This window comes from Mesocricetus auratus, unplaced genomic scaffold, assembly GCF_017639785.1.
Source record: "Mesocricetus auratus isolate SY011 unplaced genomic scaffold, BCM_Maur_2.0 Super-Scaffold_100676, whole genome shotgun sequence".
Lineage (NCBI taxonomy): Eukaryota > Metazoa > Chordata > Mammalia > Rodentia > Cricetidae > Mesocricetus > Mesocricetus auratus.
The window spans coordinates 150,664,082-150,735,901 of NW_024429266.1; positions in this window are offsets into that span (position 1 = coordinate 150,664,082).

The window sequence follows — 71,820 nt, forward strand, 5'->3', positions numbered from 1 at the left end:
TCTTCCTATCTTCCCTCTGCCCTTACAACCCCCCCCCATAAAAATTAAGTGGGAAGAAAAGAAAGAAAGAGAGAGAATGAAACATTGATTTTATCATGGAATCTGTAGTGTGACATAGTGAGTCACACAGTAAACCCTTTTGTCCGTACACCTTTACTTGCAAGTATTCATTGCAAAGAGTCATTGGTCTGGTTTGAGGTCTCTGGTTTCTGCTACACTACTGATGCTGGGCTTGGTTATCTTGCCCTTGCCCTGTGTTATGGAGATCCCACAGCTTTGGGTCTGCAGGACCGGTTCCTTCGCATGTCCCAGCAGATCACAGATGGGGTAGATGTTAGGGTGGGTCAACTCATAACCCTGGTTTTGGGCCAGGTCCTTCTCTTGGGGAACTCGGTTGCCATAATGACAGCCCAAAAGGTAAACAACAGACCGTACATCAGAAGTTGGAAGGGAGGCCAGAGGGCTGGAGATGTTTCCATGGCCATGGGATAACTTGTCAGGGATGAAGTCATCATCAGATCCAAGGTATCCTGCTGAACTCTGGAGTCCAAGACCTCCAGGCTATGTTTCTAACATGTGGTGGCCTCCTATTTGACAGAGACTGTGCTCAGAGAAGGTTGGGACAGGGCTGAGGCTGCATAGCATTGGTCCACCCCCCATTTTTTTGCTCTTCAAGCAAGTAATTTTGGATTGAACCCTGTTCAAGAGCTTCCATTTAGGGGAGGCTATCTATCTATCTATCTATCTATCTATCTATCTATCTATCTATCTATCATCTATCCATCCATCTATCCATTTATTTGGTTTTAAATCAGAGAAGGTGTGTATGAACTTCAAGAGTCCCTGCTGAAGTTTTTCTGAAGTCGGGCATTGTTTCTGGCAGGGTGCTAAGAGCTGGGCCCTGATCACTGTCCCCTGTGCCTGCAGGGTCTGGGCTCAGCAACCTCTCAGAACAAGATGAGTTGATCGTAACTTGCAGCCTGTTTGCTTGGGCTCTTCTGTGTGCTGGGACATCGCTGTCTGATTGACAGGAAGTGATGGGATAGTCTGCCTCTGATAATTGAAAATCAGCAGAGTAACAAGCAGCAACAGAGCTCCAACTCCTGACTGATGGCTGGTTTTGTCCCCTGGCCCCAGTGTTAAAGAGCCAGCTTCATCCCCATTTGCTTTTGGTAGACTCAGCCTTTGGACCCTAGGGCTAAGGGGTTCAGAATCGGGTATGCTTATGCCATTCCCACTCAGTGCCACCCTCTGCAGGACCCCTGGCTGGCTGCTGCTTTCTTGTCATCCCTGGCATAGGTCTTGGCCCACTGAGATGGCACGAACCCCTCAGAAATGTTCACTCTCCTTTCTTTGGAAAACCATCCTCCGGTCTTCAACCTGCTGGCATGTGGCCCTGCTCAGACACTCACTCCCCAGTGAGACTCCCCGCAGGCTGCTCCACAGTCTTTCCTTCTGGAAGCTGCTCCCCTCCTCACCCCTGCAGCTCCCCCCACTCCCACTCTTGTCTGACCTCACCCCTGCAGCCCCCCCACTCCCACTCTTGTCTGACCTCATCAGCGACCTTTCCTCAGCCTGCCACCCACAGCTCTCCTGACTCAGGCTGTGCCATCCGCCTGTCACATGCTGCCTGCTCCTGGCTCTAGTTTCCAAACACTGAGTCACTGTGACTTCCAGAAAACCCCCCTCGTACCTTCTGCTCTCCAGGGAGCAGGACTGGCTGCCTCTGAGGCCACTATACTTGCAACTCAGGAGCACCAAGAATCAGAAACGGCCTCTGGATGCCCAGCACCGCACCTGTTGGCCACACAGGTGGATCCCTCATTACCCTGTGGAGGCAAATTCCTCTGAGCTAACCCTCCTTGGATTGACCCTGGGCCCAATGGACACACAAAGAGACTAGGGGGGAGAAGGCCAGTCCTTTCTCTAGGAAAAAGCCTGGACTGAGTACGGGACATGGCCAGAGTCAGGGATCACCTGCTCACAGCCTCTTGTGACCCAAAGATGTGACTCTTGTGGTGGCAGGTGGACACAAGTTCCAAAACACAGACAAAGGAAAGCTCAAGAGAGGAAACTGTCGTGACTTAAAATAGCAGGGCAAACCAATCAATGAAACCACCTGCCCCCATGCTGTGAGATGGAGTCGAGCATTATGTGGAGAGTGTGGACTGGTCCTGAGAGAATTCACCCAGTGTCTGGGGAGCAGCATCAGTTCCCCCAGGTTCTCATCCGCGTTATGTGTCTTACCCACTGGCTGGAAACATAGAGCAGTAGAGCGAGCTTTTGCCTGGCTCACTGTGAGAACTTAGGTTCAATTCCCAGTACTACCCTGCCTCCACACCCCTCCCCCCACGACACCATCACAACACTAGGGCTCCAAGGGACAACACAATCAAACAAGAGCAAACACATGTGCTATACCGTGTGCAAAGAACTGCACATGGGACTGCACGCTTCCACTGACCCCTTCCGGCACTTGCATGCAAATTAACAGGGAAAGGGCTGGGAGGCACACGTGCACCTATGTTTTCAGCTGACATTTGCCACAGTTTGGGGAGATGACATTGGTGAGAGGTGGAGGTGGAGCCTGGTGGACAAGGGACTTGACCATTCCTGTAACTTCTCATGGGAAAGAGAAGGTAATCATAATCTTTATTTATAGTAAGTACAGGGTACCTGGGTAGGTTGGGAAGACACAAAATCTTCATAAAGAATTTTGCAGTTTAAGGAGCTGGGGAGATGGCTCAGTGGTTAAGCACTGGCCTCTCAAGCATGAGAACTGCAGCTCAGATCCCTAGAACCCAAGGAAATGCTGGGCAGGCAAGGCATCCTGGGAAGAGGCAGTAGGCAATACTCGAGCAAGCTGGCTTGAGAGACTGGCCATATCTATGAGCTCTGAGTTTGATTGAGAGGCCCTGCCTCAATGATTCAGGTGTAAGTGCCATCAAAATGACTGTTGACACTGGCCTCACGTTCCCCCACACAGGCACACATATGGGTGACCGCACACCCCTATGTGAGTGTCCCCCCACAAACATACAAGCATGCACACCACGTACAAATGGAAATGGGAAACAATTCTCTAGCTTGCAAAAGCATCCAATGAAAGAATTATTAGAAAAGAATTTAGTATTTGGGAAATGGAGGAAAGTTGCCAATTTTCTTAGCGACCACAGGGAGCAGAACCCTGGACACAACGCAGTCACTCCAGTGCTGTCCAGCTTTGGGGTAAGGTCCCTCCTTCTCTCATGAGTTCATGGAGGCTGGAGGAGGGGAACATCACTGCTCAGCTGCGTGGCTGTGGATAGCACACACTGAACCCCAGACCGTGCCCCATCTGCTCCACACCCCAGTGGGCAGAGGGCAGCACCAGTGGCCTGGATCCTGGGCAGCAGAGTCCATGCCTGTCTCTGCTACTGACTTCCTTTGATCATTTTTATTCTCGATAACAAGCAGAGCCGAGCTTTACCCAACACTTACCAGCCGCATCTCATTAATCTTGCAATAACCCCATGAGCCAGGTCACGCTAGATTGATTGCAGAAATAGATCCAATCAATGCCTCATTCCCCTGGACGCCCTCGTCTCTTTGTCATGTGATGTGCGGCCTTCCGTGAAGGGGCGGCTCCACTGTCCCCCTCCCTAGCTCAGGCCTGGCCTGTCACCTGTTTTGGACAACAGAATGTGACCAAGTGACACTTTGGGGCCTAGCCTTGATCTGCAGAGGCCCAGTCAGTTCCCGTTGCCTCATGGGTCTATCAGACTCCTGTGGGAGCAGCCCAGCTGGTCTGCAGGAGTGGAAGAGACTCTGGCCAAGCTGCCACCAGTCACCTGAAGGAGCAGCTGACTGCAGAAGCCAGAGCCACACCCATAGCTGTCAGAGCCACACCCATAGCTGTGTGCACCTGCTACGTGTTACACCCTGCTGTGCTTCTCCTTTCCATCAGTTAGGCGCCTGACACAGGGATTGGAGGTCCACATTCTGCGTGGCCATTGTCTCCTTGCACATTCCTGGGCTCTCGGGGGAGCCTCACTCGAGAAGATGCTCTGTGCAGCCCTGTGGGCTCACCACCCCTATTTCCACTTTGCTTGCTTTGGTTCTGTGGGTCAGGCTGATTCCACGGAATCAGGTTGGCGAGAATCAGGACTTTACTGAGTAATTATAGGATTAGACATCCCCCTCGAAATTAAATGCTACCTCTTACCTTCCAGAGAAGACTCCCACCCCCCACCTGCTACCATGTAATTATCTGGTGAATTACTCTACGGAGGTCTCACGGTAATTATGCCAAGAGTCAAAAGCCAGCAATTGTTCCAGTCATTACAACGAGGAATTAGCTTTCATTGTGTGAGCCTGCGGTGCCACAGCTGGTGCCAGAAGCCACATGCTCAGCACAGGGCCACGCCTCAGTGCAGGCTCAGTGCTGGATAGGTGACCCTGGGTCATAGCCCCTAGACTACCCCAGCCTCCTGGTCCCCAGGAGGAATAGCTGTCCCCATGGCACTGGCTACTTAGGATAAGGATTTTCTGCCTCATTTGGGCCACCAAGGGGTTTGAGGGTCATAGTCACAACTGATCTTACACTGTGCCCCGGTACTCATATGAGGGCCTGACGCTAGGAGGAGGCCAGCAAGCATCTGCTTAGGAAGGAATCAGTGAGCGGCCCCAGAGATGGCTCAGTTGGTATTTTAATTAGGTTCTGTTGCTGGGATAAAATACTGTGACCAAAAGCAGTTTGAGGAGAAAAGGTTATCTGACTTACAGGTCACAGTGCATCATTAAGGGAAGTCGAGGCAGGAACTCAAGACAGACACCTGGAGGCAGGAACTGAAGCAGAGGCCATGGAGGAGTGCTGCTCACTGGCTTGCTCCTCATGGCTTGCTCAGCCTGCTTTCTTACAGGACCCAGAACCAACTGCCCAAAGATGGCACTGGCCACAATGGACTGGACCTTCCCACATCAATCATTAATCAAGAAAAACGTTCTACAAATGTGCTCACATCTGGTTCCCAGATGACCCATGTTTGTCTCAAGTTGGCCAAAACTATCCAGCACAGTTGGTAAAGTGCTTGCTGTATAAGCTTGAGGACCTGGGTTGAATGCTGGGAACCAGCATAAAAAAGCTGGGCTTGGTGGTGTGTTCTTGTAGTCCCAGCTCTGGGGAGGTGGGGACAGAGGGATCTCGGAAACTCACTGGTCACCCAGTCTAGCCCAATCAGCGAGTATCATGCCAATGAGAGGCCCTCACTCAAAATGGAAGGTGGATCGCTCCCACATCCAAGGTTGACCTCTGGCATCCACAGGCATGTACACATGAACACAAGCACGCACACATGCACGTGCGCGCGCGCACACACACACAGACACGCACATGCACACACACACACACGAGCACGCAGAAGCAGTGACTTAAACTAACAGTCATTTATTCTGAGCATGCTCAGAATGACATGCTATCAATAGAGAGGAGGGTGTTTAGATGGGGACTTAAAGTCAAACCACCTTCAACTCTGTGTTTGCTTCCTGCCTCAGTGTCCCCATTTGCACCACTGTGTGTGACAGGATTAAGCGAACTGGCAGACGTGGGGCTTTGCACAGGAATCCGTTGCCGCATGTGTGTTGGAGTGAGGTTTGCTGTGCAAGAGCTGGGGCCTGGCAGGTGCGGCTCAGGGCGGGAATCGTCTTCACTGGGTCATCTGCCAGGACTGGGAGGCGTGGTCACAGGGTGACCCAGAGGCAGGTGATGAGGACCAAGAGGACTTTGGGCTGGACATATGCATGGTGGGTATGTGCCTGGGGCTGGTCTGCCACTTTCAGAAGAACTGAGTGGGATGAGGTCTCCCTGTCCAATTTCCAGCAAAGCCACCGCCAACACCCCAAGTATCTAGGCCCCAACCTTCTGAGAATGTGGGCCTGGCTGGATCCACTATGCAGACAGTTCTTGAGTGAGCACTAGGCCAGGGGAACAGGTGCAGGTTGAAAGTCATGAATCAGAGATGGGGGTGGGAAGGACTCAGAATGTGGGAAGAGAGGCAAGGATATACCTTACTTTTGTAACCCAGTTTAAGCCCCAACTCTGCAGCTTGATGCTGTGGGCAGGTAGGTGGTTTTGCCTGTCTGAGTCCTGGAGTGGAGAGCTATGTGTGTGCAGGTTGCATGCAGTGGAACGCTCAGACTAAGGTTTATGCAGACAACTTGAGGGGTCCCTCTGTCCCTTCTAGTCCAGGTCTGATGCACTAGCCTCTCAAATGTCCTCTGTTATGCAGGTTCCACTGAGTCTGGGCAGGGAGGAAGGGCTTCCCCAGAGCCTTCTGGGAGTGGACTTCTGGCCTGTGATTTTTCTCTACCATGTGGTCATAGCTCCCTGCTCCCAAGGATGCAAGGACATCCTTGGGGTAGGTGTGGCATGGTGTTATCTTGTTGCTCAGTTGTCCTGCATGCTTGCCTTTGTTTCAGCCTCCTGCCCCGGCCTCTCTCCCCTCCCCCCATCCGCACCTGTCAATCTTGGGCCACCCCTCTCTTGCAGAGCAGGGACGTTCTGGGCTGCCTGTGGTCTGCGAATGGCAATCTGAGGAACCCCGCTGAGCTACGCTCCCTTTCAATCCACTCTCCGCTCCTAGCTGCAGCATTGTAGTCTGGCTGAGACACGAACTGAATGAAGCAGCCGCTCAATTCGAGCCTGCTACAAAGGGAGTATTTTGATGTTTTCATTTCTTTCTAGTTCAATAATTCGAGAAAACACATGGATTCAGTGCTGGTTCCAACAGGCTCTCTAACTACTTTAAAAAACTTTGTGTTGGTTAAAAAGTATATAGGAGAAGGGAATCGATCTACAGAGGGAGCCTGGGGTGGGGGGGGCTGCAGCTTTGTGACCCCTCCCTCTCTGACCTGAATTCTGCATTCCGTCTAGGGAGCTACCATCCTTGAATCTTGCCCAGGCCAGGAAACAAAGGAAAGAGGCAAACATGGGATCCTGCCGCGCCATGGTTGCTCTCCACGGTCCTGAAAGGGCCCAATGACACTAGTGCGCCCACCCCCTCCCCCCACCGTTTCCCCTCTCGTGCTTAACAAGAGGCCGAGGCTCTCGAAAGACCTTATCTGAGCTGGGTATTAGGGACATACTTGCAAACAGAGTCATTATCCCAGATGCTCATCTCATTTTACCACGAGGCCACAGCACAAGAAGGGCTGCTGGAGAGGGGTGGGAATAACTAGGCTCCTGGAGAGTGCAGAGGAATAGGCTAGTCCAGAGTGGGGCCATAGAAGACCTTCCGAGAGAGGTGGTGTCCCAACTGGCAGCTAGCAGTGATGGGGACTTGGGCATGCGTATGAAGAGAAACTAGAGGGTTTCAGAATGAGAGACTCTATATCCAAAGGCACAAACAAATAAGAGTTGGGCTTAGCAATCAAACACACAGGCTCTGAGGCAATTTGTGTCCTCACAGGCTGTGTGATCCTAGGCAAATGACCCCCTCTCTGTGATTTCATTTACAAAATATTCTGTATCTAAGAATATCAGATGCTGGCAGGGGACTGTGCTGAGGAGCAAACACTTTCAATAAAGGTCCAGTGGGCAGCATAGAGGCTGGAATGCCAGCAGATGTCACCACAGGGCTCTCGGACAGGTGCAGGGAAAGGGAGGTGGCCAGAGAGGAGCCAACAGGGGTAAAAGGTGCCAGAGAAGATTCTTGGATGGTGACTTGCTTGATGGAATTTAGCCTGTCAGAACCCTCTAAGAGTGACTGTGCAGACAATGACTGGGGGCAGAATTGAAACAGGGGTGATGTGTGTGTGCCTTGAGGGGTGCAGGAGCAGATGCTGGGTGAAGGAGGGCCTTACCCGAGCCCCTCCCACACGGCTATCTTGGTGCAGTGGACATGGAACTGACCATCATACCCCTTTGTGCTTGGTCTCCATACACTCCCAAGAAGAAAACCCTTGTGGACGCAGCGCATATCGCCTTGTCCTCTCTGTGAAGTGTGCAGGCATGAACAGATACACAAGCTCACAGAGTGTTTGTTTTATAAAGATGGGATTGAATGAATGTCGCACACTTATCTCCAAATTGCTTTCACATCCCACAATACCTTGTGGAAATCTCCCGAAGCTATGGGAAGAGGGTTAATTAAACTCTGCAGGCTGCTGATATTCCACTCCTGGCTGTCCCATCACCTGCCTTTTCTGTCTTGCCTACCAGTCCCCTTCCAGCGGTGCCTCAGCCCCTCCTAGAACCCAACTTGTTGCTGGGAACTCAGCCTCTTCACTCAGCCTGGCTCTCATGGTCAACTTCCAGCATATTCATCCGCAGGTCTGTCATGAAGGCAGGGCTTGGACTTAGAATAAGGGGCTCCAAGAAGGCTTGGGCAGTGTCCAGCGTTAGGCACCTTGAGCTGACTGGGGACCTGAGCTCTATGTGAATGAGGTGGATACCCTGTCTCCAGAGCCTTTCCCAATCTTTTGTGTGGTGGGTACATGTGTGTATGTACATGTGTACACATGTATAAGGAGGTCAGAGGACAACCCCTGACATAGTTCCTTGGGCATTGCTAACCTTTCCAGGTTTTTTTTTCCTGAGACAGATGTTCTCACTGGCTAGAACTAGCCTATTGCCAGTGAACCCCAGGGCCACTTATCTGGGCCCCTCGAGTGCTGAGGTTATAGGCCCATGACGCTGTGCCCGGCCTTTACTCTTTTATTTTTCCCGTGTGTTTCAGATGTTTCAGGGTATCTGGGTACCCCAGGTCCTCACGCTCACAAAGCAAGCTCTTTGCTTAGCTCTGCCTCAGTCCTCTTAGTCACAGGCCCTGCCCTTGGGCTTCTCATTTTCTACTACAGGGCCCCTCTGACCTTAGCCGTTCTGGATCAGTGTTGTCCTGCCCCTATAGCTGGGCTGTCCTTCCCCCTTTGTCCCAACCTGAAGGAAGACTCTGGAGCCTGGAGGCTCCACAGCTGGGTCCTTCTGGAAGCAGCTATGGAGAAACAAAGGCACTGGCTGCAGCAGTGGTTTCCGCCCCCCCCAACCCCCCCACCTCCCCACCCCCGGCTCAAGTCACTGCTCTGTGCAGGGCAATTGCTTTTGCTGTGGTCATTGGAAATACTTCTATGCTTTGTTTTCTGGGATAGACCCCCATTCCCTCACACCCACCCCCTTCTGCCCTCAATCTTCGCTTCCACTCTGGAGACAGCGGTTCTGAGATGCACAGTGTGGCCTTGCTGGGTTCCTAGGTTCCCAGAGCCCACTCCTAAAGTCCTCCTAGAAATGCATTTTTAGGTACCCTGTGCACTTCCAGATCAAAGATCTTGGCCCCCACCAATCACAAATGATTGTGCCCAGTGAATCGAGTAGCAGGAGGTAGATGGGACCATGCCTCATTCTGTTAGTTTTACTTTTAGGGTGATCTGGCTTTTATGTGGGGGACAGTGAGTTTCTAACATGACTGGGAAACAGTTCCACTGTCAGACAACCTACTAAGTGTAGATGAGGGAAGAAAGTGCCCACACCGGCTGTCATTGAGGCAGGGCAGGTGTCAGGCCTGTAGACGAGCAGGTAAGGAAGCTACTGGCTGCAAGCCTGCCAGACCACAGCTGTGGACTAGATCCATGCTCCTCCCACGCAACCCCCACATACCAATTTGTGAATTTGTGTGTGTGTGTGTTTTAAGTTGTCAAATCGTGGAACTTTTCTATACAAACCCGAGTTCTCTGGATCCTTAAAAAAACTGAGAACTCAGCAAGGTTGCATCTGTCACAGGCTGCATGAGGCTGGCACTCTAGGTAGGAGTAGCAACATCACCCCCCCCCCCCCACCCCCACCTCCATCCTCCCCCCTCCCCCATCACAGGAGATACACTGGCTACAGACCATCGCTAGTCACACTGTTTTCCAGGCATTTCACTCAGTGAAACACTGGAGGGTAGGTAGGGCTGGGGGTGGGGTGGGACTATCTTTCCAGGGTAGAGGCCTGAAGTTCAGGCTATCCTTGGACCTCCCCAGAAAAGACTACAGCCCAGGCACCTGGCATCAGCTGCCACACAGAGGAACCTGACTAGATTCCTGCATTCCAGTTGTGACACCGCAGTGGTTGTTTGAGGTTTCACCCTGTCCCTCCTGTCCTTTCTCTGGGCTTTACAATGAATGATACATTCCTCCCCATCCCCCAGCACTGTGGGTGGACGTTGGAAGCTCTCTGCTACCCGACCTTCTAGGGGCAGCAGGGGGCGCTCCTGGCCCGTGAGAATTCGCTCCAGCCACAGAACAAAAGCTGGGGTACCATGGAACTTCTTGGGCTCCAAACTGGGGTACACAGCCAGCTCGGAAGTGGCATCTGGTTCCTGCCATGGTCCTTTTCCTTTGTCCTACCCCACTAATGGCCCTGACTATCTGCGTCTCCCCTTCCCCTCTGTCTTGGAGCTCTATCAGCTGTCTTTATGTTTCTGGTCCCTCTCTGCCTAGCTCTTTCTATACGAAAGGAGTCTGTCCAGGGGCCAGGGTCAGGAGAGAGGCTTGAATTGAGTGGCCAGCATGAGTTTACAGGCACCAGTAGGTTTGATGCATGTTGGGACCTCAATCCCTGCACAAGGGGCCTTCAAATTACAAGAATTTTTTGAGGGGAGGATCCAACCCAGAGCACTTCACATCTCAGGCAAGTGTTCTCTATTGAACTGTTAACTCAACCCCAAGCCACGTTAAAAATTTCCGTTTATGTATTCACTTGCGTATGCATGTATGCACACATATGTGGAGGTCAGAGGATGACTTGGGGGAGCTGGTTCTCTCCTGCTATGTGGGTTCTGAGGCTTGAACACCTTTAGTCACTAAGTCATATCAGCAGCCCTGAAATTGCATTTAGAAGTTATTTATTTATTTGTCATTATTTATTGCATGTATGGTGTGTGTGTGTGTGTGTGTGTGTGATAGTGCACATGTGGAATGTGAAGGTTAGAGGAAAAAATCATGAACTCTCCTTTCACCTTTACAAGGATCCAGGGATCAAATTTAGGTCACCAGGCTTGTGCAGCAAGTGCCTTTGTCCTCTGAACCATGTCACTGGCCCCAGATTACATTTTCACATCATTGCATTGTTGGAGGCCTGCACACACTCCCCTTTCCACCCACAGCCAACTCTAAGTGACACCCACCTTGAACCTGTTGGCCAGAGCATGATCAGACACCAGATTGTTGCAATGGCTCCCCAAAGCGAGGAAGTGGACTTTCTGGGATCTGAACTGGGGTCAGAGATCATGAACCTTCCCACTGGTTTTCAGTGGAGAGCACACACCCAGAGGCCCACTCCGGGGGCTAGCTCCCAGGCTCTAGACCTCCTGACAGTTACAGCCACCCTCCGTACCTGATCCTGGCAGCTGAGACAGCACATATGGCTGCTCAGTGAAGCCGTGCCCCTGTGTCACTGCTTACAGAGGGACAGATCCCCAACCTCAGAGAAGGGTCTCCCCAGGCCCCTTGTCCCAGACAAGGTTCCCTGCAGGCAACACTAGCAAGCCCAGCAGCCCTGCAGGGCGGCTGCGGTCCAGCTGGCTTGGCTGCTGACTGCAGAAGGAAGGCTTCCCTTTTGTTCTCGGGTCGCCAGCTGCTGCTTGCATGAGTGCAGACACTCAGCTGCTGAGGCTGGGCAGCCCGTGGCAGGTTTCCTCACCTATCTGGGCCCAGTTCTCCCATCTGTGACCCAAGGGTGGGGGCTGGCTGGCTGGCTGGACCAGCTCTGAGTTTGTGGCCTTGACATTTGATGCCAGCTAAAGTTTCTCTGGTGCACCCTTGGAAGGAAAAAAATCTTTTTACAACCAAAAGAATGAAATTAGCATCTTTTGGCAATTAATGCATTTTTCCCCCAAGACTCAACTCTTAAACAAAGTTCTGAGTGTTTGACTTTGATTTTAAATAGGTGGCTGTCAGGAAGAATTACGTGGCTCCCAAAGAAACACACAGACGTTATAATTAAAGAGATGCCAATCTTGACAGGTAGTCGGAGAGGAGAGGGGACATGCCGATGAGAATGGAGAGGGGAGAAGGACACTCTGAGCCCAGTGAGACAGGCCAGGTAGGAAAGGTGGCCTAGTCACAACAGGACCACACACCACACAGCCTTAGACTCCGCAAGGCCCCTGGACCAGGGCTGTTTCAGACCGCAGCTCTGCAGAGGCAGACTTTGTTACCTGCAGTGGTGATTACTACCGATTTTGGCCATAAATTCATATATAATGCAACAAACACTTTTTTGTCCCAGCTCCAATCTGAGGTAAGCCCACAAAGACACCTGAGCTCCACCTGAGTCCAGCTTAACGTCTGCTCCCAATCAGTTTAAGAACTGTTCAGTCCAGGCTCCTGACCTACACTAAGTGCCATCCCTAAACCTGAGGAGGCACACCCCTGACCTAAGCTAACCTCCTCCCCAACCCAGACTAGCCTCAGACTGACCCTGACCCTAGGCCAGGCTATCCCAGCTGAACCAAAGCCAAACCTGTGGCATTGAACCCAAGATGGACAGCTGTGTGACCAGAGCAAATCTCTCCTAGAGCAGACTCCAAGTTGGGCCATCAGCTGGGTAAGGCCTGAGGGGTGGTTGGGGGGATAAAGAGAGCAGGGAGTATGGGCTCTCAGAAGAGGGATTGTCCTCCAGGTGCTCTGTCCAGGTTAGGGGACAGGGGCTCTTTGCCACTGCCTGGGTGACCTGTGACCTGTTTGGAGCAGGCAGCTAGGCAAGACTCCCTTCACCTGCGTCTCACAGGTGGACCACTCCAGCCATAGGCTGAGGTCCTGCTGCTATGAAGGCCTCAGTGAATGTGAGGGTCTCCTCTTCCCCTCTGGGCTGCTGTCTTCCCTTTGCCTGCCCCACCCAGCTCCCCCTCTGACAGGCACCTCATTAGCAGAGTATCTGTAAATAACACCAAAGAGTTAGAGTTACAACAAGGTAGCTCATTAAAGCCACTTCGCTGTCTCACTTCCCAATTAGTGTTTCTGCAAGCAGCTGCCAAAGCTCCTGTGACGGGCTACCTTGGCATGACATGGGCCTTCCAGAGGGATCATCAGGGAGGCTGAAGACTGCAGAGGCAACCCTGCATCACCCTCCAGCCGGCACCCTGGGGGGCCATCTGCAGACATCAAGAAGCTTGGGCACGAGTGTCCACCATGGAGAAGGCCACTGGCACAAGCAATTTGTGAAAGTAGCCTATATGCAGGTTTTGCTGACAGTTCATCCCTCTACTGACCTGGCCCTGTGGTGTTCATGACTCTGGAATTCCACTCCAGGTCATGCTGTCAAAACCCACTTGTGGCTGGAGAGATGGTTCAGTCATTAAAAACACTTAGTGCTCTTACGGAGGACCTGGGTTTGGTTCCCAGCACCCACATGGCAGCGTAACTCCAATTCCAAAGGAATCTGACACTCTCTTCTGGCCTCTGTGGGCACCAGGCACGCATGTAGTACCCATACATACATGTAGGCAAAACACTCATACATGTAAAAATGAATTTTAAAATCCTTTTAAACCTCACCTGTTTTGTATCCCTCCTGGTGGCCTTCCTCTTCTTTATGGGTGACCTAAGGTCTTCTTGCAGCTTCTGGGGACAACTTTCCTTCCAGTGGGTGCAGGAGGCATCAGTGCCAGCACTGGAGGGGATTTAAGTACAGGGAGGAGAAAAAGAACATTCTAGAGAGGCCAGAGACACAGAAGGTATGTCCCCAGGACAAACCAACTGGACTGCAATTGTTCTTTGCTTTCTCACACACTAGGAAACAAGTTGAGGCAGCTTTGACCTGCTGGTTCACATCACACAGCTGGAAGACACCGCTGTGCGACCAGGGCTAAGCCTCCTCCAGAGCCTGTCCTTGGAGTTGGGCTGAAATGACAGAGGAGCTCGCCTGTGCCACAAGCCGAGGGTGAAGAGAGCCTCCCGTCCACTCCACCATCTGCATAGTTCAATCCCGCTTTTGTCTTTCTCCAACTTGCTTTTGGTCTCTGCTCTGCATGTCCCGTTTTTCTTTTCTGCCTTAATTTGGGAGGGAAACATCTCCCAATTCCTCTCCCTCTTTCTGAATCGATAGCTTAGCTGGGCAAGGCAGAAAATGAAATTTACACTCAATGGTTTCCATGGCAACCAGGGTGCCGGGCCGCTTTCTCCTGCTCTTGGGGGCATGTTCTTCCTGAGAGAAAGCAGGTATCAGAAGTCCACAGCTTGAAGATGGGGTGGAGTTTAAACAGAACTGAGATCAAGCCCCCCACCTGCTCTTCCGGCACTGAGCATGAGGGAAAGGTGTCCTTCCCCACCAGCTCAGGAGAGCAAGCTTTGGGTGCCATTGTCCAGAAAAATGACTTCTCTAGCTCTGGGTGCTGGTGGGCATTGTGCCAGGTGCTGGAAGCTCTTTTTTTTTCATTTTTGCTTCAACCTTAGAAGGAAGACATCATTGTTATTCGGTGGGGAAAGCGAGTCCTGGGAATATTGTTAACCTTACACCATGACTTAGAGTCAGCATACTGCAGAAGGGATCCTGGCCTGGGACCGGTGGTTGTGATGGGATTGTAGGATTCCAAGCTGGCAGGGGGACCCAGAGGCACAGACTGGCTTCCTGCTTCTCCAGTTTTGTGGATTAGATGAGGCTGAAAGCCCATGTCTGCAGCCCTTTGCAGTCTGGGTGCATCTCTTCCGAGCCTCACTTTGTTAGCCTGGACACTTCTTTGGGGGTTGGACAGTGTTTACTGCTCAGGGGCAAAACCTGGGGTGGGGCCTGGTGTGCAGCAGTCTCAGTGTTGGTGGCTGTCCCACTGGTCACCAGGCTAGGAGGTTGTCAGCCGGAGCCAGCCTCTGGGGTGTGTGGTAGGTGCACTAGGAGTTACCAGCTATGGGAGCCCAGTGGCAGCAGCTGTAAAACCTGGGGTCAAGAAGCTTCCTGGAGGAGGTGTGGGGCAGGCAGGACAGAAAGCCCTCAAGGCAGAGACTGACAGGGGGAAGGAGTGAGTTTTGGACATTTGTGCAGAGAAGTGTGGGGTGGGCTGAGGTTCAGGCATGCTGAATGGCATGCGTCATCACTGCCCACATATTCTGCTTCCTTCCAGAACCCAGAATTCTCAAACTCTCCTCAAGTGGTTCTTCAGTGGTTGGCACTACCTGTTAAGTCTATGAATGGTCATGCAAAGCAGTCTCAGTCAATGAGAGACATGCTGCTTCAGCTGTTGTGATTGGTTAGGAGATGGGCACAGGCCCATTGGTCAATAGCTCTTGTCTTACATGAGCTACCTGGACCTCTTTGCCTGAAGCTCTAGTAGTGTACCTTCCTGGGAGTAAGGCCTCCTGAGAACGAAGCCACCACAGAGGGGCAAGGGGCAAAGGATGGGTGGAGTCTTTAAGTGCTCCTGGATCCATCCCGAAGCCCAAGCGTTTCCTGGTACAATACATCTCCTTAGTTTCATTCATGTTCTTATGATCTAGGATTATGCCTTTTGCATTGGAAAGAGGCCTCATTAGACTGGAGGGCAGAGTGGGTAGCAGATACCAGGCCACAGGGCCTATATACTCTTGCTTATAGGTGGTGTGAACAAGAACAGTCTGGACTTTGGGAGGGTCCTAGGTCAGCAGAGGGAGGAGACTTGCCATAGGAGACAGGATTTCGGTGGGTGAGCACCAATAGGCTGATCTGACTCCACACAAGCTGTGTTAGCTTCAGACAGCTGCTGTGACGGATCATCTCAAATCCATAGCTGCAAATAATACAACTTAATCTTCGAAGTTCTGGAGGCCAGGGCTAAAGTGAGCCCACAGACCCAATCAAGCTGTCAACTGAGGGACTTCCTGTACAGAAGCCCTAGGGGTGTCCTGTCCCTCACCTTGGTCAGTGTCCACAGGCTGCCTACTTCTAGTCTTAGAACACCACCACCCTCTTCAGACTTGTGGCTCTGACTTTGGCTTCCATCTTGGGATCTTTTGTCTCTGATTCTGGCCTCTGAGAAGCACGTTAAGATGGCCTTGGTCATATGGGAGGCCAAGATGGCCTGGTGGGCTCAAGATCTCTGGCTGTTTAAACTGGCAAGTGCCTAGATCCAGGAATTAGGATGTGGACATCTTTGGTGGCCATTATCTACTGACAGCTTGGAGGCGGGGCTGGAGGGCAGTAAAGGGCAGGAGACAGAGGGAAGGGCTGAGGGTCTGAGCACAGAGGGCTCTTCCTTTCTCTCTTCCTTCCTTCCTTCCTTCTTTCCTTCCTTCCTTCCTTCCTTTGTTTTCCTTCTTTTTTTTTTTTTTTGTATTTTGAGACAGGGTTTCTCCGGGTAGCCTTGGTTGCCCTGGAACTCACTCTGTAGACCAGGCTGGCCTCGAACTCAGAGATCCACCTGCCTCTGCGTCCTGAATGCTGGGATTAAAGGAGTGTGCCACCACTCCCAGCTTGAATAGGGGGTTCTATACTTTGTAGGATGGGCACTGATTCAAAGCCCAGAACTATGGTCCCTGGGGGGAGTGGCTCCCTGGGGCTGCTGCCTACAGGGTGGCCTTTGATGGAGCCCCTGCTGAATTCTACCTTCCACATTCTTGTCTCTCTACTGGGTCTTCTGGGATCATCCCACTGACACTCACTAGACCCTTTCCTTGGGTGGCACTGAGAGAGCCTGCTTTGTTGTGAGAGATGGAGAATGGGTGAGAAAACCCAGACATTGGCCCTGACAGCCCCATGGCAATCCTCCTGCCTCTCTGTCCAGTGCCAGCTTCCTGATGAACACCAGGAACGGTTCTTGTGGGGCAGGCTTTGTGGCTGTGCTCTGACTCCTCTGCTGGGATGGCCCTCAGCTCCATTAATATCCTCCCCACTGTATAGCTACAGGCACACAGGCAGCGAGGGCAAAAGAACTCTCCTGAGGACACACAGCGGTGCCGGTTTAACCAACTGGGGTCCTGAGCTTCACTGTCACCGTGACAGTGTGCTGTCTTTGTGGTTTTCAAGGATGTAACTTACATCTGGGTGGTAATTTTCCTAATAAGCCCACTTCGTGTGTACTGTCCACAGAGTCTGTACTTTCTTCCCTTCCCTAGCTATTACAATCAGTGTCTGGGTGAACATCTATCCACATGACATTTAAAAGGCTAGTGTCTTTTTGACAGTCTTCAAAAGGCACTGCTGGTCATCCTCACATCTTAGGACGGGAGTTGGAGCAGGGAATCTCCCACCACATGGGCTCCAGGGCTATGGCGAAAGGTCCTATGATCAACAGTGGGCTTGGGTACCAAAGAGGATGACATAAAAAAAAAACCAGGTGAGGACCAGGTCTGGTCTTGGCATCCAAGATCTTTCTGCAATAGAGATGCCATATTCCAGTGATGAGGGATCGAGATACCTCAAGTGTCTCTGTGACTCAGATGCAGAAGCTACTGAGTGATTCATGCAGCCTTCCTGAGGGGCTGCTGTATGTGGGCTCCTGCCTTCCCACTCTGCAGATGTCCTTAGGCAGACAGGCCATGGCCTGCTGTATGGGTGGCATGACTATTGCAGAAGACACTTGCTTCTCAGCCTAGTCAGCTGACTCCAGGTGAACGTGTCCCACCACTTTGGAACAACTCAGGGATGGAGTTTCTGTTGTGCAATCCCATTCACAAAGATCTTAAGTCTACTTTCTACTACTACGGCAGTGATGCAGACTGGGTAGTTTATGGAGAACAGATTTATTTACATGGTAGTTTGAATGAGAATGTCCTCCACAGGCTCCGATATTTGAATATTTGGTCTCCAGCCCCGTTGGTGGTGATGTTCCAATGGGCTTAGCAGGTGTGGCCATGCTGGGCGAGTATGAGGTTTCCAAAGTCACCCACCATTTCTAGTTTCTCTTTTTTGTTTCCTGCTTGTGGTTTAAGATGTGAGTTCTCAGTTTTCAGCACCAGCCACTACGCCTGCTGCTTGTTCTTCCAATCTCCCACTATGACGACTCTTATCCCTCTGGAACCATAAGCACAATAACCCTTCATTCTAGGAGTTGTTTTTGTCATGGTATTTTCTCACAACCATAGGGAAGTAAGACAGAAGTTCGTACCGGGAGTCGAGGAATGCATTATTGCTGTGACAGGCTTGCCAATAATTTTTTTTTTGAGAAATGTGGGTAGGAATTTTTGACTAGAAAAATCGTTAATGCTGTAAGTAGAACTTAATGGTCCATTTTAATGAGAGCTTGGGAGACAGTGGTGCTGGGAGCCAGGAGGACTCAGCTCCAGAGGCGTCTAAGAGGAGCGATTTTACCAGCTGAGCTAGAGACAGTTCTTGTTATATTTTCACAAAATCGAGGCTGCTTTCTGCCATGTCCTGAAAACTTTCCTGTAACCAAATTTAAAAGTAATGGACTCATTACTTCTTTGGTGAAGGAGATTTCAAGGCAGCCTGATATTGACTCTGTCACATGGCTATTAGTAGTGATTCTTACTCAGGTCTACATTGAAAAATAACAAGTTGGACAAAAAGAAGTACAAAATGTACTGTTTGAAGAGAAAAAGAGAACCAGGTGGTTTAATGCTGCAGCCGAAAGAGGTAAGGAGATTAAAATGAGGCCTAATCTGCAGTGGGAACAAAGGGAGGGTACCCTCATGGGAAGACCCCACCCAGCTAAGCTTCCAACTTGTGATAGAGCACGAGGAACAGCCAACCAAAGCTGCTGCTGTAAATGTGTCCCAAGAGGTCAAGGGTCCATCCAGAGCTGGCAGCCAGCCTTGGCCGTGTTGACCCCATGGTGCTGGATTTCAGAGTCATGAAGGACCTGCGAGCATAGCGTTGCGGGATCTTCCTTCATGGTCTCAGAGACATGCTGAGGCCAGGTGATGTGTGGCAGGTCAGTTTCTGCATAGAGACCCTGAGAGGCCTTTGGTGAGACTGTGGAAGTCAGGCCTAGCTTGTTGTGGAGACCCCAAAGCACTGGAGATGCCAGAGCTGTGGAATTTCTGTTGAGAGCTGAATACAGGGAGTGGAATCAGCCCCAGAGCGGGAAATACGTTGCAGACCGCCGTTGGGTTCAAAGCGGGCCCCCCAAATGGCAGTGCTGGTGACGATGTCCTAAACAGGACACTGACTGGAGAAAACAGAAGGATTGCCAGTGGTTAAAAGTAGCCTAAGTTCAGCATTCCTCAGGGACCTCACGACCCCCTCCACCCACTAGGACCTTACAAAGAACCCCACTTCATTCACCCCAAAGGTCACTACCTCCGGCAGGGATATCCAGTTCAAAAACACCAACCCAACTGACTGACGTATGACATCATCTGAATTTTCCGCCATTTTGCTCCTCTTTGTCCCCTACTCCCTGGAGACCGCCATGCCAGTGTGATTCCCCAATAAACCTTTCTCTCTATCTGTGGAGTGGTCTAGGTCAGTGGTTTCACCCAGCCCTTACTTGAAGCAGCAGAGGTAGCAAGCTGGAGCCATCTTTGATACTGGACACGGAGCTAGCTACAGAATTTGGAGTTTGCCCTACTGGTCTTCAAGCTCACCACACCCCCATTCCTTCCTTTTGGAATGGCAATGTATGTTCTGTGTTTTTGTATGTTGGAAGTATGTTATTTGCTTTGGATTTTTATAGGGGGTTACAGTTGAGAGATTGCTTTGAATCTGAGAAGATACTTTTAAACAGTGTTTTAAAGATGTTGGATCATGGGGACGTTTGAAGTTGGAGTAAATGTATTTTGCATTATGATATGGCATGAGACTATGGCCAGAGAGTGGAATGGAGTGGTTTGAATGAGAAATCTCACACACAGTTTTAGACATTTGAATACTTGACAGTGCTCTTGGGGAGGGCTTCTCTGGAGGAAGTGTGTCACTGAGGCTCAAAAGTTACACCTCATTTCCAGTTCATTCTTTTCCAAGCATGAAGACCAAGTTTAATCCCCCAAAACCTATGTAAAAAAAAGTGGGCACAGGGCACAGACTTGTAATCCTAGCAGTGGGGAGGTGCAGGGGGGAAGGAAAGAAGGAAAAGGAAATACTGGTTCCTATTTGGGCTGTGGTAAACCCTATCGGAGCCCAGGTTTATGGATTATCACTCCCTTCACTATGAACCAGAGAGGTTTAGTAACCTGCTTAAGGGCACACAGCCAGGACAGCTGGAACTGCAATGTGACTCTCCGCTGAACACTCTGCACTCATGTTGAATTGTGTATGTAGGACGGGTCTCTCGGATCCACACTTGTGTCATCTTCCTCTGGGGTCTGAAGCTCCCTCTTGTCACGGTCTTGGTTATGGTTGGAGTGAGCCACTAGTCTGTCTCCTGTGGCATCGGCAGCAATCCGGGCTGCAGATGGAGTGTGGAGGGTCTTATGGACCCCTGGACTCTGTGTTAGACTCAGCTAATTGGTTAAACAGCTTCTTCTACATGTGCAGCATTGAGCTTTCTGCTTCGATAAGACGTAATATTAATTTTAATTAAATCTCTGAAAGCTTGACCAAATATTTCCGTTTTCTGAACATGTTCCTTGGTCTTGGTATCTTCCCCTGAGACAAGGTTGCTGAGAAGAGCTGTCCTCTGGAAGGGCGTGGCCTGAGCATGTTAGAGGAGATGGGTGGGAAACAGGAAAGGAAGCTAGGGGTTCCACATGGGAAGGGCCACTCCATGCCAGGGCCTCTCCTCCTGTGCTTCCCTGGCATCTCTGCTCTCCCTTTAACAAGGCACCTTGAACCTCTACTTGGAGCTATGGAAGCCGGGCTCCATAGCAAGTTATCAGGCGGTGTAACTGCCGAGCCTGGGATCAGGATCTGCCTCTCTGCAAAGGTATAGTGCTCCACTTCTCAACCTGAGTGCTCCAGACACCTCATCCTTTGCTGCTGGGATGTGATTAGAAAGAATGAGGGTGTCAGCCTGACCCCAGCGATTCACCATGCCAGTACAGAGTTTCGGTGAGAGCGGAGGGGCCCCTCTGTTCTTGGTTAGGATGGCCTGGGTCTGGAGCTAGGGAGAGCATTCTATGGGGAGACAGACGGAGCAAGGGGAGGAGGGAACAGCTGCCAGCTAACTCTGGTCCATCTTCTGTCCCCTCTGGTAGTTTCTGATGGGCCTCCTGGCTCCTCATCTGTCGGGTACTAGCCAGAACCTCCTATCTCCTTTGTGGCAGTTTAGCTGGTTCTGCCAGGCTCATTTGGGCTGGGTTCCTCCACCTAGAGGTGGACCCATCCCACCCTTGGTGGAAGACCTGGCCCTCACTTCACCCTTGATCCCAGATGGGATACAGGAAGTAGTCAAGGTCACAGAGACCTCCCAGGTGATCCTGTATTTGTCATTTGCCCCATGTGTGCGGCAGCCTTTGCCTGCTCCAGTCTCCTGTGGAGGGAAGAGTGAACCTCCGCAGAGAAGGCTCTGACAGTGGTGTACAGAGGCAACCCAGTGTTTACTGTGGTGGCACCAGGATGGAATAATTTTTTTTTTTTGGTTTTTTGAGGCAGGGTTCCTCTGTATTGTTTTGGAGGCTGTCCTGGAACTGGCTTTGTAGAGCAGGCTGGCCTTGAACTCACAGAGATCCGCCTGCCTCTGCCTCCTGAGTGCTGGGTTTAAAAACGTGCGCCACCAACGCCGGGCTGATTCTTTTGTTTTTTATATTTATTTATTTTACGTGTATGGGTGTTTTGCCTGCATTTTGTCTGTGTACTGTGTGTGTACAGTGTCCATGGAGACCAGGAGAGGGTGTTGGATCCCTGGAGCTGGAGTTATAAGCAGTTGTGAGCCGACATGTGGGTTCCGGCCATGACTTGGGTACTCTGAAGGACAGCCAGTGCTTCAAACCACTGAGCCGTCTCCAGCCTGGTGGTGCAACATTTGCTTGTAGACTATTTTTCTGAATCTCTGCACTTTCTAAAGTGAGCAGACTTTATTTTTGTAAATAGAAAAAATATACATATTCATTGTATGTTTGAAAATTAGCCGCAAGTGTAAAATATTGTAAGAATATGTAGATTTTCCAAGTAGATATACTCAGCTCTACCTCCAGGAGAGGATGAGGCTTTCTATAGCCTCTCCAAGCCAGATAGAAGTAGACCATTGTGTTTATCAAAGGGCAGAACCAGGAATCACCTGGAATTAGATGCTCTCTCTCCTAACTGTGGTTTTATACTTAGAGCAGGCTCCCATGTTTCCAGCTGTGTGTGTGTGTTCCTGTATAAGGCTGTTTGTCTTTCTTTCTTCCTTCCTTCCTTTCCTTCTTTCTTTTCTTTTTCTTTTTTGAGACGGAGTTCTTTGTGCAGCCTGTCCTGGAACTCGCTTTGTAGAACAGGCTGGTAGTCTTGAACTCCCTGTCTCCCGAGTGCTGGGATTAAAGGCATACCCTGCATCAGGCTGCTGGTCTTTTCTTATTGCTGCTCCAGCTCCTTCTGTGGTGTGTCAATCCTGTAATAGATTTTCTGAATATTTCTTCACTGTCTGCCATTTGTGCCAGAAAGCTGTTGATGGCATATTTTCCTATGCAGGATTTTTCTTTTTTTTTCTTTTAAATTAAATTTAAAGATCATCATCATCATCATTATTTAGTTACAGTCTTATGTAGTTCAGGCTACATAAGGCCTTGAACTGCTCCCAAGTATCAAGTGCCAAGTGTCAAAATTTTCATTTTCATTTTAAGGCACCAAAGAGGAAAGGGGCCTGTCCTACTCTGGATTTTCTCAGTTCATGCCAACTTTATCATATTGATTGGTTGGTTGGTGGGTGGATGTTGCTGGGGATGGAGACTAGGGTCTCATGTGTGCCAGGCCAGTGCTCTCCCTCTGAGCTCTATCCGGCTTTTATGGAGTCATTAACAGAGTTCACTGTTGTGCCCACTATGAAGCTGATGGTCAGTGTCCACATGTTCAAGACTCCTGTAAGTCCACCAAACTGCATGTTTTCTGTGCTGTTTGTTATTCCCACCATCACTTTAAATCCTGGGTTATTCTGTGCCACACAAACATAAGGGACCTGTGTGTGCAGGTCTTCAGTGAGGTCCCCCCGGGGTGTGGATTGCTCTTACACTGAATTAACTCATTAATGATGTTGTTTATTTATTGGGCACCAGGGACTCACACTGAGTTAATTATTTATTTACAGGGCCCCAGAGGCGAGTGTTGAGCTTACGCTCACTCTCCATATCATGGCTGCTGTCGTCATTCTTACCATGTCTTTTCTCCCTCTGCATGCCCATGTCTGGGCTCATACTCATTGGCTTGATAAGTGTCTTTGTGTAGCTATTTATCTTTATAAAATATTTAGCCTGGTTTTGTGTCAAGCGCAACAGAGTCCGTCTCAATCATCCAATGTTTTAAGGTTGGTCCAGAGAGCTTTTCATCTACAGCCACGCGGCTCCTGGCAGCTGCAGACCAGGCATTGCTTCAGCATCTTCAGACGGATGATGTTGAGTGAGTGTCTGTGCCTTGCTCTCCTGTGGGCTTCAGCTCATGTAGTGGGGACCACAGCACCAGCTTTCAATCCCCCTGAAGACAAAGGCTTCAGCTCCTGCATCTCTGCCTGTTCTGGGGATGCGGGGAGACGGTATTTATTTATTTATCTAATTGTCATTGCTGTGGTGGGCATTACTCATGGTTTTCTGACCACTGCTGTCTCTCAAGTACTCTCAGACTTCCTTTGCATGGCAGCCTCACTCCACACCACTTTAGGGTCAGTTAGCTCCTCCCATCTGGCCTGCTGCAGCTTGGCTAGGCATGGTTTTTAATTACTAAGGAAACACTGTTGAAATAGGGTTTCACTTTGTTGACCAGGTTGGGCTCACCTGGGATCAAGAGGTCCTCCCACTGACCCCCCTCGTTGCTGAGAGCGAAGACCGGGAGCACAGGCTGTCTTTATGGGACAGATCTCTGTTTTGAGATGTCCAATCTATCTGTTTCCCACTTCTGCCTTTTGCCTTTCAGTCTTATTAAGACCCCTACCCTGAGGTCACAAGTAAACAACTTTCTTGGCTGGATGGATCTTTCCCTTAAAAACAAACAAACAACAAAACCAGCATTTATTTACGTGTGTGTGTGTGTGTGTGTGTGTGTGTGTGTGTGTGTGTGTGTGTGTGTGTACGTGTGTCCTGGCACATGTATCAGAGGGAAACTTGTGGGAGTCAGTTCTCTCCTTACCACCATGTGCATCCTAGATCAAACTCAGCTCATTAGGCTTGGTGACAAGCACATTTACTTCCTGTGATGGTCAGCTCTGACTGTCAACTTGACACACTCCGAGAACCCGACCCAGGGATCTTCTAGGTCAGGTTGATCTGGGGTGTGTCTATGGGGATTGTCTTCATTGCCTTTGTTGATGTAAGAAGACCCATCTGGAACGTGGGTGGGGTAGAATGTTTCTGCACCCAAATAAAAGGATATGGTAGGGTCTGGAAAGATGACTCGGTGGTTAAGTGCACTGGCTGTTCTGCAGAGGACCTGACCTAAGTTTGGTTCCCAGCACCCACGTGGTGGCTCACAACCATCAGTAACTACAGTTCCAGGGATCTGATGCCCTCTTCTGGCCTCCGTGGGCACTGCAAGCATGTGGTGCATATACATACAGTTAAACACAAATACACATAAAATAAAAACATTAATTTTAAAAAGTTAAGAAGATAAGGAAGAATGAAGGCTGTTTGCTTTCTCCTGGCTTCTTGGCCTTCTCTCTCTCTCTCTCTCTCTCTCTCTCTCTCTCTCTCTCTCTCTCTGCTCTCTCTCTCTCTCATTCATCTATACTGTTGCTCCCTTTTTCATCTATACTGTTGATTCCTTTGCTGATATTAGAACTGGCTTCTTCAGGCTTCCAATGTAGATAATGTAGATTATCTTAGCTTACTCTCTCTGTGTTGCAGAGAGAGAGAGAGAGAGAGAGAGAGAGAGAGAGAGAGAGAGAGAGAGAGAGAGAAACAAAGCACCATAATCAAACACAACCAAAAGGGTTTATTTCATCTTATGGCCCATAGCCCGTTCTGAAAGGAAGTCAGGGCAGGAACTCAAGCAAAGAAAGAACCTGTAGGCAGGAGCTGAGGCAGAGACCATGGAGGGCTGCTGTTTCCTGGCTTGCTCAGTTAACTTTCTTTTTTCTTTGAGACAAGGTCTCATGCTATAGCTCTGGCTGTCCTGGAACTACGTAGAGCAGGCTGGTCTTAAACTCAGAGACATCTGACTGCCTCTGCCTCCTGGGTGCTGGGATTAAAGGTGTGTGCCACAATGTTCATTTTTGTTTTTTAACCATTCAGGACCACCTGCCCAGGGGCGGCACCACCTCCAGGCCATGGGCCCTCGCACATCAATTGCTAATCAAATGCCTAACAGAGTTGCCTACAGTTGATGAAATCATTTCCTCAGTTGAGACTTCCTTTTCCCAGATGATCCTTAGCTTGTGCCAAATAGACAAAAGACTGGGCAGCACATGGGGCAAAAACCAGAACCTCTCCAGGAGAGCTCCAGGCTTTGGCACCACATAGGGACCTGTCAAGGTGCCCGTCAAGGTGCCTCACTGACTGAGCAGCTACTGGGTTCTTGGCCTCTTTAGTGTGAGGCACACATTGTTGGACCACTCCAACCTTAAGATGTAAGGCCATCAAATAAATCCCCTTTTCATATATATATTCATCTGCTGATTTATTCTTTTAGGACACTGACTAGTGAGCTCACTGAAGCATCTCACTGGCCCCTTGATCTTTCATGGGTTAGGTCACCTCAGCAAACATGAAGTTCCCCTTGGTACCAGACCAAAGGTAAGAGTTTGGCTTCATTTTGCTCCATGTAATGAGCCTGTTTCCTTTGCCATATTATACCTATATCTATATTTTTCTGTGCTGGTAATGAAACCCAGGCTGGGTGCTGGACAAGCATCCTACCATGGATTTCCAGCCCAACTCTGACCCTGTTTCCTCATCCTGTCTCTGGGATTGTATTGAGCAGATATGCATGGACAAGCATTCGTAGTTGATGCAGACAGTGTGTCTGACATAGAAGGGAAAGGACTGTGGTTTGGACACAGTGAAGACAGTCCCTTCTACCACATTGAACATTAGTAAATAGCATTCTGGGTTGCGTAAGACATTTCCTGGATTTTTCCACTGATAGATTTTTGGGGGCTAGCTTTTTTTTGTTGTTTTTTTGAGGTAGGGTTTCTCTGTGTATCAGCCCTAGCTGTCCTGGAACTCATTCTGCAGACCAGGCTGGCATGGATGCTCATGGATCTGACTCTGTCCCTGTGAGGTAGAGGTGGGTTTCTGCTCTATCTCGTGAAAGTCTCGTGTGAGCTAGGGGAGGCACCCCGAGCCTGTCAGATGGACATTCTCATGAATATAAATACCACACAGGGTGCTTCCTCCTGCTGGGGAGCTTCAGCTCTTGCCAGAAACAATCTTGAGCACACCCTTTGAGGTCCCTATTTTCCTCCCCAGTTCCTCAGCTGCTGGCACCCCACAGCTCTGCTTGGGAACTTAGGCTCACTATTAACAAGATGTATTCTCCATCCATTGTTCTGCTTTTGCAACTAAAATGACTCACTTTTGTCCCTTACAACAGATTTGCTTTGAATTTCATTTTTCCCCTTCTGACGTTGAAGTTGTTGGACTTACTTTTGCTCCTGAATGTCCCCCCCATTCATTTAGTTTTCATCTCTCTGGAACCCAGACTACTAGATTCCTTTCTGTTTTGAACCCTTCGAAGATGGCCTGCCTTTTGCTTAAACTGTCTCATTTATACTTAACCTGTGCTATATTTGGGTCTCCTTCTTTTTAATAAATTTATGTTGTTGTGCACATGCATGACATTTGTGGGGGTGTGGGTGCTTGTGACACAGTGCATATGTGGAGGTCAGAGGACAACTCAATGGAGTCGGTTCTTTTCTTTGGCCTTACCTTGGTTCTGGGAATCAAACTCAGATTGTCTAAACCTGAGCCGTAAGTATCCCACATCTGCTGATCCATCCATCCAGCCCATTACCCAGTCTCTTTCTCTTACTACTTACCTTATTTTCTTTACTTTTAAAGAGCCAGGTGTCTTAGTTAGGGTTCCTATTGCTGTGAAGAGACACTGTGACATAGCAACTCTTATAAAGGAAAACATTTCATTGAGATGGTGGCTAACAGTTCAGGGGTTCAGCCCATTATCATCATGGTGGGACACAGCAGTGTGCAGGCAGACACATGCTGGCAACAGGAAGTGGTCTGAGACACTGGGCAGTATCTTGAGCATATATGAGACCCCAAAGGCTGCATCCACAGCGACACATTTCCTCCAACAAGACCACACCTACTCCACAAGGCCACCCCTCCCAATACTGTCACTCCCTTCGGGGGGCCATTTTCTTTCAAATCACCACACCAGCTATGGTGGCACACACCTTTAATCCTAGCACTCAGGAGGCTGAGACTGGTGGATCTCTGTAAGTTCAAGGCAAGCCTGGTCTACATAGTGGAATTACAGGTTAGAAAGGACTACATAGAGAGACCCTGCTTAAAAGAAAAAAAGGAAAGAAAAGAAGTTCTTACTATATTTTTGTCACTCAGTAGCCCCCCCCCCTTTTTCTCTATATGAAGACACCAGCAGCAGGCTAACTTTATGAAGGAAAAAGCTTGGAAAGTCTTAAGATGAGACCCCTCAGCTTGGACATGTGTCGAAATTGGTGGTCACCTTACCAGACCTTACAGAGAGGGTGGGGGCCACCTCTGCCTATCATTAAGAACTAGGATGCCAGTCCAGAACTGAATCGGGCTCTCTCTGACCTGGAGCTGGGATATTCCACTCAGCCCTGGCTACAGCTTGCCAGTGGACATGCCTGTTCAGTACAGTGTCACTCAAGGCAGCCTCTGCTTCCACAGGAGCATGTGTTCTGAAGGGGGAGGCAGAGCTAGGGATCCTGGAGCTGCAGCTGGCAGGGGAGCTGAGGTCTTTGTTCCTACTGGTTGACAGCCAGAGGCTGAGGCTGGGCTGACCTCACCTACCTCCCCTTGCACCCCTCCCCCCCATTTTTGTTTGTTTGTTTTGGTCCACAGGACTTGCAGGGTGACACTTATTCTGGGACACAGGAAACCTGGTGTTTCCTGTGTTCTGGGGCTCCAAGATGGCCTCAGAGCCTCTCCGATGGGTAAAATGGTCCTCCCATGGAGACCACATATAGGAACAACAAAGCTGCAGCTATGGATGCCACCTGTGGCTGCCACTGCCTTCCAAATGTGATTCTATGAGGCATCCTGGTGAGGGCCCCCTGTCAAGCCCAGGGCCCACACAACCACAGCGGCTAGGGTAATTTGTTAATATTTGTTGATGGATTTATGTATCTGGGTGCTGGGTATGGAACCCAGGCTTTGAAGATGCCAGGTGCATGCTTGACCTCCTAACTGCACCCACAGACCCAGCAAACTGCTATCTAAGGCCCCAGGTCTTGGGTGGTGTGTTACAGAGCATCAGGTGACCAGAGTAAAGCTGAGGTTTACACACAAGTGTCATCTACTATCGTCTGTTCCCTCAGCTGGGGACAGGAGACAGGGAAGTGTTGAGACCAGCTGGTCCTCTGGTGACCTGCTTGGCCAAGAGCCAGGTTGTTCTGCCCAGGCTGGCTCAGTGGCATCATTCCTCCCTTTTAGAGGTGACTGATTGGCAGCAGCTCCAAGAGAAAGGAGATCGCTAAACAGCATTCTCTCAACTACTCACAGGCCTACTGCCTCTCCCTTCAGGTGGCCACCCTCCTTCTTTTCCCCATGCACATACACATAACACATGTACATATGCACACACACATGAATACACATGACATTGAATAAACTTCATACATGCAAATGCGGGTGAACATATGCATAGATACAATGTATGGACACATTCATATACACATACATGTTCACACATGTAACACACATAAAGACACATGCATCACACTTGCACATACATACATACATACACACACAAACACTCATGCACAGAAACCAAATATGGGCACATGGGCACATGTATGCACATGTATGCAAGACACACAGACACACACATGCACTATACATGTACATACATACACACATAAACACTCATGCATAGAAACAATATATGAGCACACAGACGTAAGACACATACACACAGGCACACACAGGTACCACACATACAAATGGTATGCATATGCAACATGGTAACATTCAGGCACACACACATCATGTGTACATGCTTAGATACATGTGTACATACACATGTATGTATACACACATATAGACACACACGTATGCACACAGTGCATGCACACCAGTGTACTGCACACACTCACACCCACATCAGAATGATGTCACCTTTATTTATTTTTATTTTATGTGCATTGGTGTTTTGCCTCCATGTATGTCTGTGTGAGGGTGTCAGACCTTGGAGTTACAGTGAGCTCCCATGTGGGTGCTGGGAATTGAACCCAGGCCCTCTGGAAGAACAGACAGTGCTCTTAATTGCTGATCCATCTCTCCAACCCCATGAGATTACCTTCTATCTCACAGCTTCCAGCAGCTCCTCAGATCTAGCAACCCCGCATCTGTGCTGTGGAACCTGGAGCTGGATTTTGGGCATCGTGCCAGCAGACGGCATCACATCTTGTTTGCACTGAATTACAGACTCCTCAGGGGGACAACTGATCCTTGGTCCAAGAGCCTTCTATTTTTCTCTACTCGTTTTTGTCTGTGTTGAGTTGGACCCTTGTTGGGGATAGATCTTCCGTTGTTACTAATCATTTCCTAGCTTTAGTAGCTACTATAACTGGGACTCCCCCGGTCATATTTCCTGTTTGGTCAGGTGCGGAATTCTGACTTGCTCTAGACTTTGTATCCTGCAGTCTGAGGACAGCCTTGCTGTCCAGGGTATGGCCTGCCTCCACTCTGAGGGATGGGGCCTTCCTTGTAGTCACACTCCTAGCCCATGGGGCCTGCATTTTAACCCTTGGTTGATGCATAACACAGCACAGTACTGAACCATGTACTTTTCTGTTCTCTGTATGAGGAAGTATGACATTTTAGTTGACAAGCCAGGCAGGAGAAGATGAGCAGAGGTTTCTCAGAATCAGGACAGTTATAGCCACACATGTGTGAGTTTGCACTTCATGCTGTGACAACATACCCAAAACAGCAAATAAAAAGGAGGAAAAGCCAGGCGTGTCTCACGGGTTTTATTCAGCACTCGATCTCTGTCCTTGGCTCTGCCCGGTCAAGCATCATAGAGGGAGCCTGTGGCAGAGAATGCTGCTCACTCATGGAAGCCGGGAAACAAACGAAAGAATGGAGGGGCTGGGCCCCAGCATCCACCTCAGGCCAGTCTTCGCCCACCTCATTTCCTTCCACCGGCCTCCAACTCCTCCAGCATTGCCACAGGCTGGAGACACATGGCCTCTGGAGAACTTTCAGAATCATACTATAAAAATTCTGTTAAAAAGCCGGGCGGTGGTGGTGCATGCCTTTAATCCCAGCACTCGGGAGGCAGAGGCAGGTGGATCTCTGTGAGTTCGAGGCCAGGCTGGACCGATAGCCTCCAAAAAACAATACAGAGAAACCCTATCTCATAAAAACCAAAAAAAATTTCTGTTAAAAAATTACCATCATCACGTCTTTTAAGCTGAGGGGTCATTATTAAAGTAGAATAAGGGCGACTTGAATACCACAGTGACACAGAATCTGTCTACCTGAAAACGGAGATAGTTTTGCTTGAATACCACAGAGACACAGAAGTTGTCTATCTGAAATAGCTAATGGGAGGGTAGTTTATACAGCATGGACTTAGAGGGATGAGTCATGTTCAGGCAGTGTGACTTTCACCCTGCTTCTTAGGATAGTGTCAATATAAAACTGATGAATTGTTTTTGGGTAATTTTCATTGATGATTTTGGACCACAGATTGCTGGGGAGGGGATTCCTGCTGGCATCTTCCAGGCCGACAGTGGGAGCTTGCTTCCTTTCTGACGATCTTGGGGACACAGCTCAAATTTCACCATTGGGTTTGCTACAGGTAAATCTATTGAATTAAGAAATCCCCCTCCTGTACCTACACTAGATTTACAAGTCATAAATGAATGTCAAATTTTATCAACCACCTCTTTGGGGATATCCATGTAAACGATCATGTGAGTTTTCTTTTTAGCCTGTTAACATAGCAGATAGAGTTACAATCATAGGCTGTTCTTTAAGCCCTGGGTTAATGCTCTTTCATTGCAACCTGATAATCTTTGGATTTTACTGTGAATGTAATTTAGTAATACTTTATTTAAGCTTTTATAAAAATACTTAATGTTAAATAGCACTGGTTTCCTCCTACTTAAATATCTGCCTAATTTGCCAAGGAAGAGGGGGCATGTTTTCAATCTTCCCTGCCCCATTCTCAAATTATACAACTCTAAGTCTGAGAAACTTCTCTGAACAACTCGAGTTAGAAAGTATGTGGAGGATGGGAGAGTTGGCTCAGCAGTTAAAGAGTGTTTTCTGCTAGAACCCAGGTTAGAATCCCAGTGCCCACCGCCAGTGGGTCACAACCACCTGTAGCTCCAGCTACAGGGGGAACCCATCGCCCTCTTCTGGCCTCTGCTGGTACTGGACACACATGACATGCCCATAAACAAAATAAATCTTAAAAAAGACACACCAATATTAAAATGACCTAAAGGTGTTCAGCGATACACTTTGTCTCCAGGAGCCTATGAGGAATCTGACTGTCCACAATCTTACATTGAATGGTGTGAACAGCTGTGAACTTGACAGGCGACAGTGTTTAGAGGTGGGGTTTGGGGACATGATTAGATTAGATCAATGGAGTGAGGCCCCATGATCACATCCCAGTGGTTTTGTAGAAAGATGGAGACCCCCCTCATGGATGGAGCTCACACTCCTTACCATCTGTAGCCACAGAGACCTCCTTTTGAGTTTCCAGTCTCTAGCTGGAAGGTTTTTGTTTGTTTCTTTGGTTTTTGTTTGCTTGTTTGTTTTTGTTTTATTTTTTGCAGACAGCCCCAGGCCTTCTGTTTTAGCAATGGAAAACTGGCTGCCATAAATGAGAGATTAGTTATGAGCTGCTGACAAATCAATGCACGCACCCCCTCTGAACAGAGAGAAGTGCTTATTTGGGGAAAGGAAGGCTCTAGCAACAAAGAGAAAGAGTTCTCCAACAAGACCGTGAAATAGAAGCAATTAAAAAAAGCTCTATGGTTGAACATACAAATGTATATGTAAATTTAAAAAATAGAATCGAAACAACCCCTCTGAACTATTCACAAAGGTTAGCTCCAAGCGAACAGGACAATGAAGCCAGAGAGAATGAGCATAATTGCCAAAGAACTCTTATGTTTGATTCTTTGCACTTCAGAACTGATTGACTATTTTATGGGGAAAATATTTTTATACTACCTTTGATTCTTAAAACCAATTTTTAAAAGGAAATTAAAAAGATCACGCCATTCACATTTTTCAGACACAATGGGAATAAAGCTGGAAGTGAGAGAGAGGACGGTATCCCTGAATCTAGCCACTTGGAAATTTAAAAACAAATCTAAATAATGTGAGTGAAACAATAAATCAAAATGGAATTATCAACAATTTAGAAATGAGCTACAATAAAGGCTCTCCATAAAAGCCCCCAGGATACCACCCAAGCTGCAGTACTTAGAGGAAAATGAATAGCTGTAAATGCCGTCATTAGGAAGAGGAGAGATTGGAAAGAACTCAGCTTTTACCTCAATAAGCGCAGAAATGAACATCAAAATAAAGCCAGAGAAAGACGATGGGAGAAATTAATGTAGAAAGGGAGCAGAAATTAATGAAATAGAATAAAAACAATGGTGGGCTCTTGCTATAAAAATGAAAGATAATGCTTGGAAAACAACTGATAAGCTAAACAAAACTGGCATATTGAGCAAGGAAACACACACTAGCCGTGAGAATGAAGGGGCCTTCCGAATGTGCCATTTGTTGAAACACAGGGAAGCACAGGACACCGAATTTTGCTGGTAAATCTGATCATCAAAGCAATTAAGATGCTTTTCAGAAGAAATGAGTCTGTGCAAAGTGGAAGTCTCACCCAAGCTGCCCTGGTCCTGCCAGCCTGGATGAATGAGCACAGACTTGGGAAACTCGGTGTTTCTCTGGCGCCCTCCTAATAGCCTCACTCGCTGAGGGCTAAGAGGGAGGCCTGGGTGGACCTGGCATGCTGGAAATGTTCCCGTGGACAGCTGTGGGGTGGCCGGTGGTAGGGTTCCGCTGAACGGTCTTGGGGGAGGGTAGACCTCAGAGCGTGCTGTAAACCATGTAGGGAGGTTTCCTGCCTCAATGTCCAGCATCAGCCCACAGCCAGAAAAACTGTCTGGTAGTCCACATTGAATCAGCATGAGATGGAAAATAAAGAATAGACCTATCCCCAAAGAAAGCGAAGAGGGCAGCCTAATAGAGAAAGGAAAACAGAAAGAAAAAAGGAGAGGAAAAACAAACCCCAAGTGGGCACTTTCATGGGTAATTTCTATACCATCTTAAAAGAAAGTGACCATTGGCTGTGAACCCTGGACCCTGTGTTCAGTCTCCCCACTGTTATGTGTTAGCGAAGGTAAGTTCATGTGTCATGGGTCCAGCTCAGTGTGGGTTGAACACAACAGGTTTGTGGGCTGGGGTTTTCTTAGGAGGCATTTGGTCCCCTCTTCTGATAGGCTAGCTCTTCATAGTAAAGACAGAAAAAATGGGGACCAGAAGACATCCATCCATCCATCCATCCATCCATCCATCCATCCTTTCATTCACTCACTCACTCACTCACTCATTCATTCATTCATTCATTCATCATTCACTCACTTACTGATTCCTAAGCGGTCCCCATGCTTGTGCTGTTTGAAGCACGAAGACCACAGCAGTGGGCAAATAGGCAGCCCCTGTGGTCTCAGTGATGCCTTGGGAAGTGATCCCAGTAGCAAAAATGGCCAGCTCAAAGGTCCCAGGGAAGGAGCAGCTGTGAGGCCAGGATGCCTAGCTACCCAAGAGCTCTCAGTGATATGAACAGAGACAAGATCAGATTTGTTCTTCAGAAGATTTCCCCCAGGCAAGGTCATGAGAAGAATGATGTGAGGGCCAAGGTCAGAGCAGGGACCAGGACCACTGTCCAGAGGCGGGGATGGAGCCAGGGTGTGGCTGTGGAGAAGGGCAGGGACCAGGACCACAGTCTAGAGGCAGGGATGGAACCAGGGTGTGGCTGTGGAGGAGGGAGAAGGGCAGGGACCAGGACCACTGTCCAGAGGCAGGGATGGAACCAGGGTGTGGCTGTGGAGGAGGGAGAAGAGCAGGGACCAGGACCACTGTCCAGAGGCGGGGATGGAGCCAGGGTGTGGCTGTGGAGAAGGGCAGGGACCAGGACCACAGTCTAGAGGCAGGGATGGAACCAGGGTGTGGCTGTGGAGGAGGGAGAAGGGCAGGGACCAGGACCACTGTTCAGAGGCAGGGATGGAGCCAGGGTGTGGCTGTGGAGGAGGGAGAAGGGCAGGGACCAGGACCACTGTCCAGAGGCGGGGATGGAGCCAGGGTGTGGCTGTGGAGGAGGGAGTCTAACAGATTGGCCCACGGTTCTCTGAGGAGTTGGAGGAGTGGAGGGTGGTATCCAAATCACCTCTGCAGGTCCCCTGGCCGAGCACCAAGGCTCTAGACTTGGAGAGAAGTGAGAAAGGGCTGAGCCTGAGAAACTGGCCTGAGCAATTCCTTCCACAGGGCTGAGCAGGGACTCAGACCTGGTGGCCACAGGGTGGGCCACAGTGCAGCCAGGACAGTGCAAATCTCCAAGACTGTGACAGGCCTCGCTTTTGGGGCTGGCCCTGCACCTGCTTTGACTACATCCCTCAGGCCTCTACTCTTTCTAGCAGGTTTTCCTGCTATTAACCGGCTAAGCCTCCAGTCACCAGCCTCAGCTGAGACGCTGCCCTGGCTCCGTGCCTCCCTGCTGGCAGCCTCTGAGAGTCACAATTTCAGACTGACACCATAGTAACCACGAGTGTGGTTCAAGATTCCAGTGTCATCCCTGGATGAGGCAGGGTGGGGGGGGGCCCGGCAAACCTGCAATTATTTCTCAGTTGCCAAGGAAAATGTAAACAGAAGGTCAGCTTCAGCCTGGACTCTGTTTTCTTTTTTCCCTTTGCAGGATGGGTTGATTTGGGGAGACTGAATTGTGTGTTGTTTCTTTTCTCTGGCTTCCTGTCCTCCCATCGGCCCAAGGGCAGAGGCAATGCAGCCGCATTGACAAAGACTGGGAATGCATGGCAGCTGCAGCTCCAGCCTGCCTGGCATCTTGAGAATCTCTGGCCAGCTGTCCCCACCCACCAAAGTGCAGCCTGCAACCTGATCTGGGGTTTCAGCCCGAGGTCAGAGGGAATAGAGGGGGTGTGAAATCTGTGGCAAGAGCAGGATGGTCCCCAGAACAGGCAGAAGAATAAAAAGCCAGAACCATTCTGGCAACTCACAGAACAAGGAACAACAAAGAATTGTGCTGTAGCCAAGCATGGTGGCTCATGTCTTTTATCCCAGTACTCGGGAGGCAAAAACAGGCCGATCTCTGTGAGTTCAAGGCCAGCCTGGTCTACAGAATGAGTTCCAGGACAGCCAGGGTTATTACACAGAGAAACTCTGTCTTGAAAAACAAACAAAACAAAACAGTTACAAGACTTGTGGTAGCTCACCGATGCATTCTGCTGTTCTCTCCAACCAGCAGAGTTTCTTTTGTGAGAGAGGGTGTCACTGTCCCTGGTTTCTCTGGATGGCGAAGCTGGGGCCAGGCCTCCCTCAGGAGGCAGTGGGAGCTCTCACCTCCAGGAAGCCCTCACTAGCCTTCATTGTGGTTCGTGTGTACCCCAGATTGGAATTGCCTCCGGCTGTGTGCTTGGGACTTCTCCATTCTTTGAACTCCTTCAGAGAAGTGGTCTGTCATTTTGAGACCCAGTCCTGGTGCCAGTCTTAATTTCAGTGATAAATGGGGGACTTGGGAGAGGTTCTTTCAGATGGCTTGGCTGTTGCTTCTGGTCTCAGGTGTCCCTTTCATTATCTGGCCCGGAGGCTGAACCTGTGGGGAACCAGGTTTACACTTGGCTCAGGGGTTCGAATTGCCTGTCACTTACTTTACCAAGCCTTGAGCTGACCTTCGCAGACAGTGGAGTGGGGTCTGTTAAGAAGCAAGCGGGGTTAGGAGGGGCTGCTTGCAAGGCTCTCAGTGTGCTGGCATCCAGTTTCCTCACAGCCCATGAGTGCTGGGACACCACTTGCTTCTCTCCCCACCTTGCCTGTGAACTGGATGTGGGAATCACAACGGGACCCGATGTGAGCTGGAGGGTCCTGGGGTCCTGATGCCAGTGAGCTCTGCATGACCAGAAGCCCTTAAGCAGGGTTTCAGGAAACCTGTTTACTATGGAGACCCACAATTGACTTTGTTCTGTTGGCTGTCTGGGGTGGATCTAGCTGCCTCCTGGCTCAGCAGCAGGGGGAGTTCTGGTGGGGTTCCTACTCTCTCTCCCTGACACTTCCCTCCAAGGTGGTCTCCTGGGATATCCCAACTGGGCACTGCCAGTTTCCCTCACCCTTGAGGGAGCCAGCCCTGTACTGTTAGAAAACCCGTCTGGAGGCCCGACAGGCCACAGGTGGCCCTGATGGAGTGCTGCCTGCTCCCTGGGCTCCAAGCCCTTCCTTTGCTTCCCGAGTCCTATGTCACCACAAGCACCTGGATGATGGATACTGTTGTTTTTGCTAGAACACAGGCTGTTCCTGCCATTGATTTGCTCAGTTTTGTTTTTCCTCGTGGCCCCTGAAATCCCTTCCTCCTCCTCTAAGCTGCACTCCTCTAGGGAGGCAGGGGTATAACCTGTTCTTGCCTTCCATCACTCCTGCTGTGTGCCACAGCACTGTGCACCCCTCTGAGTTTCCCAGCCACCCTTGGTACCCATTACACAGAGGCAAAGTAGAGGCTTACAGAACCAAGACCTCTTTCTGCACATCCATGCGGAATGCCAATGGGCGGGCACCCAGAGGAAACTGTATGTCGTGGTGGGGCACACGGTGCATTGCAGTGGTAGTAACCTATCTGCCAGCCACAACTGCACCCAAAGGGATCACTGGGAGAAGCAGGGTGGAAGGGGAGGGAATGCCAGCTCCAGGGTGGCAGAGGCAGTTACTGAGGCTGTGAAAAGCATGAGTATTCTGGCCTCTGAGTGTGTGTCCCTGTTAGTCCTGGCTGAGATGCAGGCTCCTGGCTGGTTAGGTATAGACTTAGCAGGTTTGCCCACACCCAGCTGCTCTGTCTGCTGTACAGGGGCCCAGCCCTGAGAGCCATCCCTTCCTATCCCTTGGTCTCTCCCATGGCTCCAGGAAGTGGATGTGGATGGTTTGGGCCAGAAGACCCAGCTCTGTCTCTCAGGGGTCCAAGCCACTGGAAGGTCTTTCCGAACTTCAGCTTTCCATACACCTCCTGCCCAGTGTCCCAGAGCCCTCCCTAGATATTCTGCTCAGTGGTGCCAAGTGTGGTCTATGACCCGGCATAGCTGAGATGCCCTGGAATCTTATGGCTCTTGATGCCAGAGTCACCTGGGTGAGTGGCCTGCTGGGTAGACTGTGACTGAGAGCAGAGGCCCCCCCCCCGCTAGTCTCACAGATCCCTGCCCTGAGGGAAGAGACCGAATCTCAGAGCATCTGTGGCTTCCCACACTGGCTCTCCGTCTCTCCCTTCCCTTCTCTCAGGACTATTCATCCAATGGTGTCTCAGAACAGGGAAGTGGCTTGCAGTGTGCATTAGGAGGGGTCACAGGAATTCTCATCACCCTTTATCTATTTACAGTGACGGTCACAGAGAACTCAGCCTCGGAGGAAAGGGATTTCCGAGTCAGGGTCTGTGGCCTGGGCAAACCTGGTCTCTGGAGCAACCACGGAGAGGCTGGTGCAACCCTGCAGGTGCCTGTTCTGGGAGGGCTCCTGTGGCTGGTTGTGCTGCACCCTCTCAAGCCTGGAGGTGCTATTACCAGGCCCAGTCACAGCCACACCTATCCACCACCACGCCCTGCTCTTTCTGGGACCCTTGGTAGTGCCAGCATCCAGGTGACTGCTCCTCTCAGGTCTCTGGCAGCCTTGTCTGTGATCCAGCTCTATTGTCCCTCATGTGGGTCAGTTGCCCTTTACCTGCCTCCAAGCAGGGCAGGAATTATGGGACTGTGGCTAGAAAGAGAGGGTGAGCAGTTGTCTTGGCCTCTGAGGTAGCTCACCACCAGAACTGGTTATTACCTGGGCGTGGGGGTTGAGGGTGTTCCTGGGATCTGAGAGTTCCTTCCAAGGGTGGTGATTGAAATATGCTCAACTCCTCTGAAGTGGTCTAGCCCATCAGTAGGTTCCCAGCCACACTCTGGTGCCAGGTGGTAACCAGAAACCCAGAGGTGCTGGGGTTCAGGGGCAGCCAGGTGTTTAGAAGGAGAGGGTAGGGTTGTTTACAGCCAACTTAAAAATCTTGTCATATTTGTTGTACGAGTGTTTTTGTTTGCACATGTCTGTGCACCATATGTGTGCCTGTGCCTGGTACCTTTAGAGGCCAAAAGAGGGTGTTGGATATCCTGGATCTGGAGCTACAGATGGTTGTGAGCCACCGTGTGGGTACTGGGTATTGAACCTGAGCCCTCTAGAAGAACAGCCAGTGAGTGCTCTTAACTGCTGAGCCATATCTCCAGCTCTTGCAGCGTGTGTGTGTGTGTGTGTGTGTGTGTGTGTGTGTGTCTGTCTGTCTGTCTGTCTGTCTATCTGTCTTCTTCTACACTCTCCACTTTGGGTTTTAACACAGGGCCTCTTCCTGAACCCAGACCTCACTGATTAACCATCAATCTCAAGGGATGTTTCTGCCCCCAGCACTGGGATTACAGGCATGCATCACCACACCCCACTATTTATGGGTGCTGGGGATCAGAACTCAAGTCCTCGGACTTGTATGGCAGGTGCTCTACAGACTGAAGGGCATTTCAGGGAGACAGGGCAGTCAGGGAGGCTGGTGGGGAGCTTTATGACGACTTACAGGGCAGACCTGAAAAGACAGACAGTGACTGATAGACAGCGGAGGCAGGGAGGGCCACAGGGGAGGCCCATATTGTGAGTTTGGGCCTGGGGACCATTAGCTGATGAAGTCCCAGAGCTTCAGAGTTTCCATCCAGCTGTGGACAGAGTGTGGGCATCACACCCCCCACCCCCAGACTGGGGCAAATAACAGATCATATAAGGCTCGGCCGTTATACAGAGTGAGCCTGGTGCAAGTCAGGTGTGGCTGTTTGTGTGTGGTGTATGTGTGTGATTGTGTGATGTGCACACATGCATGTGTGTGCGTTTGCTGCGTGTGTGCTGAAGTGTGTGTGTGCCCTGCAGTCTTTGTCTTCACTCATCCACCTGCTTCTCCAGTCCTGCCTGCCCCTCCTCCATCTTCCCCTGGGCTCAGCCTCTTGACAACCGTTAGCTCTGCACAAGTGGAGGGAATTTATCCGCTTGGCTAGGTCCCGCTCCCAGGCACAGGGGACCATGGCGCCTTCAATTACGCCAGGTGCAAATTCATTCCGTCCAAGTTCAGGGGACGGGGCCGCGAGGGGCTGCCCTCCAGTCTTATTGCAAAATGCATTATTTTTCCTCCTCTCTCAAAAATATTTATCTATGCTAATTTAGCATAGAAGCCAGCTCAGTTCTGCACGGGGGAATTGCCCTATTAATTCTGCCACTTGGAAATACTGTGCCTGACTGTGGAGATGTGTCTGTGGACTCCTGAGAGAACCCTGGGCCAAAACAGCTTGGACAGCTGTGAGGGGAGGCTGGCTGTTGGAGGGTGCGGGGGATCTGTGTTTATAGAGCCTTTGCAGAATGGAAATAAAAATAAAAATGGGGAAAAACAACGAAGACTAACCAACAAACCCAAAACCTTCACATTGGCAAGGGCTCAGCTCTGTCAGGCTACAGACCTGGGCTCAATCTCTGCCACTCCCTCACTGGTTGACTCAGGGGAGGTGCCACCACGTCTCTGAGTCCGTTCATGCACCTGTAAGATGAAACACACCTCCAGGGGCTGAGTGAGTTGTCCTTAGGATGCTGTAGTTATAGCAGTGTCCTGTAAAGGGAGGGTGTTCATATGCTGTGTTCAGAGGCTCTGATACTGAGCTTCCTCTGTCCCTAAGTGTGACATCCAGGGAGGTTGGTTCCCTGATACCCCAGGCAGGGAAACTGGGGACATCTCTTCCCATCCCAAAGCTTCAGCCCTCTCAACCCCTTCCCCCATCTTTTCCTCCCATGTCCCCTGTTTTCCTTCCTTTCCATTTTCCACACAACTGGGGTCCTCTTGTGGTGGCTGGAATCCTGTCCTCCTGGATGTAGCCCCTCCTGTGGGTGGCCTAGGCTTCTGCCACAAGAGCCGTCCAGCAGTTCTGATGCTCCACTCCCATTCTGCTTACAGGGTGGCTGTGGAGACTTCTTTCTGCCCTCCACATTCGATCTGCTCTTTGTGGAGTTGGATGTGTCTGGCTCTGGGGTCTGTGATCTGCATCACCTCCTGAGAGTAGATTCCGTGACCTCCTCTGCTCCCAGGTCTGACCCAAACATCAATGCTGCCTTCCCACAATGCGCCGTATCCAAGCATCTTAGACACCAGACCCACCAACCTGGCTTGGGTGGGCCTCTGCCACCTGTCCTCTAAATAAGACTGTGTGTGTGTGTGTGTGTGTGTGTGTGAGAGAGAGAGAGAGAGAGAGAGAGAGAGAGAGAGAGAGAGGGAGAGAGAGAGAGAGAGAGAGAGAGAGAGAGAGAGAGAGAGAGAGAGAGAGAGAGAGAGAGAGAGAGAGAGAACAAGAATCCCCTCTTCATCTCCCACCCCAGCAAATTCTGGTGGGCTAAACTAAACCAGGCAGCCAAACTTCTCTTACCAAGATTGCTTTGGCAAACACACCCGTGCCCAGCTATGGGGTCGGGCACCACAGCCGTGTGGCCAGGGCATGTCTTCATCTTACTTTTCTTGTCTGTCTTGTGCTAAGGATGTGTTCACCTCCCGAAACACAACTTGGTGAGTTTTGACAAGGGCAATCAGCTGCCTGTCAGCAGGACACTGAGACACTGGACAGAGCATCACCCTGGATCTCCCTAGGCCCCACTGTCATCACTGTCTCCCGACCTGCTGTGTGCTAGAGTAGCTGGAGCAGAATTGCCTGGCCACCGTGTATGTCTAACTTGGTGAGTGCTGCCCAGTTATTTTCTTAAGCAGAGTCCTAGCCCGTGCCTCCTGGCAATGCATAGAAACTTAGTTGCACCATGGGGACTTGGTAGCTGGTTTTAATTTTCAACCATTGTAACCCACATGTCCTGTCTCAGGAATGCCTCATTTGTGGTGTCTTTTATTATTATTATTTTTATACATGTTTTGATGACATATCTGCTTCCATCTTGTGCCTATATCAGTTATTTTATTTGTTTCTTGCGTGCTATTTCTTTTTGTTTTTTGAGACAAGTCCTTATGTAGCTAAGGTTGGTCTTGAACTCCTGAGTGCTGGACTCACAGGTGCATCACCACACCTGGCTTGCTCTCATGCACGTTTTTTTCCTTATGCTCATTTTAGAATTGGGTTTTGTTTTCTTATGCCCAAGCTTTGAGAGTTCTTCAGACACTCTAGACCTGAGGTCTGAGACATTTACTTACATATTTTTTCCGAAGCGGTGGGGGGGCTTTATTCTTTGGGGTGTGCTCTGTGAGTTAGACTTTGTGTCAGTTTTCTTACGTGGCTCAAAATATAGCTTGTAAGCCAGGCATGGTGGGTCATGCCTGTCATCATGGCATGTGGGAGATGGAGGCAGGAGGATTGCTACAAGTTCATCTGAGGTCATCTGAGGTCATCTGAGGTCAGCCTAGGCTATAGTGCAAGACAGAAAAACAACAACTAAGCCAACCAGGCAAAACCACAGCTTGAATTCACTCTCTTCCCTTTCCTCTCTCTCGCCCTCCTTCTGCCCTCCCTTTTCTCCTCCTCCTCCCTCCTCCTCAGGCTCATGGCTGTTCAATTGTCCTGGCCCCATTTTCTGGAAAACGCCTTTGTCCATTGAATTTCTTTTGCACCTTAGTAAAGGATCGATGGTCCAAAACGCTTCGGTCTATTTTGGGCTCTGTTCTGCCCCCAGATCAATGAGCCTCTACACCAGGCCACCCTTCACCACGGAAGCTTTACGGGGTGCCTGTGCTGGGGTTCTCTTTGTTCCCCCTTCTGTAGACTCTCTCCAGCTGTCCCAGTGCTTTTACCCCCACCTGTCAATTTCAGAATCGGGGTGCCAGTTCCTACAAAGAGCACATCAGGGTCCTGGTTAGAGCAGCCTGGAAGGCATCGACTGCTTGCGGGGAGAATGGATTTTTTAATCATTCTCAACCTTCCAGTCCAAGGTTGTAACTTTCTGTTCACTTAGGTCTTTGATTTCTGTTAGTAGTTGTGAGCTTTTCAGCATGCAAAATTTTATTGTGTTTTATAACTTGACATTATTTTAAGTAGTCCTTTTGTTTGTTTGTTTGCTTTGACTCAAGTTTTCACAATGTGGCCCAGGCTGTCCTTGTACTTTCCATGGTTCGTGGGGACATCTTTCGAATCTGTACATTCTGCTTTCTGTTCATTCCCTCCATTCATCCATCTGTCTACTATGTGTGTATCCGTGTGGGTGGCTGTGGCACACGTGTGGAGGTCAGAGGGCAACCTGTAAGAGTTGGTTCTCTCCTTTCACCATATGGGCCACAGGCAGTGAACTTGTTATGCTTGTCGGCAAGAGCCTTTACCTGCTAAACTATTTCAACTATTGTAACAGGGTCTTACTGTATCATCTGGCCAGCTGGGAACTCACCGTGTAGACTAAGCTGTCCTCACATTCCCAGAGATTCACTTACCTCTATCTCCTGAGTTGCTGGGATCAAAGGCATGCACCTCCATGCCAGGAAGCCCAGCACCCAAGTGGTGCTACTAACTTCAAACTGTCCATCCCGATCAGTGACAAATCTTCCTGCTCTGCACCCTGTGGCCTTTCACCTATGTCCTGTCAAGCTCCTGCCTGGCTTCATGCTCTGCTTTGAATTCTCAGGAACTCTCTACAGTGTGAGGCCTTTCAATCTGTACGGCTTTTATTTCTGCTTTCTACTCGTCTATAATTATGCATTATATATTTGGTATTTTGGTCATGTACATTTTATAGTAAATCTAGTCTCTGTCTTTGTCGCTGCCACTTCACATTAGCTTTCTGTCTCTGTCTGTATATTTTTGTCTTTGTCTAACTATCTCTGTCTCTGTCCTTCTGTCTCTCTCTTACACACACACACACAGACAGACACACACACAGACACACAGACACACACACACAGACACACAGACACACACACATAGACACACACACACAGACACACAGACACACACACACACACAGACACACACAGACAGACACAGACACAGACACACACACACACACACACACACACACACACAGGGTTTTGCTATGTAGGCAAGCCAGCCTCACACTCAGGACTCTCCTGGGTCAAGCCTTCCATTGCTGGCATCACAGGTGTCCACCGCTGATGGCTGCTTTGCTTTGCTTTTTTTTAATTGATCTCCTATTGGGTAGAGAGTGCTCTGTTGGCCTGGAGTTCACCATGCAGTCAAGGCTAGCCACAAACTCATGGCAATGCTCCTGCCTCAGTCTCCCTGTGAGCCACCACACTTATCTACTTCCTTTTTGCTCCCTGTGTGGCTGAAAGAAACAGAGAGAGGGTATGTTCTTGCAGGAGAGCATTGGTGACAACAGTTGTCACCATTAGCTGTGACATTAACGGGGTTTTCACTGATGCCCTGTATCAGGTGGAGGGAGAGGATTTTTTTTTGTATCTATGTATTTGTTTGTGTTTATATCCCGGCCACAGTTCCCCTCCCTCCTCTTCTCCCATTTTTCTCCTCCTCCATCCCATCCCCTCTTCCTCCTCCTTTTCTCTTCAGAAAAGGGTTAGGTCTCCTGTGGATATCAACCAGTCATTGTATACCAAGCTGCAATGAGACTAACCACCTCCTCTCCTAGTAAGTCTGGACAAGGCAACCTGGTAGGAGGAAAAAGTCCCAAAACAGACAGCAGAGTCAGAGACAACCCCCACTCTCACTGTTAGGAGCCCCAAAGAAGACCAAGCTACACAACTGTAACATATGTGCAGAGGGCCTAGGTCAGTCCCACACAGACTCCCTGGTTGTTGATTCAGACTCTGTGAGCCCCTGTGTGTGCAGGCTAGTTGATCCTGTAGGTTTTCTTGTCCTAGACCCCTCTGGCTCGTACAATTTTTCCTCCCCATCTTCAGCAGGTTCACCATGCTCCGCCTAGTGTTTGGCTGTGGGTCTCTGCATTTGTTTCCATCTGTTGCTGGGTGAAGTCTCTCTCATGACAATGGGGCCAGGCATTGATCTGTGAATACAGCAGAATATCATTAGGAGCCATTTCGTTGACTGTTTTTTTTTTTGTCTGTTTTTGTTTTTGCCACTCATGTTTGGTTTTCTATCCTAGCTCTAGGTTATCCTGTCTCTGGGTCCTGGCAGTCCAAGCAGTATCGTTGAGACAGTGTCTCTGTGCTGACTAGTCTTATGTCACAAGCTAGAGTTATCTGAAGGGGGGAACCTCAATTGGGAAACCATCTCCATAAGATTCAGCTGTAAGGCATTTTCTTAACTAGTGATTGATAGGGGAGGACCCAGCCCATTGTGGGTAGTGTCATCCCTGGGCTGGTGGTCCTGGCTTCTACAAGAAAGCAGGTTGAGCAAGGCAGCAAGTCTCTATGGCCTCTGCATCAGCTCCTGCTACCTCCAGGTTCCTGCCCTGTTTGAGTTCCTGTCCTGACTTTCTTCTATGATGAACAGTGAGATGGAAGTGTAAGCCGGGTGAACCCTTTCCTTCCCAACTTGGTTTTTGGTCATGATATTTTATCACAGCAATAGACACCCTAAGGCATACTGTGCCGCTAACCATGGCTGACCTGGAACTTACTGTATAGACCAGACTGGATTAAAGCTCACAGAGATCTAATCTACCTGTGTCTACATTCCTGAGTGCTGTGATTAAGGGCATGTACTACCACACCTGGCTTGGAGGTTTTAATCCTCCATAGATGGATTTCTTTAAAAGGAGTCAGGCCAGGTCTGGGGGGCACAGACCCATCATCTGAGCTTCTCGACAGACTGAGGCAGGAGGAGTAAAAGTTCAAGGTTCATGTATGTAGCCTAGGCAAGTTAATGAGACCCTATCTCAAAATACAAAATAACAATATAGATGTCAGAAGGGAAAAAGCTCCCTTTAAATTTTGGATATGATGTCTGGAACAGTGGCAGCCGCTTTGCCACTAAGAGCAGAGTTAGAGGAGCAAAGTCAATGCATAGTGGATAGAAGAGTGAGAAGTGAGGTGAGGGCCTGCTTCCTTCTCCTCATTGGCCGACTGACCTAGCCAATCCTGGGCTCCCCCCCCCCCAGGATGCTTGTCACAGAGAGAAGGGGAGGGACATCATGTTAAAGCCTAGGGGAGTTGAAGTGTTGTCCCTCATATCTCAGAGCTCCTCCATGTTGCCACCCACATTGGGATATCTACTGGTCACCTCTGTGTGCTCCAGATCTGGCCCGGTGTCCGGAACACAGGAGGTTCTTCCTGCATAGATGCTGTAGGCCAGGGCCCGCGTGCGGCTGTGGTGTGGTGGGGTACCAGGGAGAGGGAGAATATTCAGTGTGTCGGGGAACACATGGAGAGGGGTCACCTGAAACATACAGCCCGGCTAGAAGTCACTGTCCATCTTGAAGTGAAAAGCCACGAAAGAGGAGGCTCATTGAGACCAGACAGGGAGTGCAGCTGTCCCACGGAGCCTGGCTCTGAGCCTCAGGGTTCCCCAGGCAGGGGTGAGTGTTTGGGTACACAGATAAGCTCCTGTCTCCATCCATACTGTGAGCATGTTGCTGTATGAGACAGGACAGACCACTGGTGCCCACCCCAGATGGCTGCAGGAGGATCTGCCCACATGCTAGGGGCTAAGGAATAGAGCTCTTGGTCTGTCAATGCAGCTGTTAGCCTCCCTACAGAGGGGCTGGGGCCCAAGGTCACTACCTGGAGACAAACAAGTGACCCCTACAATAGTTATACTGGGAACTATGGGCAATAAGTTGATCTGACCGACACTTATTTTGGGTGCACAAACATTAAGGCTTGTGAAATTTCAGAGCAAATCCCCTCTTTAAAAAATGTTTTATTTTATTGTTATTTTTTAAAAGTATGTGTGTGTCTGTGTATGAGCACACTAGTGCAGTGCCCATGGGGACCAGAAGAGAGGACCAGGTCCCCTGGAGCCAGAGTTACAAACAGTTGTGAGCTGCCTAACATGAGGGCTGGGACCTGAACTTGGGTCCTCTGGAAGAGCAGTACATGCTCCTAAGCACTGAGCCATCTCTCCAGCCTATAGATCCCTTATTTACCTTCTGGTGACTATCCACAATCAGGCATGTATAAGATTAAAATAGCATGCATTATGGAAAAGGACACTCTCAGTGGAGGAAATGAGTATGTAACATATCTGTCAATCAAAATAGAGAGCCACTCAGTTATCCCCCCTATTAGCCAAATCCTTCCTCTGGAACCCTGTAAAAGGAAGCCCCAAATAATTATCAGGGCACTAGAGCACCCTTACTTACATTGCCTGCCCCCAGTCTTCCTGACCTGCCTTCCTGATTTGAATAAAGTGTCTTTGCTACTTTTGTAAACTGTGAAACTTAATTTCAATCCTTGAATAAGAGGTGAAGATGCTGGAAACACCTGGCTCAGGTCCCATCCATTGTTAACACAGGGAGAGGCTGGGCAGCTGCCAGGAGTTCCCCCTAGGAAGCCATGCGGCTTGATCTATGCCTCACTCAGAGGGAAAGACCTGAGGAATGTCTGTAAAACTATCTGACTCCTAAACATAAAGTGGACCCTTATTCCCAGTTGCCCTTGTCTCCCATGTGTGTGTTTTCCTGGGGGATGCTACTCCACGCTGGACCATTAGACACAAGGGACCGGAAGTGTAAGCTGCTGTCCCTAGTGATGCTCCGCCCTCCTCAGCCTGCTTCGCTAGATCCTTCAAGATCCTTTTGAGGTCTGTGCCACCTGGGGTCCTCTGGCTCATTGACAGTCTCCCCTCCCCTGCTGCACAGCGCCAGAGGCGCATCCCTAGAGTGACACGGCTGCATCTGCAGAGGACAGCGTGAACAAGATCTCCAGGGCCCATGTACACATGGTTGTCTTTTCGGAAGCTTCTTGGTAGCCAACTGCTGCCTCTCCCAGGGGTTGGATGGAGCCTGGCTGAATGTTACCCAGCGTCTGTTGGGAAGTTCTGGGCAGCTGCACTCTAGAGGTCTGCAGCCCCAGGGAGGATCTGGGTCCACCAGCTGGGTGTCAGTACACGGACAGGGAGCACCTTGTCTTTTCTGACCACCAGCTGTCCCTGTGCCCTGGTGAGCCCTGACAAGAGGTCACACAGAAAAGGCACCAGGTGAGCCCTGACAAGGGGTCACATGGAAAAGGCACCAGACTGTGGCAGGTGAGAGGATGGCAGGTCCCAGTGTGGGCTGGTGGCCACTCTCAGTGACATGGTGAAGTGAGTCATATCTGTATTCCTTTCCCAGCTTCTTGCTTTCTGCCTCGGGGAATGGTCTAGAGTTCTTCCACACAGAATTCACTCTAGGTCTGCCCAACACCAAGGGCTGCTTACCAGCTAATGCTGGATGAGTAAGAAGCATGCAGAGATTAGCTCCCCATGTACCATAGCATCATCAGTGTGCAGAGACCAGGGCACCTGGCAGCATCCCAGGATAGAAGATTCTTGGAGAGAGCTGGGACCAAGGACTGGAGTTCAGTTTAGTGAGAGCTGGAGTTATGGAGGACATAGACCACTGCCAAAAAAGTTGCTGGCCACCCACAGGGCTAAGAGTACTCTGTTCTCCCTTTAGCCTTCATCGGAGCCTCCAATTGGAGAGGCCAGCCAGGTGGGTGGGCAGCAAGGCATCCTGGGAAATGCAGCACCTGTGATACAGAGTCAGGTGAGGGGGTGTAGAGGAGAGCACAGGTAAGAAGGCAAGTTAAATGGCTTGGTCAGGCAGAATCCAGGTTTAGCCTGGCACTGGGGCCAATCTCAGCTTGGTGATTCCTCTGCTTGTTCAAGGTAACAACATTGGCCCAAATGGCTTTGTTCTTTAAGCTCTGAGTTAGATATAGTCACACACAGAGGCCCACAGTGGGGTCCAGAGGATACCTCTCCTCTCCACATACACTCCCCCTACCCCTCCGCACGGGCGCACCGCAGTGCTTTGCTGTGAGGCCTGGATAGTCACAGAGGCTATCTGACATTTGTGTAAGCTCTGATGTTCTTAAGTGGGGACAATGTTTCCATGGGTGTATGGTGTGGATTCTGAAGTGTGTGAGGACAATGGTCTCCATGGGTGTAGAGATTCCTTGTTTGGAAGGACTCCGAGTACCCTTCTCAGGCATGAACAGGGCCTGTAATGTAAGTGAGTATTGTTCCCAGGCGTGAGGGCATGGTGACAAGGGGCCAGGGGAGTAACAGTGTGCAGAACAGCAGCCAAGGCCCAAGGTTTGCTTACAAACTGCCTTAAGAGGAACCCAGGGGAGCTAGGCCCATGCTTATAATCTCAGCCCTTTGGAAGCTGCGGCAAGAGGATCACTGCAAGTTTGAGGACAGCTTGAGTTGCACAGTGAGACCTTATATCAAGAAAACATTACAAAAAGAGGAACCAAGAGAGGCTGAGCATCATGCAGTGAGTTGGTCCTTGGATACCCCCAGAAATCGAAGGTTCAGTGCCCAGAAGGTGGAGGACAGCTCCAAGTCACATAGCAGCCTTCCAGGAAAGCCTGCTCATCGCAGAGCTGTGTTAAGGGAGCCACTGTGGTGCCTCCTAACAAGTCCCAGTCACCATGTTAACCAGTGACTGGGGCCTGACCCAGAGGAGCAGGGCCCACCTTCACACCCTGGGGCCTTGGCAGGAGGGATCTAGGTACAGCTTGAGGGCTGACCTCATTTGTTGTCATGACAACCCAGGCACCTTCTGCACCTGCCACTTGAAGATCTTAACTTCTCATGGAAAGGTTGGGGAGGGGGTAGCAGCAGGCAGACAGGCCTCACCTTGGGTTAGAGAGTGGATAAGGTTAATCTGCTAAGGGCCAGGGGTCAGGAGACCCTTTACTCTGCCTCCCTCATCATCTGACCTACTGACATCCCCGTTCCAGTGCCCCAGAGGTACCCCAGCTAACAGAACAGTGCGGGGGCAGAGAGCCTGTGCTCAGCCGGGCTGTGCTCTGTGAGGTGCTCCCAAAGGCTTTGAGTCTGCAGGGGACGTTGCATGTGAGTGTGCCAGGTGTCTTCCTGTCCACACTGTGCCTGGCTGTGGCTGAGGGGCTGGAGAGCAACTGCAGCCATTAACTCCCTCAGGCTGGGCCGTGGCTAATGCCTTCTAGGACATAGGCAGAAAGAGTTTTTATAAACTCAGGACTCTGCTGGGCAGTGTCCCCTGCACTTTCTCTGGGCTGCCTGCGGTGCCTCAGTTTCCCCTTGCTATTGTCTTTCTGCTCAGTCCTGCCCATTTCCTTCTTATCATGGGAACTGATCTCTAATAAATGAGCCCCCAGGTGCCCCAGCACAGATATGAGGTAGGAAGTGACGGTCCCCTGCTGTTGGGTGAGGTAGGCAGGTGAGGCAGGTGGGTGAGAGTCTCCTGTGGGTGACACAGGTGGGTGAGAGTCTCCTCCTGTAGGTGGGGGAGGATGCCACACTTCAGAAAGTCTTTTGAAAGACAGCCTAGGTGAATTCTGTATGAACCTCAAGCCATCTTGTGAACTTGGGGCTCCCAGGTTCAGGCAATTTGCACCCAAAGCAGGAAAACCTCTTGTGGAGTTCCCAGAGAACCAGGCTATGACAGCATTCATTCTGGGTTATCTAGTCACTTAGAGGACCACTCAGGGGTCTGGCCAGAGCCCTTTGGTTGGACTTCTGGAGGACTTGGCTGTGGAGCTCACAAGACCTCTTCTGACCTAGCTCCTAACTGGGTGGTGAGTGCAGCTCCCAAGGAAGCCTTGGTGCCATGTGACAGCTAGACAGACCCATCAGGTGGCTGTCCCTCTAATCTTCTTGCAGAGGTGGCTGCCACCATCACTGGGGCCACTTGTTCTCCATTTCAGGTGAGGCTCCTGCTGGAGTCTCAGAGCTGATGACTGGGTGCAGGGTGGTACTCTGGCTGTCGTTCTGCTCATGGCCACGCTGACCTGTGGAGGACCACCTTGGCTCCTCCTGGTGGTCACAGACTCCAGAGGGACTCCAAACCACACCACCACTCCCCTTTCTTCCTAGCACCTCCATCCTCCATGGCAGCCTTTGGATGGAGTGAGAAGTCTTTGTGCTTAATTAAGACGCATGGTCCCGCCAATGGGAAAGCGGGAAATGGCTGGGCTGTTTTACAAATACAAACAATTCTTGTTCATTATCCCTTAATTGAGGCAACAAAGGCCCTGGAACACATCCATCAGAAACACATTCATGTACATTATCAGAGAGGACTGGGTTTAGTGCTCACAAAAGGAGTAGCACGTGTTCCAAGCAGGAGTTATCCGCAAAGGGAAACAAAGGCCCTGGAGCCCAAATACTGCGGAATTAGCCCAATTACACAGCTGACGAGACCGGGGAGAAGTTTCCTGGCTCCTGGCCAGCTCTCCTCTGAGCCTCCTTTTACTGGGCCTACTCTCTTGATACCACATGGGGTGGACTAAGAAAAGAACTTCACAGACCCCCCCCCTTGAGCTCACTTTGAGGCCCCAATGGGGACCTAAGAAGGGGTGAGCTGATGTGGGCTCTCTCGGCCTTCACACTAACCTAAGTCAGAGAAGCAGCCTGGCTGGAATTGCCACCTCCCTCTTGTCTCTACTGTCTGTCTGATTTACGATGTCTTAGTGTTGGGTTTTCACTACCTCCTATGACTGGCTAGAGCCTGGATTATTTTTTGCTTGATTTAAGTGGATGGCGATGAGGCTGGGCCTTCTACATCTTGTGAATTTTGTGACCCCAGAGGACTTTGCATTTGTTCCTGGTTAAGACAATCTGTCTGGTCACTCTGAGGGTAGAGTCACCTGTTCCAGGGTGTCACATGGCTCCCGATCTGGCTTTAGGAGTCTGTCTCTGCCTCACTGCCTGGGCTTCCTTACCACTCAGAGCTCTTTGCTGGACATTTCAGCAAACACACAGCATCCCAACTGGTCCATGGGTGTTTATCTCTGTAGCACCAAGTGTTCAGGTGGCTCCCAGGTCCCCATCATGGGTGACTCTGACTTGGGCATCTCTGCACCCCAAGAACGTACAGTTCATAAGATTCTGAGTCCTGGATGACACTTCAGGTCAGCACCAGGCTGTTGAAAGATGTGGGAGGCTGTGGGGACCTTCTGGGTGTGGGTGAGCTGCATGAATCTGAGGGGAATATTGGAAACATGGGTCGGGGTGTATGGGGCCTGGGGAAGGATTGTGGGGGGGGTGGGTATGCTTCACATGCTTAAGGGGAATATTGGGAGCTGGAAGGGCAGGGGTGGTTAAGAGGCTCTGGCAAGGGAGGGCTTGCCTGCACAGCTAGCAGCTATGGTATCCACTGTCTGCCTGTGGTCACCAGGCCTGGGACACCCAGACCGGATGAAAGGTGGAAGCCAGGCCTTCACCTATGGATTCTGCTGAGGGACATTCACCTATGGATTCTTTTATATATATATATATATATATGTATGTATGTATATATATGTATATGTATATATTTAACTTTTTACCCATGTCACTTTCAGTTCCCTCTCCCTCCCTTCCTCCCCCACCCCCAATCCTCCCAACCCTTGACCCCCGCTCCATCCCCCCTCCGCTCCCCAGGGAGGGCAAGGGCCTCCATGAGGGATTTTCAGAGTCTGTCACATCATCCTGGGAAGGGCCCAGGTTCTTCCCCATGTGTCCAAGCTGAGAGAGCATCCCTCCACATGGTATGGGTTCCCAGAGTCCTTCTGTATGCCAGGAATAAATACTGCTCCACTCTCCAAGGACCCACAGATTGCCAAGGCCTCCTCTCTGTCACCCAGGTTCGGTGGGAGGGATGTCTGAATCAGTCCCATGCTGGCCCCTCAGTCACCAGTCTGGGGTCCATGTGTTCCCCCTTGTTTAGGTCAGCTGCCTCTGTGGGTTTCGTCAGCCCGATCTTGATTCCTTTAGTCATCACTCCTCTTTGTTACTGGGTTCCAGTAGTTCAATTCGGTTCACAGCTGTGGGTGTCTGCCTCTGCCTCCATCAGCCACTGGATGAGAGTTCTAGGATGGCATATTAGGTAGTCATGATTCTCATTATCATGGCAGGGCATTTAATGTAGCCTTAATGCCAGTCAGTGTCATTCTTGTAGATCTGTGAAGATCTCACTAGTGTCAGATCTCTCCTCTATCTTATACTGGCTCCCTCTTTTATGGTATCTCCCATCCTTTTCTCCTCTATTCTTACCCTGGCTCAACCTTCCTGCTCTCCCATGTCCTCCTCTCCCCTCCTCTTTTCTCCCTTTCTTTCTCCCATCTCCTTCTACCTTCCCCTTCTCCCCTCCAATCCAATTAGGAGATCACATTCCCTAACCTTTCTCCGAGTTACCATGCATATCTCTCTTATGGTCCTCCCTGCACCCCAGACTCTCTGGTGGTGGAATTATGGGCTGGCAATGCCCTGCTCCATGTCTAAAATCCATATATGAGTAAGTACATACCATGCTTGTCTTTTTGTGACTGGGTTACCTCACTCAGGATGGTTTCTTCCAGTGCTATCCATTTCAAGATTCCATTTTTTTCTGCTGAGTAGTACTCCATTGTGTAAATGTACCACATTTTCTCTATCCACTCTTCAGTTGAGGGGCATCTAAGTTCTTTCCAGGTTCTGGCTATTACAAATAATGCTGCTATGAACATAGTTGAGCAGATGTCCTTATTGTATGAGGGTACATCTTTTGGGTATATGCCTAAGAGTGGAATTGATGGATCTTGTGGTAGACTGATTTCCATTTTTCTGAGGAATCTCCGTACTGATCTCCAAAGTGGCTGCACAAGTTGGCATTCCCACCAGCAGTGGAGGAGTGTTCCCCTTTCTCCACATCCTCTCCAGCATAAACTGTCATTAGTGTTTTCTATTTTAGCCATTCTGACGGGAGTGAGATGGTATCTCAGAGTTGTTTTGGTTTGCATTTTCCTAACGGCTAAAGATGTTGATCACTTACTCAAATGTCTCTTGGCCATTTTGGACTCCTCTATTGAGACTTGGTGTTCTGGAGACTTGCTTCTTGAGTTCTTTGTAAATTTTGGAGATCAGCCCTCTGTCAGATGTGGGGTTTGTGACTAACTTTTCCCATTCTGTGGACTGTCATTTTGTCTTGTTGACTGTGTCCTTTGCCCTGCAGAAGCTCCTCAGTTTCAGGAGGTCCCATTTATTAATTGTCGATCTCAGTGTCTGTGCTATTGGTGTTATGTCTCCTGTACCAATTCGTTCAAGGGTACTTCCCACTTTCCCCTCTAAGAGATTCAGTGTGGCTGGATTGATGTTGAGGTCTTTGATCCATTTGGATTTAAGTTTTGTGCATGGCGATAGATATGGAGCTATCTGTTGTCTTTTACATGCCAGCATCCAGTTACTCCAGTACCATTTGTTGAAGATGCTTTCTTTTTTCCATTGTATAGTTTTAGCTTCTTTGTCAAAGATCAGATGTTCAAAGGTGTGTGGGTTGATGTCAGGTTATTGTACCAATACCAAGCTGTTTTCAGAACTATCGCTCTATAATAGAGCTTGAAGTCAGGGAGGGTGATGTCTCCGGAAGTTCCTTTATTGTACAGGGTTGCCTTGGCTATCCTGGATCTTTTGTTTTTCCATATAAAATTGAGGATTGTCCTTTCGAGGTCGGTGAAAAATTGTGCTGGTATTTTGATAGGGATTGCATTGAATCTGTAGATTGCTTTTGGTAAGATTGTCATTTTTACTACATTGATCCTACCTATCCAAGAGCATGGGAGATCTTTCCATTTTCTGGTATCTTCTTTAATTTCTTTTTTTAAAGACTCAAAATTATTGTTATACAGGTTTTTCACCTGTTTGGTTAGAGTTATCTCAAGATATTTTATGGTGTTTGTGGCTTTTGTAAAGGGTGATGTTTCTCTGATTTCTTTCTCATCCCCTTTATTGTCTATATATAGTAGGGCTACCGATTTTTTTGAGTTAATTTTGTATCCTGCCATTTTGCTGAAGGTGTTTATCAGCTGTAGGAGTTTCCTGGTAGAATTCTTTGGGTTGCTTACGTAGACCATCATATCGTCTGCAAATAGTGAAAATTTGACTTCTTCCTTTCCAATTCGTATCCCCTTTTGTTGTCTTATTGCTCTAGCTAGAACTTCAAGAACAATATTGAAGAGATATGGGAAGAGTGGACATCCTTGTCTTGTTCCTGATTTTAGAGGAATCGCCTTTAGTTTCTCTCTTGATGATGGCTGTTGGTTTGCTGTATATAGCTTTTATTATGTTTAGGTATGTTCCTGTTATCCCTGATCTCTCCAAGACCTTTATCATGAAGGGGTGCTGGATTTTGTCAAAGGGGTTTTCAGCATCTAGTGAGATGATCATGTAGTTTTTCTTTTTCAGATTGTTTATATGGTGGATTGCATTGATGGATTTTCATATGTTGAACCATCCCTGCATCCCTGGGATGAAGCTTACTTGATCACGGTGTATGATTTTTCTGATGTGTTCTTGGATTCGATTTGCCAGAATTTTATTGAGTATTTTTGCATCAATGTTCATGAGGGAGATTGGTCTGTAATTCCCTGTCTTGGTTGTGTCTTTTTGTGATTTGGCTACTAATGTAATTGTAGCCTCGTAAAAAGAGTTTGGCAGTGATCCTTCTGCTTCTATTGTGTGGAACAATTTGAAGAGTATGGTTCCTTGAATTTTTAGTAGAATTCCACACTAAAACCATCTGGCCCTGGAGTTTTCTTGGTTGGAAGACTTTTTATGTCTGCTTCTATTTCTTTGGGGGATATAGATCTGTTTAAATTGTTTATCTCTTCTTGGTTTAATTTTGGTAAGTGATATCTATCCAGAAAATAATCCATTTCCTTTAGATTTTCCAACTTAGTGGAGTAAAGATTTTCAAAGTACGACCTGATGATTCTTTGGATTTCCCCAGTGTCTGTTGTTATGTACCCTTTTACATTTGTGATTTTGTTGATTAGCATGTTCTCTCTCTGTCTTTTAGGTTTGATAAAGGTTTGTCTATCTTGTTGATTTTCTCAAAGAACCAACTCTTTGTTTCATTGATTCTTTGTATTGTTTTCTTTGTTTCTACTTTATTGATTTCAGCTCTCAATTTGATTATTTCCTGGTGTGTACTCCTCCTGGGTGAGTTTGCTTCTTTTTGATCTAGAGCTTTCAGCTGTTCTGTTAATTCTCTAGTGTGGCAATTCTCCAGTTTCTTCATGTGGGCACTTAGTGCTATGAATTTTCCTCTTAGAACTGTTTTCAAAGTATCCCAAAGGTTTGAGTATGTTGTGCCTTCGTTTTCATTGAATTCTAGGAAGTCTTTTATTTCTTTCTTTATTTCTTCCTTTACCCAGGGGTGATGCAATTGAGCATTGTTCAATTTCCATGAGTTTTTGAAGTTTCTGCAATTCGTGTTGACGTTGAATTCTAATTTTAAGCCGTGGTGGTCCGACGGGATACAGGGGCTTATTCCGATTTTTTTTGTATCAGTTTGCTTCACTGCCAAGTATGTGGTTGATTTTAGAGAAGGTTCCATGTGGTGCTGAGAAGAAGGTATATTCTTTTTTGTTTGGGTGGAATGTTCTATAGATGTCTGTTAAACCCAATTGGGTGATAACTTCTGTTAGTTCCATTGTTTCTTTGTTAAGTTTCTGTCTGGTGGACCTGTCCCACTATAAGTATGTGGGGTTTAATGTGTGATTTGAGTTGTAGTAATGTTTCTTTTATGAACATGGGTGCCTTTATATTTGGGGCATATATGTTCAGAATCGAGACTTCTTCCTATGATGAATATGAAATGACCTCCTTCATCTCTTTTGATTAATTTTAGTTTGAAGTCTATTTTGTTATATATTAGGATAGCTACACCAGCTTGTTTCTTACGTCTATTTGATTAGAAAGTCTTTTCCCAACCCTTAACCTTGAGGTAACGTCTGTCTTTGAAATTGAGGTGTGTTTCTTATATGCAGCAGAAGGATGGATTCTGTCTTCGTATCCATTCTGTCTTTTTATAGGTGAGTTAAGACCATTGATATTCAGAGATATTAATGACCATCAATTGTTGGTTCTTGTTTGCTTTGGATCCATTTTTGGTGGTGGTTTTATGTGTGAGTTTTTCTCGTATTTCTGATTTCTGGTAAAGTTTTTGCCCTTGTTATTTTGGGCCTAGTTAACTTCCTTGGGTCAGAGTTTTCCTTCTAGAACTTTCTGTAGGGCTGAATTTGTGGATACATATTGCATAAATCTGGTTTTGTCATGGAATATCTTGTTTTCTCCTTCTATAGTGATTGAGAATTTTGCTGGGAATAGTAGTCTGAGCTGGAATCTGTGGTCTCTTAGTGTTTGTAGAACATCTATCCAGGACCTTCTGGGTCTCATAGTTTCCATGGAGAAGTCAGGTGTAATTCTGATAGGTTTGCCTTTATATATTACTTGGCCTTTTTCCTTTGCTGCTTTTAACATTCATTCTTTATTCTGTATGTATGGTGTTTTGATTATTATGTGGCAAGGGGACTTTTTTTTGGTCCAGTCTATTTGGTGTTCAGTAAGCTTCTTGTAGTTTCATAGGCATCTCCTTCTTCAGGTTGGGAAAATTTTCTTCTACGATTTTATTGAATATGTTTTCTGCACCATTGAGCTGGACTTCTTCTCCTTCTTCTATACCTATTATTCTTAGATTTGGTCTTTTCATGCTGTCCCATATTTCCTGGATATTTTGTGTTAAGGATTTGTTGCATTTAAGAGTTTGTTTTGTCGATGAATCTATTTCTTCTAGTTTATCTTCAGTGCATGAGATTCTGTCTTCCATCTCTTGTATTCTGCTAGTTATGCTTGCATCTGTAGTTCCTGATTGTTTTTCCAGCCTTTCGATTTCCATCATTACCTTAGTTTGTGTTTTTCATATTGTCTCCATTTCGGTTTTCAGGTCTTGAACTGTTTGAATTGTTTCCTTCATCTGTTTGATTGTTTTTTCTTGGCTTTCCTTTAATAGATTTGTTGATTTCTTGCATTTTTTGGTTTGTGTTTTCTTCTATTTCTTTAAGGGATTTTCTCATATCCTCTTTGAGGGCCTCTATCACTTTCAGAAGGTTGTTTTGAAGGTCATTCTTTTCTGCTTCATCTGTGTTGGTATATTCAGGTCTTGCTGGTGTAGAGTTTCCAGACTCTGGTGGTGTCATACTGGTTCCTCTGTTGTTGGCTGTGTTTTTATATTGCCTTATTCCCTCCTTTCTTTCAGTGGGAGCTCGTGGGGTCTCTTCCTCTCCTGGTGGGTTTGGGTCTAAGGATCCTTTCCAGTGTGTTCAAACAGGTCCAATACTTCAGTGGGTGCAGGTGGGTCTGGGTCAAGCACAGGGCGGAGACTAGAGGGGACTAAAGACTTAAGCACCAGGAAAGAACCAGAAGACACTGAAGACTGAGGTGTGGGCAGACTCAGGGTGATCCTTCTGGGAGGCACAGGTCCTCTCTAGGCACAGAAAATGCCCAGGGAGATGGAGCTGTCACCCATGGATTCTGCTGAGGGACAAGGCCAGCTTCCTGGGAGCAGCTCTCAATGCAGGTGCTTGAAATTCTCTAGTCAGCCTTTCTGTCCATGCTGCTTTCCAACATAGCAGGGTTGAGCAGTTGATTTAGTCTTCCCACTGGGGCTGTGGGCGGGACAAGATACAGGTCCCATGCTGGACCCCAGGGAGGTGCTGCAGCTTGAGACACTCGGTGGCTGCCTCTCCCTCTACATATGTTTTCCCTCTGTATACATTTTTTAATCTCCCCATGGATCTGCCAACCCTGAGGGGCCGTCGTCCTCCTGGTGTGAGCATAGACATGGAGAGGGGTTAGTGATACAGCCTGAGTTTCAGCCTACAGCACTATAGGGCCAAGCTCTGTGATCCATGCCAACCACTCAGCTGGCTCACCTGGGAACCTGGACTTCATCTTCCTCCTCCTGTTAAGACTGCTTGCCATAGACAGCTGTTATGGGCACCTATGACACCTGACACCTGCTCCTCTTACAAATGATGGTAATAAGGAGCAGTGAAGGACTGTCACCTGGCAGCCCCCTCAGGAGAGAAGAGAAAGGAACAGATGTGGGGATGGGATTCTACAGGATACTAGGATGAGGAGTGGGGAGCAGAGAGCCAAGATGGAGGAGAGTCAGCATGGAGGAGACACCTCTTCGACCAGGACCTCCACAGGAGAGCTGGGAAGAGGCCTGGAGGCGGGTGGGAAGGTCCTAGGTAGCTGGGATTCAGGCTGAGTCTGGAAAACCAGGCTCAGCACCTGACTGTGGCCTGGGAAAACTGAGGGGCCTGGGACAATCAGGCCCACCTTTGAGGAAGGCCATCTGCCTGCTGAGGATAGAGTGAGGTGTCAGGAGAGATGGTCAGTCCCCAAGAGTGAGGCAGGTCTAGTAGCTCTCTAGAAAGAACTGCTTTGCCAGAGTCTGTCAGAGGGAGCCTGGAGTGAGCAGGACTCTGAATGAGAGATCTGTAGGTTGAGCCTCATCCAGTCCCCAGATCAGTGTGATAACTGTCAGTCCATCTTGCTCTCCCCAGCTGGTCTAGGAGACCTGACTCCAATGACCACAATACCAAGGAGAGGCAGCCCTGGGAGGGGGCCTTCAGGCAAAGGTATACTAGGAAGGACCCCTGGGTCACAAATGCCCTGCTGTCCACGGCTACCTGGAGGACAGGTCCCCTCCTAGGTGGAGCTATGCACCCAGGGTGGGTCCTGCAAGTTGGGTAGGGGCTGAATTGTTGCTATGGAGATACTAGATTGGACTATTTCATCCTTCTCAGGGTAGCTGGGGTAGGTGAAGCCATCTTCAGGGTGAGCATAGGACCAGACCTGATCAGTCAGTGATCCATTCAGAATCATTGAGCAATACTGAGCCAACCAGGATCATCTCTGAGGGCTTTGGTCAGCACTGTTGGGAAGGAGGTGATTCTCTGGCAGAGGATGGCCAGCCTTGGGAAGAAGGCCCAGGGTCCTGCCTGGCCTTTCTACCATGGCTTTGGAAAGCAGTGTCTGAATCACACAAAGCCCAGCGGAGAGGAGAGAGAGTGCTGCCGGCATCTCTAGCATCTGAATCAAGCCAGGCCAGAAGTCTTTTACCTTGGATCTTTTGGTTTTATGAGCCAATAAATCCTTTTGTCTTGCTAAGCCAAAGAGACTATAGAGAAATTACACCTGAAAAGCAATGGAAAAATCTTGGTCCCTTAGAGTTCCTCCTGGGGATGCCCTTTCTCTATTTAGAAGAAATATTGAAGAGTGTTGGTGCTTGAAGGTGAGACTCCAAAGGACCTGGCAATGGGGAAATGTTAGAAAAATAAATAAATTTTCAAAAGGGTATTTCCAATTTCATCCAGAGAGGACAAGGGAATGCTCACCCAGGCATGGACACCTAGGGCCTGATGCCTTCCATCTGTGAGTGCAGGCTGCTGGTGTATGGTTTGGACAGTGTGCCCAGCGTGTGACCACAGGACAGCAAGACAGCAGTCCTAGATGGTGACACAGGTGAAGAAGGAGTTTCTGTGCTTCTCCTTCTGCCATAGCTGGGAGATGACACAGCCCTCACAGGAGGACGACGGCCCTGTCCTCTCAGGGTTGGCAGATCCATGGGGAGATAAAGAAATGCATATAGAGGGAGAAAATATGTAGAGGGAGAGGCAGCCACCGAGTGTCTCAAGCTGCAGCATCTCCCTGGGGTCCAGCATGGGACCTGTATCTTGTCCTGCCCACAGCCCCAGTGGGAAGACTAAATCAACTGCTCAACCCTGCTATGTTGGAAAGCAGCATGGATAGAAAGGCTGACTAGAGAATTTCAAGCACCTGCATTGAGAGCTGCTCCCAGGAAGCTGGCCTTGTCCCTCAGCAGAATCCATAGGTGAATGCCTGGCTTCCACCTTTCATCTGGTCTGGGTGTCCCAGGCCTGGTGACCACAGGCAGACAATGGATACCATATCTGCTAGCTGTGCAGGCAAGCCCTCCCTTGCCAGAGGCCTGACAGCAAGGCCAGGTGACCCTGCAGATGGTTTTTCAAATGACCCTCAAGGTGGCCCTGCTAGCACTGGCCTGGGAAAGAGCAGCTTGAGAAGGTCTTGGACAGCACGCTGGGTTATCTTCCATGAACTTGCCTGTATGTTGGGTCTCAGGCTGTGTTTCTCTGCTTGCTGTGGGCACCGCTACAGTCAGTATCTATGGGGCTGTGACCCTGACAAGCTGGCTTTGGCTCACCCATAGGAAAAATGATGTCCCTTCTCACTATGGTTTGGATTGGAAGTGTCCTCCAAAGATCCCTGTGTTGAAGATTTGGCTCCCTGGCCTATGGTGCTATGGAAGGCAGCAGAGCTAATACAAAAACAGGGCTTGGTGGGAAGAAGTTGGCTGACTGGGGGAGGGATGCTTTGGGAAGGGATATTGAGACCCACCCATTCCTCTGTCTTTGTTCCCAACCACCATTAAGTGAGCAGCTTTCTCTGCCGCTGTCACCGCACCACCTCTCTATCCACCCAACAGCAACAAAGCCACCCTACAGTGGTCTGAAACCTCCAGCGCTGGGAGCCAATAAACCTTTCCTGGTCTTTTCAGGCCGATGGCTGTCAGGTGTTTGCTGCAGTAACATCAGCTGCACTGTGAACTTTGATGCTTCTGCCTTCCTTCAGCAGGGTGGGTGGCTAAGGGAATGAGCACTGAGGGGAACCCATGATTTTTCAATTGTTTGCACCCTGGCTCCACTCTTCACTCAGGCCGCCAGGAAGCTTACAGCCACTTGTGCCCAAATCTTTGTCCCTTCTTTTTGCCATTTACTTTTTTTTCTTAATCTTATTCTCTGCTTATCATTTATTATCAACTGTCACAATCTATTTTTATATTCAAATTAAAAAAGACACAGATGGCAGATTAAGTGTATTCCCCCTCCCCCGACTCTGAATCCCTAGGAATGGCATGGGCAGGCCTCTTTCTCTTTGTCTCTCTTGTTCTGTCTTTTCTCGTTCATGAATCTCGAACAGCTCTGCAAAACCGCATTCTAGGCAAAGCCCAGTTTCTGAGCTCCAGTCTGCAGAGGGGACTGGACTGGGCTGGTAAACAATGTGAGGCTCCCCAGACACCTGAACACAAGGCAGGGCTGGGGTCACTGTCAGGGGACCGGACAGGGCCACCAGCAGACACCTGGGGAGGTGTGGTATTTTGCTGGGGGCACAAGCAGTTGAGTCCATGAAGGCCCCAAGGTCCAGAAAGCAAAGTTTTGGAGAGACTTCATGGGACAGTCTGGTCTGTCTCTCACAGCTATGGTAAACAGAGGCAGAGTCCACCAATGGGCAAAGCTCAGACACCAACATAGGCATCTGTGTGTGGACCACCAAACCCTTAGAGAGAATTGGTTGTGACAGGACCAGCACTTAGTGGGAAGTGACCACCAAGGAGGTGTGGCCAGCACCCAGAACATAGAAGGGAGAGAATTTGTGTTATTATCAGGGGAAGGAAGGGACAAGGGGCTCGATGTAGATCTCAGAACCACTGGACTCTCTTGGAAGGCAGGGTAACAGGTGCGTAAGGGAAGTTGGCACTGAGTATTGAAGTTGTAGTTTCAGCCCATAGCACTAATGAGAGGTGATGGAACCTCTAAGGGGTGGAGCCTGATGGGAGGAAATGAAGTCAGAGAGGTGTGCCCTTCAAAGGGAGCCTGAGGCCCTAGCCCCTTCCTCTGTCTTAGCCTCTACTCTCAGTGAGGTGAGCAGTCTTCCTCCACCATGACACACTTTATCACCACAGGCCTAGAGCAACAGAGCCAAGCAACCATGGTCTGAAGCCGAAAGTTTCTGTTAATAAAAAAAATCAAGACTAGATCTTAAATTTTATTTAATTTATTTGTAAAAGCAGGGGTGTCTTGAGAGTTCTGTTTCAGCCCATGGACATGTTGAACCCCCTTGCTCAAGCCAGTCTTGCATTCCTGTACTCGTAAGCTGTGTTGGGGTCTTATTCTCTGACTGGGCTAATTAATCTGTTCTGTTCATATTTAATTTTGCTCAGTTGTGTGTTGTTTGGGTCAGTTTTACCATTGGGTTGGATATAATGAGGCTGGAAATGTCCATCTTTCCTCTCTATATGAAGTAGCTGGTATTGGACTGCCTCACATTATGACCAAGAGCAACTGGGGAGGAAAGGGTTTATTTTATCTTACAGTTGTAGTCCACTATTTAGGGAGGTCAGGGCTGGAGCTCAGGGTAGGAACCTGGAGGCAGGAGTGGGTGCTGTAGAGGAACACTGCTTGGTAGTTTGCTCTTCATGGCTTGCTCAATCTGCTTTCTTGTATAACCCAGGACCACCCCACCCAGAGGTGGCCCTGTTCACAGTGGGCTGGACCCTCCCATGTCAATCATTAACCAAGAAAATGCCCCCACAGACTTGCCCACAGGTCAGTCTGGTAGAGGCATGGTCTCAACTAAGGTTACCTCTTCCCATTGACAGAGAACACGCTAGCACACAGCCTAGGTGACAGGGTGTCACGGACACCAGCTTTGGAATGTGTGCCTCAGCTTTAGAAGATCAGTCTTCCCTATGGCTGTGTGCATTAGGCAATGGTGAGCATTTTCCCACCTCATGGAGAGTTTTTGTGGCAAGGGGAGTGAGTCCAGCTGGGGCCATGTTTCTCAGCCACCTGGCCTCCCACATCTGCATTTGTTGTTCCTCATGTGGGACACTCTGTCTGACACTAAGCAGGTGGTGGCATAAAACTGACTGCAGATTTATGACTAAGGACTGGTCTGTCACAGCCTTCTCCCTCAGGACCCCTTTGACCTCCCTACAAACAGCCCCACAACATTGCTTTCATCCCTCTCCTGACTGGTCCCCCCCCTCATTGCTGGTCAGGTCACTCTGTCCACAAAGCCAGAGACTGGGAGGGACAGGAGGGCAGAGGCCTAGTGGCTCTCAGAAGGTCTTGGCTTCTGGGGTACAATTCTATCTCCCCTGGTGTCACCGGTAGTGGGGTGTCTGTATTTTGGGTGTCCACAGTGCCTTGCTGGGCTGTGCCCAGGCTCTCAGTGGGGTACAGACCTGGAAGAGGACCCACTTGATCAGAGAGGACTGTGCTTGGCTTTAGACATGCAAGTCTCTTTTCCAAAACGGTCAACCAATTTACTTTCTACCAACGGTGTAAGGATGGGGAAAATGTCACAAAATTCTACCTCTAGATGAAGAGCTATAGGTAGTGGATGGCTGAGGACAGTGGGAGACTCAGCCTTCTCCAGGGATGAGCCTCCTGATATGTTATCCAATCCCACGTGGTCAGCCCTAAGCACAGTACATATGCACATATGTATACATGCACATCGATCACTAAGTGGACTTGGCAAGATGTGTGCGCACACAGTCCTGTCCACTCTGCGCTGAACGGCACCTCTCCTTGTTGCTTTGGTCTTTCTCCTCGAAGGAACTCCTCTCTCAGATGCCCATGTTGTAAATTTTCCTCCCTGCTCTATGCCCCGGGTGTTCGTTTCCGGTGCTGTCTTCTGACATCAGCAAGTCCTTATGGGGCTCCAAACAATCATGTTATGGCCGGTGTGTTTCTCCACATCTTAACGAGGCAGCTCTCCTAAGTCCCCCTCAGTGACTTCATTTATTTAGGGCTGCATTTAGATTTCACTTCTGCATGAGGTTCCCCTCAGACCCTGTCAGGAAGTGCACTTTCCCCTCACTCCATGTTAGTATTCAGTGGGCAGCCACCATTTACTTTATCATTCTACGTGAAGTTACTGTTTGCTTCCATGTTAGTTTACCCTCCAGCACCCTCACCCACCACCCATCCTCTCTTTCATAGACAGAACCGGAAGACGATCGGTTCCGATTCTTTGGTGGCTCCACAGCGCTCCAGCTTGTGTTTCTCAGTATGTGGTGTAACCTTCCAGCTCTGGCCATCCACATCTCCGTCTCTAATGAGGAGGGAGGAAGGTCGAGGACGCTGACATGGCCTTTGTGTTTGTGTCCCTCCCGCATCTGAACCTTCCAAAAGAGACTCTGCCACAGAAGTGGCACCTATAGCCAAGCCTGGCACCGTCTGTAGAGCGGCTGGCAGTTCCTGGACTAGGATCTCACCCCTTGTTCTCCATGCTGCCCCCGTGACGCCATTCTGCTCTCCATTCTGTGTCAATCTCTTTCTGGAGCCTCCTGGTCTCGGGCAGATCTGGGATGGGTGGGGGCTCAGGTCCCTTCCTGTCACGCTGTGGGTCATGGGGATGGGAGAGCAAGAGGGAGGCCCTACAAGTGCAGGGGAAGGCCTGTTGGGACTCAGGCTGAGCTTCCTCACAAAGATGTGGGTTCGGCGGCACAGCCCCTTAATTGGCAGCGCTGAACATCAGTTGTTCATAAGCGATGCTTGGCATGAATCACCTGGGGATCTTGTTAAGAATCCAACACTTCTTCTAAGCCAGTAGGTTCAGGGTGATATATCTGGTTACAAGTGACAGACCATCAACTACCTGAGGCTGTGGGGAATTGATTTGAAGGCAGGGTTGGTGGGGGCAGCTGAAGCTGCCAAGACTCTGGGCAGGATGGTGGGCACGTTCCTTAATTCTGCAGGCCTAGCTACCCTGGGGCACCTCCACCATGACCCCAGTGGCTCTACAGACCCCTGAAGGACTGCAGGCTTCTGGAGTCCTGACCTGACAGCTGAGGCTATGGGCTGGGGCTGTGACTGACAGAGCTTAGACTCTGCTAACCTAGCAGGTCACCTGCTGGTGTCCACAGGCTGAGCCCAGAGGCTGTGCTTCAAAAAGCTAGCCTGAGGTCCCACCCTGTGGCCAATGTGCAGATCCTAGCTGAAAAGTGAGCCTCAGCAGACTCTCCCTGGTGGCCTCAGGGTAGCCCCTGGTTGTTCTCTTGGGAAAGACCCAAGCCTGCTCCAGCAGAGCTAGTCAAGGGTTGGGAGTGCCTCAGAGACCTGTGACCCTCTGCAAGTTATTTGCTGACTGTGAGCAGAGATCACAGGGCCTGTACAGTGATACTTCCTGTGAGACACTATGCATGGGGGCCTCACTTAGGTCCTCCCTTGTCCACCTGAAGTCCTCCCCTGCTCATCTTCCCCAGTCCCACTGAGGTCTTCAGCTCAGCACCCTGGGGAGCTGCCAGGTCTACATCTCACCAGCCGTGCCTGGACAGGGAGGAGTAAAACTTTGCAGCTTGGCTTCTGGGGGGGGCACCTCCCCCTAGACCCACAGCCCTGACAGGATGCCCCCTTCTGACAGACTAAGAACCTACACCTCACTCTTTACTGACCCATAGGCAAGCATTGCAGGCTGTAGTTTAGCTTCTGGAATCTCGTTCTGCCTACCGCTGTTTAAAAATGGAGCTGGCCATCAATAATTAAATTCAGAGTGTGCATTAAAAGTCCTCTTGAAAGCCTGGCATGGTTTATCTTGCTGAGCCTGTACCTACCCACATGCAAGAGGAGTTGTCTCTCAGGTTTCCCTAGTGCCCAGGTGAATGGACCCCTGAATCCTCCATGGTCCAGTGGGCAGGGGGGGTGTCATCCCCCAGGCTCTTCCAATACCCAGGAAGGGGGCAATTTTTAGGTTCTCCCAGCACCCAGGAGGTTCCTCGATTCTCTAGCCATGCCCCAGGCTCTTTAGCTATGTGACCCTTCTGTTGGGAGGTTAGGATTGGTTCTGGTCTTTTCTACCATCACTGTCCTGACAGCCAACAGTCCCTGCTGGCGTGGCCACTCAGGGCTGTGGCTTTCTGCTGGCATGCAGGCCTTGGGAGGCCCGTGGTGGTCCACAGCACAGCTGCTGGGGGTTTCCAGCGTAACCTGTCATGCTATCTCTAAAGGTGACCCATGATCTTTGCCCTGACTCTGACCTCTGATCACAGCATTTTTCTTTTTAGGTTCCTTCTTCAGGCAGATGTGAGGAGCCCAGGACTCTGGGGACAGGGACCAAGAACAGAGTCAGGGTGTGAGAGGCGGCCAGGGCTGAGCTGTCAGCTGAAGCCCCTTCCTTCCCATGCGGGCCGGATAGGTGCCTTGAGCTTGGGCTCATCCTTCAGGGAGTCCTGGCCCCCCCAGAGCTGCTTTGTGTAGGGAGGTGTCACTGTGTCCTTTATGAGCCCTGCTGGGGGTTTTGGAACAGCACCCCAGAAGCAGAGTTATTCTCACTTTAGGAAGGGACAGGTAGTGTCAGGAGGATATGCCTGGAGTGGACTCTCTTCAGAAGGAAACTAATCATGGTCAGAGAGGCAGAGTGGCAAAAGGAAGGGAGGAAGGTGCAGCCTGATGAGAGAAGTCTGCCTGGGAGCAGGGGTGAGGGGAGGAGGGAGCAGAGGAGGAGGAGAGGAAGGAGGAGGAAAGCAGGTGGCCAGGACCTCATCCTGGGACATCAGCCTCCACTCCAGCTATGCCCTGTTCCAGACTCTCTCTTTCTCTCCTTTCTTTCCATTGTCTGTCTGCCTGTGCTGTCTGTCTGTGCTGTCTCTCTGGGTCTCTCTTCCTGTCCTGATTGTCTGTCTCTGCTTCACTGTGACTAGCCACCATGGCGTCCTGGGGAGGTCTCTCTGCCTCTCTCCCTGCATGTCTTTGTCTCTTCCTGCTGGTTCTCTTCCCCCTCTTCTCTGTCTTTTGCTCTCTGCTCATGGCTGTCTGTCTGCGTGTCTTCTTGGGGTGGCTAGGTGTCTGTCTGTCCATCCTCTCATCTCAGGCAGCTGGAAGCATCCCCTGCGTTCATTGATGTGTGGTTGTGAGATTCCCTTTGAATACTGCAGCAGCCAGTTGCTGGTTGCCAAGGGAACGGGTCAGGAGAAATGGGGGAACCGAGGGGGGCATAGGGAGCCAGGCGGGGGGTGTGGGCACGCTTTTCTGTTTTCATCTTCTTTGCTGCGTTCTTTTTCCAAAGCATAGAGAAAGGACGACAATTTAAAATGATTTTTCAAGAATCAACACGGCAGAAATAATGGGTCCTAATTGTGCTGGACTAAAAGCCAGGCAGGGAGAGTGGCAGCTTCCTGGTGCCCAGAGAGAGCTAATGGCCAGACTCAGAGAGTGGAGCCACTTGAGGGCCAGGAGCTGCTGTGCCAGGTTCATGGCTGGCATTGCCCAAGGCCTCCCCCCTCAGTCCTTGCTGAGAGCTTAAGATTCAGAGCCCAGAAGTCCCCAGAACCCCCACCAAGCAAGAGAGGCAACGAGGTGACCACACACAGGGTACAGGCCTCCTGCTGCTTTCCAGTGGGAGGGGGTAGGCAGAGAGGCCTGGCTAGGCTATTGCGAGCCCTGGACATTCTCTAGCAGCTTCAAAGAGATGATCTTGGTCTCCTTTGCTCAGCCTGACTTCACCATCATGGGCATGAACAGAATTAATGCTGGCACAGTGCCCATGCTGGCCTCACCACCTGCACCCCAGCCTCTGCTATCCAAGTCAGCAAATCCTATGAATAGAATGAGCCAGGGTATTCACTTCTGGGATCACCACGATTGTGGGGTTTGCACAAAAGGGAGAATTCTGGGTGCAGACTTGGCGTGTGCTGTCCTATCACCAACTTCAACTGGAGGGAAACTGGGGGCAAGCATGGGGTCTTGGGGAACAAACCCCACTCCTACCACATCAGAATGGACAGGACCCCAGCTGATGCATGAGCTGGAGCGTAGCAAGTCGGTTTGGAGGGAGAGGGAGGCATGAAGCACGTTGGTAGATGAGAAAGGTCCTCGGAAAAGGACTTCACGCTGAGGATGCTGGGAAGATAAGCAGAGAGGCCTTGAGGACTACCCTTTCCCCAGCCGCCAGGGAGAGCCTGCTCCATTCTGGGTCATGCCACCTTAAAGCAGGTCCCAAATCTGTAAGGGTGTCATAAGGGGACATGACAGTGTCCTTGCTCACTGAGAGGGATGAGGAGGCAACAGAGGTGAGGAGAGCCACAGACACAGGAGCCTTCCGCAGAGATGTACTGTGAAGGGAGTGTTGTTCTTTTGTTTCAAATGCTAGGATAAAGCTGGAGGGGGTCCTGCATGGGGGGCCATGGTGAATTCCACGGCCAGTGAGGGTGACCTAGGGTGCGGGGACAAACACGCCAGGCAGACACAGTTTGAGTGAGAAGTTTTATTAGAAAGGGGAGGGAGGTGGAAGGAAAGAGAAAAGAGGTAAAGAGACACAGAGACAGAGAGAGGACAGAAGAGAAGAGGGAGACAGGAGGAGCAGAAAGAACGAACGGTTAAAGGCGGGAAGAGAGGATAAATGGGCGGGGTCTGTCTTTTAAAGGGGTCCTTTGCACCTGCGTGCAGATTAGTACCCACGGAACCCTGGGTTGACCAGAGGACTGCCTGAGTGCATTCTGCCAGGTGACGGGGCAGGCCAGCATAATGCTGTAATCCTTACAGGGAGAAATGACAAAGACCATGGCAGGGCCTTGAAGGGGTGGAAATAAGGGAGCTGGACCCTTCAGCTGCCAGGAGACCCTGTGTGAGGATGGAGGCCACACAGGTGTGAGTGACCTCCTTTGGCAATGTATGTCTCTTCACCCATCACCAGCTACCCTGTGCTCTGCAGCAGGCTTGGATAGAGACTCACTCCAGGTCAGCACTGTATACATTCCAGACGGACAGAATGTTTACTTTTTTCAGGGCTAGGGATGGAACCTTGGGCCTCATTCCTGCAAAGCAAGTGTTCCACTACAGAGTCACCCCCTGTCACAGCCCCTGTGACAGTTTTCTTTAGGTCTCTGTCTCTACTAAGTTCATCTTCTGGCATGAGTTCATCCCAGTCCAAAGGAAGCCTGTGTTTAGCTTACTATTTCTGGTGCTTTTGTGTCAAGGGGACTTGCTGACCCTCCCAGGTCTCGGAGACAGGAAACCCTCCTGCCAGCATGACTTTAGAGTAAACCAAACCCTTCCTCTGTGTGCTTTCCCCCTCGGGGCACTGTTTGCACCCCATCACCTCAAGGTCAGGACAAATACCCTGAGCAAGTGCAACCCCAAAGCTATCGTTCTGGTGGCGCCCTCACCACCCCTTTCCCGAAGGCCCCAGGAAGGGTCCTTGTTACAGGGCAGCATCCCCAACCTATTGGCCTCTCAGCACCTGGCAGTAATACCCAGTAGACTGGATGCCTGCTTCCTGGTATGAGGGAGTTCTCACTGTATCCAGGACAGATACCAACATATGTAACCTGGCAGATGGGGCGGAAGAGAGCAGCTGCCTACCCACCATCAGCGATTTTCCTCTCCTTGAAAAGCTCAATCAGTAACCGTGTCCCTTGTCCTGGTCCTTCCTCTGCCATCTCTGCACATCACCTGTGTGATTGTTTATCTAACAATCCTTTCACTCAGCTGACTTTTGCAAAAGTCAGGGGTGTATAATTTACATAATTGGAGATAGAATTCACATACAGTAAAATTTACCCCTCTAAGCACATAGTTCAATGGGTTTCGACAAATAACTACATCGAGGTGACTGCCACAACAATCAAGGACTCCTCCCCCAAGTGCAAAACCAGCCTCCTACCCCTTTGCAGTTAATCCTGTCTGCCACTTCTGGCCCAGTACCCCAGATGCTATCCTCATTATGGGTTGCCTTGGAAGTCATGCAGCGTGTGGCTTCTGTGCTTGGCTTCCCCATTTAGCATAATACTGCCTTTTAAAAAGAGTCAAGCTTAAACTCCCAGGCCACAATGCATTCCTCTTACTTCCTAGTGCTCCAGCTTGTCTATGCTGTGCTGGCCTGCTGTGCCCCAGCTAGGCGACAGTTCAGCCTTACTTGGTGTTTTAAGGGCAGATTGGCAAGGCCCATCTGTTAAAGTTCTCCCCTTTGCTTGTGTGGTTAGACTCTGCTTTTGATAAATACACCAGGTGATAGATGCACTGCTGTTATCCATCACCCCAAGCCTTCTGTGGACACTGAGGCAACTTCTGTCTGGTGGATGCCAAATCACAGCAATCTAGAAAGAATGAATTTCTTTGAGATGAGGTCTCCCTATGTGGCCCTGGCTGTCTTGGAACTTGCTTTGTGGAACAGGCAGACCTTGAATCCACAGAGATCTGCTGCCTCTGCCTCCTGAGTCCTGGGGTTAAAAACATATGCTACCCTGCTTGGCTTAAGAATGAACAAATGTAGAAACCCACTTTGCACAGAGGTGAGAAGGTGCCTCACAGGCCAGGAGCACACTTTCCAGCCTGCTGTCTAGAGTATACATCAAACTCCTACAACGTTAAAAAAATAAAAAAGACAAGCTGCCCAGTCCAAAACGGATATCTGCATTTCCTCAAAGATGACACTTACATGGCCAGTAAGTGCAGGAGAAAGAAAATTTTCAGCATCATTGGCCATCAGAGAAATGTAAACCTAAATCCCAGGATGGGATTCAGGAAGAAACAAGGTCAGGTCAAATTCAGAGAAACTGAACCCAGGTACTTTGCTACTCAGTAGTGTGGGCCACTTTTGTTTCCTCAAAATGCAAATCTTCGGAGCTCCACAGCCTAGCCCTAGGTATGACATGGCCCCACAGATCAATCGATGAATATTTTGCAGGCATTATTCCTAATAGCCAGAAGTGGGGACAAGCCAAGTGTGACTCACGCATTCAGTGGAATATTACTCAGCCATGCAGAGGACTGAAGAATGTGTTTCTGTAAGAATTGAACTGAAAACCTTTGTGTTGAGTGGAACACTGGTCAGGAGGGACCGGGCATCATGTGACTCTCTTGGTGGGACAGCAAATTCCCAGACTGACAGGAGCTGGGGAGTGGTGTTGTGGAATATTTGTTTAACTATGCAAAGATGTGTTGCATTTGTTTGTTGTAGAATATTTAACTTGTATAAAGACGTATTGCTGTTTCACTTTGCCTGCCTAGGCACCTGATTGGTCTAATAAAGAGCTGAATGACCAATAGTGAGGGAGGAGGTATAGGTGTGACTTCTGGGCAGGGAGAGTAAGTAGGAGGCAGAATTTAAGCTGGGGGGTGGGGGAGAAAGAAAAGAGACACCAGGGAGATGCCAGGAACCAGACAGCCAGATACCGAGGAAGCAGGAAAGTAGGACATACAGAATGAAAGAAAGGTAAAAAGCCCTGAGATAAACATAAATGAATAGAAACAGGATAATTGGGTTTAAAGAACTGGTGGGCCAAGCCTAAGCTAAGGCTGGGCATTCATAATTAATAGTAAGTCTCCATGTCTTATTCGGGAGCTGGTTGGTGCCCCCAAGGAAAATAACAACTACAGAGTGGCATGGGAATAACTTAAAGATACAAGGTTTCTCTGGGAGTGATTAAAAGGGGTAAATGTTTTAGAAACTGCTGATCTGTCCATTTTAAAATGGCAAGTCTTATGGAGTTATATCTCAATTAAAACGAAATTTTAAAGATCCATGTGCCCACTGTGGCTTTGCGGCAGGTATGGAGGAGGAGGCAGGTGTGAGCCTGGGTGCCTGTGGTGGGGCGAGACCTAGGCCAGTTCTGAGCCTGGGGTGTTCTCCGCCATAAACACTGCCAGGAAACTTGCTGCTTGAAACTCTGGGCTGGGATCCACACCCACTAAAATGTGTCACCTGGGGAAGCTGTGAGCCAGCTTGG